General features: G+C 42.1%; 6 protein-coding genes and 2 long non-coding RNA genes across 12 annotated transcripts; 3 read left to right on the top strand and 5 right to left on the bottom strand.

The window, feature by feature from the left end:
• The first annotated feature begins 6,830 nt into the window (after nt 1-6,830).
• Nucleotides 6,831-8,432, top strand: LOC109761068 (B3 domain-containing protein Os06g0194400-like). Its single transcript, XM_073506924.1, has 6 exons — nt 6,831-7,007; nt 7,120-7,221; nt 7,266-7,327; nt 7,417-7,582; nt 7,678-7,884; nt 8,364-8,432. The coding sequence occupies exons 1-6, from the start codon at nt 6,894-6,896 to the stop codon at nt 8,430-8,432; spliced, it is 720 nt and encodes a 239-aa protein (XP_073363025.1). The 5' UTR covers nt 6,831-6,893.
• An 8,272-nt stretch (nt 8,433-16,704) lies between these two features.
• LOC109761074 (B3 domain-containing protein Os06g0194400) lies at nt 16,705-19,048 on the top strand. 2 transcript variants are annotated; one of them, XM_073508133.1, is made up of 6 exons: nt 16,705-16,902; nt 16,984-17,096; nt 17,212-17,362; nt 17,458-17,664; nt 18,023-18,103; nt 18,815-19,048. In XM_073508133.1, exons 1-5 carry the CDS (start codon nt 16,774-16,776, stop codon nt 18,068-18,070), a joined length of 648 nt encoding a protein of 215 aa, XP_073364234.1. In that variant the 5' UTR covers nt 16,705-16,773; the 3' UTR covers nt 18,071-18,103; nt 18,815-19,048. The 2 variants fall into 2 exon arrangements, with proteins under 2 accessions (XP_073364234.1, XP_045088669.1); XM_045232734.1 differs by having other exon boundaries at nt 18,805-19,048.
• Nucleotides 19,049-33,296: 14,248 nt separating this feature from the next.
• LOC109761075 (B3 domain-containing protein Os06g0194400-like) lies at nt 33,297-35,885 on the top strand. Of its 4 annotated transcripts, none has more exons than XM_073509546.1 (6): nt 33,297-33,491; nt 33,573-33,685; nt 33,801-33,951; nt 34,047-34,253; nt 34,601-34,681; nt 35,437-35,885. In XM_073509546.1, exons 1-5 carry the CDS (start codon nt 33,363-33,365, stop codon nt 34,646-34,648), a joined length of 648 nt encoding a protein of 215 aa, XP_073365647.1. In that variant the 5' UTR covers nt 33,297-33,362; the 3' UTR covers nt 34,649-34,681; nt 35,437-35,885. The 4 variants fall into 4 exon arrangements, with proteins under 4 accessions (XP_073365647.1, XP_073365650.1, XP_073365649.1 ...); XM_073509549.1 differs by having other exon boundaries at nt 34,590-34,681; XM_073509548.1 differs by lacking the exon at nt 35,437-35,885 and adding an exon at nt 34,854-35,017.
• A 1,222-nt stretch (nt 35,886-37,107) lies between these two features.
• Nucleotides 37,108-42,952, bottom strand: LOC109761070 (putative MYST-like histone acetyltransferase 1). Its single transcript, XM_020319862.4, has 9 exons — nt 42,485-42,952; nt 41,990-42,078; nt 41,651-41,710; nt 41,188-41,400; nt 39,942-40,010; nt 38,937-39,098; nt 38,629-38,722; nt 38,367-38,509; nt 37,108-37,540 (listed from the first exon to the last, which is right to left on the bottom strand). The coding sequence occupies exons 1-9, from the start codon at nt 42,765-42,767 to the stop codon at nt 37,337-37,339; spliced, it is 1,317 nt and encodes a 438-aa protein (XP_020175451.1). The 5' UTR covers nt 42,768-42,952; the 3' UTR covers nt 37,108-37,336.
• A 6,002-nt stretch (nt 42,953-48,954) lies between these two features.
• LOC141041566 (uncharacterized) lies at nt 48,955-50,488 on the bottom strand. Its single transcript, XR_012202021.1, has 2 exons — nt 49,909-50,488; nt 48,955-49,102 (listed from the first exon to the last, which is right to left on the bottom strand). It is a non-coding gene; the product is annotated as an uncharacterized lncRNA (long non-coding RNA).
• A 1,105-nt stretch (nt 50,489-51,593) lies between these two features.
• LOC141040803 (uncharacterized) lies at nt 51,594-54,840 on the bottom strand. Its single transcript, XM_073506923.1, has 3 exons — nt 53,796-54,840; nt 51,686-52,073; nt 51,594-51,597 (listed from the first exon to the last, which is right to left on the bottom strand). The coding sequence occupies exons 1-3, from the start codon at nt 54,838-54,840 to the stop codon at nt 51,594-51,596; spliced, it is 1,437 nt and encodes a 478-aa protein (XP_073363024.1).
• A 1,421-nt stretch (nt 54,841-56,261) lies between these two features.
• On the bottom strand, nt 56,262-57,693 carry LOC141041966 (uncharacterized). The gene is made up of 2 exons (XR_012203755.1): nt 57,215-57,693; nt 56,262-56,409 (listed from the first exon to the last, which is right to left on the bottom strand). It is a non-coding gene; the product is annotated as an uncharacterized lncRNA (long non-coding RNA).
• Nucleotides 57,694-59,438: 1,745 nt separating this feature from the next.
• LOC109761071 (patatin-like protein 2) lies at nt 59,439-62,477 on the bottom strand. The gene is made up of 5 exons (XM_020319863.3): nt 62,261-62,477; nt 61,968-62,146; nt 61,654-61,843; nt 60,894-61,055; nt 59,439-60,792 (listed from the first exon to the last, which is right to left on the bottom strand). The coding sequence occupies exons 1-5, from the start codon at nt 62,405-62,407 to the stop codon at nt 60,256-60,258; spliced, it is 1,215 nt and encodes a 404-aa protein (XP_020175452.1). The 5' UTR covers nt 62,408-62,477; the 3' UTR covers nt 59,439-60,255.
• Nucleotides 62,478-69,869: the final 7,392 nt, after the last annotated feature.

The raw sequence follows: 69,869 nt of genomic DNA, 5'->3' as shown, positions 1-69,869 counted from the left end.
CCGGTAAGGCACTTAAAGAATTGATCGATCTCAGCCTGACTTAAGGTGAAGCAAGAAGGGGGCAATAATCCTCTTCCTTTACTTTCTTACCCTTCTTCTCCCGCGCCTCTGTCTCCGTCTTTGTCTCATCTGTCTTTTTACGGGCGGCATGTGCAGATCTTCCCTGATATTCAAATCTTGCAAGTCTTTTCTTGCCTTCGGCCCATCTGTGGTCTTATCCAGCATGTTCATTAGTGTCGCGAGCAAGCTCTCAAGGACATGCTTACAGATATGCATTTGATCAAGGCAATGAGGTGTGTCGAGTTTGTGCCAGTACTCCAAGTCCCAGAACATAGACCTCGTCTTCCATACCTTCAGCAGCGGCTCCGACGCCTTTTTCATCGTCTTTCCCGGCGCGGGGCACTGTTCCCAGTTTTTCAACAGCTCATCGATTTTGGCGCCGCTCCGCTTATGTGGAGGTCCTCGATGCTCAGCCTGACCATTGAATAGATCTCCACGGTTTCTCCACGGGTCGTCCAGATCGAGCCATCTTCGATGCCCCATGTACACGATTTTCCCAGACCCGCCATCTTTCCTTGACGTTAGCTGCTGAGACGTTGTATCATCCATGCATCGCGTGCATCCGCAATATCCATGGCACACCTGGCTTGCAACATATCTGTAACCGAGATAGTCGTGCACCGTTGTGATCAGCGCGACTCTCATGTAGAAATACTCGCCTTTGCTGGCTTCCCATGTCTTGGCCGGTGTTTTCCATAACATGTCTAACTCCTCTTGAAGTAGCCCTAGATACAGATTAATATTATTTCTTGGTTGTTTCGACCCTTGAATCAGCATGCTCATGTGAATGTACTTCGACTTCATGCACAACCAGGGGGGAGGTTGTACATCCATACAAACACGGGCCATGTGCTATGGTTGGTGTTCTGGTTGCCAAACGGATTCATGCCATCGGTACACGCGCCGAGCACGATGTTCCTTGCATCACATTCGAAATACCGATAGAAGTCGTTCAACGCTCTCCACTGGCTTCCATCCTTGATGTGTCTCAGCTTCGGATCATCTCCATCGTCGGGCTTCTTCCTCTCCGCGTGCCAGCGCATGAGCTTTGCTTCCTTGGGATCTACGAAATACCGCTGGAGATGGGGAGTGATCAGTAAGTACCATACAACTTTCTGGGGACATTTCTTCCCGGACTTCTTGTAACGAGAAGCATTGCACACTGGACAGCTTGTTTTTTCCGCGTGCTCCTTCCGATAAATTATGCAATCGTTGATGCATGCATGGTATCTAACGTGCAGCAGATCAAGAGGGCACATGATCTTCTTGGCCTCATCCACACTAGTAGGACATAGATTCCCCGCGGGAAGAACATCCTTTAGGTACTTGAGATGCTCATCGAGTCTAGTGTTGGTCCATTTGTTTTTAGCCTTCGTCTTCAGGAGTTGGAGCGTGAAACTCAAGCGGGTCACCTCAGGATTGCAACCATCATACAATGGAGTCTTCGAGTCTACCACCAGTTGTTGCAGCTTAGCCTCCTCTCTAGAAGCAGCTCTCTCAGTACTCGTCTCCTTGCGAAGCAGTGCTTGAACATGATGGTCCCGCACGATTGAACTTAGTATGACGAACTCTGTGGCGTGGAGTCCACGTTCTCTCCGCCGCCATGTCTGGCCCCTTCTCCTCCGCCATGTCCGGCCCCTTCTCCGCCGCCATGTCCGACCTCTTCCCCGCCGCCATTATCAATCATCTCTTCATCTTGCCCGGTCGTGTCGTCATTGCCTGCCCCGTCGGCGTCCTCAACATCATCATCCTCATCTTCAATTATCCACCGAGTATAGCCATCCATGAAACTAGTCATGAGCAGGTGCGCTTAGACACGACCATCATCATAGGGGTCTTTGCATCTTCGACACGGACATAAAACCTCTGTCAGGTTATTTTCTTTCATGTCCTGCACCGCCGACCGCAACCACCTGTCCACCATCGTTCCACCGACCATCATGAACGCCTGCACGGTAATAATAAAAAAATTGATTATAAAAATGCGTGCATGCATCAAAGTCATACAAAAATTCGGCATGACCTTCCCTAAAAATAGGACATATAGATCTAGAGTTTGCCCGGAATTCGCCGAAACAGAAATAAATCGACATTTCGACAAAACATAGGCAACTCACAAGCACAATTCGGCGTCAACTCATGCCACACATACACAATTTCCATCATATCGCCCAATTATCATATCGCACACACATACACACATTTCCATTCTTACAAAAGCATGAATTTTTAATCACACCCATCTCGAGATCGAGCACACGGTGGAGATGATGATGTAGCTAGTAGGGAGATCAAAAGTGGACAAAGATCTTCTTGACAAAGCTAGATCTAGTTAGGGAGCACATAGGTCACTTCACTAAATGCTACTTCTACCTAGCTACCTAATTTGGGAGGAGACAACTTCAACTAGTGGAGGGGGAAGGAAAAAGATAAAGGAGATACATTAATGGAGGTGGTGTATTTAGTTAGGAGAAATAAAAGAGAGAGAGAGAGAGAGAAAGGTAGGTAAAATAGGGAGAGTAATGGGGGGAGAAGTATTGAGGAAGAAGCAAAGTGAAGGAGAGAGGAGGTGGGAGGTAGGGGGAAGTGAGGAAGAGAGGAGATGGGGGAGAGGAGGGGAGGGAAAAGGTGGTATTATGCTGCATCTTAGCAGTAGCGCGGGCCGTAAAGCTCGCTACTGCTAAGAACATAGCAGCAGCGCGCTTACTGCGCACGCGCTACTGCTAAACGGGGCCCGCCATGTGGCCAGTTTCAAAATTAGCAGTAGCAACCAGAAAAAAAAGTGAGCTACTACTACTACTTTATCAGTAGCGCGGGTCGGGACAGCGCGCTGCTGCTAAACCTAGGTTGGTGGGTACTGTCGGTCGATTTTACTAGCAGCGCGTTTCCACTAGGCCGTGTTACTGCTAACTGGGTAGCAGTAGCGCTTGTTTTGAACACGCGCTACTGAAAATTAGCAGTAGCGCCTCTTTTTGTACCGCGCCACTGCTAAGATTCTGTGTATAAGGATTTCCCTAGTAGTGATTGACCATATACTCTCTTCGTCCTATTCTCCTCAACATGAAGTTCCTCGAACTTCAGTTGATTATACTCATGATCGATTCTTCTAGGCAATCTCCAAACATTCGACAAACTTTTTCTTCGGTGACCACAATTACTCTTGGTCGCTCTCCGCAAACCACAATGACTCTTGGTTGATGAAGGCTTTGACTCGGAGATGACAATTACTCTTCGTCGCTCGAGCTAACGCCTAACCGTCTAAAGAGTTAGCAACTCTCAAGAGTAATAGGCACAAGAAATCTGAACTTAGATGTACTATGATGCTCAACCACTATATAAGTTTTCGGCTCTTGATTTTCTATCAGTGGTTTTTAAACTCAAATCTCTCAAAGAGGGGTGCTCAATCAATCTTCTCATAATCTCAAGCAAAGCAGCCAACAAACAATGTTGGTGCGGGGTGTCTATTTATAGCCGCAACCTTCCTAGAAGGGAAATGACCATTTAGGGCACGCGGTCCATCCAATGGCCAACCAACACGTTTTCAACGGTCGGATTTCAAACGCACACGGCAACTTTACTTAAGGAACAAGTAAAGCTGACTCGTCTATCCGAAACATATCTCTTGCAGCCCAGAAGAACAACATCTCTTGCTGACGAGTAAAGTTTTGGACCACGAAGAGATTTCTCTCGGTCTTCCATAGGATTCGGCTACGCATCACAACATACTTGAGTATCAAATACCTATAACCCTCTTAATAGTACGGTGGTCCTATGACTCAAATAAGAGAAAGAAGAACAATGAAACAAATACTACGTCCTTGCTTCGCCTTCAATCTTCTCGGCTGCAGCCATTTCTTCTCAGACACTCCGAAGAACAATTGCTTCACTTCAGCAATATGTTTTTGGGGCGTCTCCGGCACACAATTGTCTCGATAACAAACTCTTCGAGACATGGCAATCTTTTCTACAACACATACAACTTTCGAGGAAGTTTATAGCAAACTTCTCAGAAGTAGCAATCTTCTTGATATTAAGCTTCTCGAAACATATCAATCTTCTTTGCTGCAGATAACTTTCGCATAAGTTTATAGCAAACTTCCAGGAGGTAGCAATCTTCTTGGGAGATTGTAGCAATCTTCTAAGTAGTCCGGGGACTATTTCTCTTTGTGGGCACTAGAAAACAAATCCGTCCCAAGTTGTTTCTAACAATAATCTCCAAAATGCAAGGGGCAAGGAATTGTACATATAGAAAGGATGAGTTGTCTCATCTGAACAAAAAAGCCATGAGTTTTGTCTGCTATTTGGTTGGACACCAAATATTTGGCTAGCCAAACCCAGCCAACGTTTGCCCATGCAGTTCTAGCCAATACGCGGGCAAGCCGAGGGTGGTGAATTCATCCGCCAAAATATTGGATGCCAGCCTGTTAGCATCCCCGTGTATTATGCTTGGGTGTTATGTGAGCCGAAAAATTAATCAGCTAGCTAGTATACTTACGCCTCCACGGATCATTGATCCAGCCGACTAGCACGTGTGTTTCACTCGACCAAAAGCGTGTCCATGCTGCTCCACTGAACCTTCTTTTACTATTTTTTCTGAATGTTTGATCATCATGATTTATTGGTCATGCCCTTGCTTTGGTTATGCCAAAATTTTGACAGGTCAAGTTGGTGCACACACCAAACAACCCCTTAGCGTGGGGCGTCCGCCAACGGCCTAAGACCCTACAAGCATTTCAGAACCCAGCCCAGCAACCCAATAGTTTGTATCATTGTTTTTGGGGCAGCGCTATGTCTCGGTTATAGCAAGAGCTAGCGTGCTCTTGCGTCAGGTGCCTCCCTAAATTGGCCGGCCCAAGCGCGTAGGAGGCCACGACCTTGTTTTTTTTCATGATTTTTTCGCTTTTATTCTTATTTTACTTCCAAATATTCTGAATAAATATTTTTGAAAATTCACGTTACTTAAAATATTTTAAAAAAATGTTAACAAAGCATTTGGAAATTGTTAAATGTGTATAAAGAAAATGTTTCTCGTGTATATGAAAAATGTATACAAAAGTATAAAATGTGTGTGAAAAAATTGAACATGTGTTTAAATTTTTTTAATCAAGCATTTCAAAAAATGTTAAACAAGTATTTGAAAAATGTTAATTAAGCATTTGTAAAATGTCTAATGTGTATAGAAAAAATGTTGCCATGTATTAAAAAAATTCAAAATTGTATTTGAAAAATGTTAATCAAGGATTTTAAAATGTTAAAATGAGTACAGGAAAAAATGTTGACCATGTATTAAAAATGTTAATCTTCTATCTGAAAAATATTAAGCAAGCATTTGATTTTTTTTAACGTGTATGGAAAAAATGTTGACCATGAATTTAAAAAATGTTATTCAAGCATTAGAAAATGCTAACTATGTATTAAAAAAATGTTTCTCATGTGTACAAAATATTTACAATGTGTGCGAAAAAGTTGATCATCTATTTAGAAAATGTTAATCAATCATTTGAAAAAAATGTTATACAAGTATTTGAAAAATGTTAATCAAGCATTTGAAAAATGTTAAATGTGTATAGAGATACTGTTGAGCATGTATTAAAAAAGTTAATGTTGTATTTGAAAAAAGTTAATCAAGCATTTGAAAATGCTAAAATGTGTATAGAGAAAATGTGGACCATGTATTAAAAAAGTTAATCTTGTATTTGAAAAGTGTTAATCAAGCATTTTAAAAATATAAAAAATTTACATAGAAAATTTATTGATCATGTATTACAAAATGTTAAACTTGTATTTAAAAAATGTTAAACATATTAGAAAAATGTTCTTGACATATAGAAATAAATGTAGAATGAAAGCCAAAGAAACAAAGAAAATTGAAAATAACAATGAGAACAAAAAAAGAAACAAAATAAACCAAAGAAAAAGAAAAAAATGAGGAAACAAGTGCAAAAAGAATGAAAAACAGTGAAAACCGAGGAAAACAAAAAAAGAAATTAAGAAAAAAGAGAAAAAAAAAGGCAATGAAAACCGAGAAAGAACAAAAAGAAATGAAGGAAAAAGAAAAAACAGTAGGAACCATAAAAGAAACGAAGAAAACCGGTAAAAACAAAGAAAAGTAGAAAACCGAAGAAAAAGTGGTGAAGAAACAAAAGAAAACCAAAAAATGAAAATAAAAAGAAAAGGAAAACCAGACGAGCTAGTTCGCCCGCCGAGCGAGCGAGTGGTCGTTTTTTTAGACAAATCCTTTTTTAGGGGAAGCGAGCGATCTGATCATTTTTTAGTCTAACCACACTCTTTATTTCCGAACATAGACAAGGTTTGTAGGAATTCAATTTAGGTCGGGAGTATTAAGGAGTCACATATGGCGTCCCAATGAAAATCCAAGAGCAGCTTAGCGAGGCTGTGTGCCTCAATATTGGTATCTCGTCCTTTGAAGATGAAGGAACATCTGACGAACTGTCTTGATGCCGCTATAATCTCCTTGACAATGCTTGCATACTGGCTTCCCGTACCTTCTTTGATGGCATTTACCCCACCTTTGCAATTTGATGCTATGATCACATGTGACAGAGAGAGGAGGAGTGCTATACTCGCTGTAAGCGAGACATAGCATTCGCGTTGTTTTGGGGTCACGGCAAGGAAGATTGAGAACCCACCCAAGCGGCTGACAACGGGAACGGCCCAAGCCCAAGCTTGCTAAAATTCCGCGGCATAAATTTCACAACGACCTTCTCTTCCTCCTTTGTTCAAAATTTGAACGGCGCCGCCCCCAAATCGCCCCGTTTCCCCACCAATTCCCCACCCCACCTCGCTCCCCCAACGTCGGCAGCCGGAGCGCCATGGCTGAACCCAACTCGTACGAGGAGCAGCGCAGGAGGCAGGTGGAGGAGAACAAGCGGAAGCTGGAGGAGCTGTGCCTGCACCGCCTCTCCGCCGCCGTCAAGCCCATGCCGGTCAGTTCGTTCCCATGCCTCCTTCGTCATAAAAGATCTCTTGCCTTCTATGCTTCGGAGTCTGGTTCCTTACCTTACCTCGTTTGATTTTATTGGTGCCCCACCGCCACAGACCAAGCAGCTGAAGTTGCGGAAGGCTGCCGCGCCACCAGCACTGACCCAGCGGTCCGGCCGCGTCGCCAGTCTTCTCAGGCAACCTGATTACCGCAACATCGTACGTTTGGGGATTTCGTGCTTTTTTCCCCTTTGCTTTCCTAGCCACATACCCATACTAACCCTAAGAATGTGTATCTGTTTGTGTTCGACAAGAGTATCCTGAGGTACACCCATGTCTCACCCAAACTGTTCTTTCCATCGAAATATATTATGAATAGGAATATGAGGAGTCCATATCTTAATTAACTTTCAGCGGAACATATGTCAGTAAGACATTACCACCTGATCTAGTGTACGTGGCTGAGGAAGCGAGGGCCTACGCCTTCAGCAAGGCCAAAGAGCTCAAGAACCAGCTGTGCTCTGACCACCCCTCTTTCATCAAGCCCATCTCCAATTATGCTGCCACAAGTTCCTGGCTGGTAAAGCAAGAAGATTACCATTGATGATGCATTGTTTCCATCCCATCAATACAGCAATAGCTTACTTGACGTTGATTTGCTCGGATATTTTGCAGAACATCCGGTCACAGGTCAATAAGAGGTATCTCACGTGGAGTGATGAGATGGTCTTTCTGGTGGATGAAGAGGATGGCGAGTTTCACATGCCTTACCATGCGCTAAGTGGTTCCTTCGGCAATGGATGGAAATGGTTCGCCATTGGTCACAAGCTGGCTGATGGTGATTGCTTGGTGTTCCATCTAGTTGAGAAGACAAAGTTCAAGGTGAGATTCTTAAGTTGTTCGAGCCCTGTTTGGAACCCAGGATTTCTTTTGAAACCACATGTGGTCAGAGTTGACAAGTCATTTCTTACGGGTTTGCTGTGCAATAGGCTGGGTTCTAAATGAGCATCATGATTCTAAAACTTCTAATTTTTTTGTTAGGTGAGTTACTAGTGTTATCCACATTATTGTTTAAGTGTTTAAGTCCAATGTTTCTATACAGCCAAACATTGATGTGATGTTGATTGAGTTATTACTGCATCACAAAACTGGAATTGTAAATGAGCCAAAAGGGATCATTAAGACATAATGATAGAGACGATCCATGTATGTTAATTTACCATGACGAACTATGCAACCTCTATTATGTAAATGATGCAGGTTTACATAATTAGAGCAAGTTCCTATTACGAAAAGGACTTGTTGACGCCTTTAGCTTCAACTATTGTGACCTTTTATACTTTATTATGTAAATGATGCAGGTTTACATAATTAGAGCAAGTTCCTATTACGAAAAGGACCTGTTGACGCCTTTAGCTCAACCATTGTGACTGCAGAAGGTAAGTTCCTGACCATTATCTGCATTGGTTCTCAATAATTAGGAAAAATCTGGTACCTTTTTTTCTGCTATGTAACCATTTCCTTCTACTATGATGCTTCGAACCCCAAACTTAATGATTCTTCTCTGCATTTAAATTTCCAAGGTGTTCTTGAACAATTTATAGTTTTCTATGCGGTAGATATGTAGAGGAACTTCTGGCCTGCCATCTTTTCTTTTTACCCCTAGATGATCCTTCGTTTGCTTTTGCGTACAATAGTTAAACTATAATGAGTTAACATCATATTAAAGGCTAAAAGGTAATTTTCTACAAAGAATGAACTATACTCTAGATATTAATGAATCCTTAGTTTCAATCTTTCTTCACTTCTATGTAACCCTGTTAAGCTGTTCAATATTCCATAATCATACAGTTTCTTATCTTTATCCATAAAAATAAACAGTATCAAAATCCAAACATATCTATAGAACAACCAAAAATGAGGTGATAATGGATTTATCCATATACTGCTCTTGCTTTTCTATGTTTTGGTTCTCCTGCCACGTTGAAAGTTTCAAAGAATTTCTTACTCAGTAGAACAGCTAGCACCTGGTTTCTTGATCACTACCAGTAAGTATTGTTGGGTGAGTGAGAGCAACATACAGTCTAAACTGAATAAAGATTGTTTACCAATTGATCATCGGGCCAAAATGGAGCGCAACATAATCTTTGAAGAAGCCGTTATCTGACCCCCTAAAGGTGTAACAGTGGCTGGCCTCATCTTCTAGCATTCATATTTTACCTGAGCCAGATAAAATGCCATGTTGAATGCAATTTGTCTGACCTTAGTACACAGTAAGGTTAAGATCAAGCTTCCTGAAATTACAGATTCTTCAGCACTTGCTTGAAGACTGTTCATTGCACCTGTGTGGTTGCTAATTAGTTAGTACCTCTAATTGTTGAGCGAGAAATTTATCTCCTGTTCTTTATCTATGAAGTTGTTAGAATTCCAAACTTTTGATTGTTTCCGAATGCGGACCTGCCTCTCTGTGGTCCTCTCCGAGAAGCAGTTTCCTCATTGGCGAATATGTTTGCACGTGGAACATGCAAATGCATTACTGGTAATTGGCTAATCGGCGCTAATTTCTTGAATACGTATTTGTTGTATGTGAGGGTTTGGCTTCATCATGCAGAGGCCAAGAAGGTACGGTAACGCCTTCATTTTGGGAAGAAAAATCTAGGAACGAAATATCTTGTCATACACATGATTTTTAGATACGAGCATTCAAGTGATATGGTGTAGCAAATCTCCTTGCCCCCCTTCTTTATCCCACTCTTAAAAGATAAGAGTAATAAGCGTTTGCAATGTTAAAAACTCAACAAAGTTGACGACACATCAGACCACTTGCACTCTGATTCACGTGCACATAATATTCGTTTGGTGCGACTAAGCCAAACCTAGGTTAGAAAACGAAAATCTCATCTCTCCTTCAAGGAAAATCTATACCTGTCAGAATTAGCAGCAGTAAAAGTTTCACACTTCATCAATGAAGCGGATAGAACATGGAATAAACAACTGCGCATGGATGTAAGAGCTGTCTAAAAAATTCCAATCGGCCATATCGCACACATGATGGTTTTTTTGGGATCGCATTATTATGAGAAAACAAGTTTATTTTCCGCAAGATCACCAAAGAATAGTATAACTAAAGTGAAGAATGGAAAATTGGCTAGAAGGCAAAGTTGAAAGTTCAGATTCCATGGAGGTGTGCAAATGGTGGAAAGGGCTATGGAAGGTTAAAGTGCCCCCAGGGGTTAAAATTGTTTGTTTGGAGGTTTGCAGGATCGCCACTACCAACGGGCAATGTGAGGACTCGTGACCATATGGCGGAGTCGCCTTTCTGTAGTAAGACAGCAGTTCAAGTGCGGACTCTTAGCACCATTCATTTACTGGATGTTGTATGGCACCGTGCGTGCAGATGCTAGTCAATGATGTTGCAAAAGCAATGTTCATTGATCAATCAAAAGATCATGAAGTCTGAAGGGCAAATATCAAGAAGCAGTAACAAATACTGGATTTTTTAAAAAGGATCAGTAACCAAATTCGACACAGATCAATTCATGGACAGTAATTTCAAAATCCAATAGTCACTTATGCTTTCATTCTCAGATTTATTGCTAAGCTAGAGGTGTACACAAAAGCAAGCCTGCATGCATTGGAGTGGGACGGCAACCAGGCACCAGCACCCTCCAGTGGGTCTATCATAAGATTCAGGTAGGCATAGGTGTTTCAAGATTGGGGGTTAAAGGAGTTACTGCTGCAGTTTGCAGAGATGATGAAGGGCGTTATGTTGGTTTATCGGTGATTGGTTATGATGAGATGTGCATTGAAACATGAATACTAAGTCTAGAAGCAACAACATGTAGTATTGATTCTGCCCATGTAGGGGACCTCATTTTTCCGGTTTGGGGACCCTTATGGAATTGGTTTTCTTGGTTTTAGGAAGGTTATCTCCAACTTCCCTTTTCCTATTGGTTGTTTTCTCTACCGTTTTTTACTGAATTTCCCTCCCCCCCTTTCTTTTCCTATTTGGTTATTCTTTTTTTCAATTTGAAGTCATGAACATCTTTTTAAAATTTTGTGAACGACTTCCTAAACTTTTGAACATTTTTAAATATTTATGAACATATTTTTAATTAGTGAACTTTTTAACTTTACAAACATTTTAAAATGAAAAATAAGTTGTTCTTAGCAAGTTCCTACTATGAAAAGGACCACTGTTGACACCTTTAGCTTCAGCTGTTTGAACCGCACAAGGTAAGTTGTTCTTACCATAATATGCATTAGGTCTCAATAGTTAGTGTTTTCTTTTCTGCTATGTAACCATTTCCTTCTACTATGATGCTCCGTGCCCCAAACTTAATGATCCTTTTCCCCATTCAAACTTCCAACATGTTCTTGAACAGTACAGTTTACTATACAGCAATGTTGGGGATATCGCTTATCGGGAACTTATCGATCGACCCATGATAAGGGGTAAATCAGCTAGTTTATCGGCATATCAGCCGATTTATCGCCATACCGGTTGATTTATCGGCTGATTTATCTTACCGGTCAGACATGGGTAAGCGATAAATCAGCCGATTTATCGAAATATCGGAAGATATCTTGAACAGTGCTATACAGTAGATTTCAAGAGGAAATTCTGGCTTGCTATCCTTCTTTTATCCTAGATAATTCTTTTCTTAGTAATGTGCACAATAGTTAAACCATAACGAGTTAAACATCATATTTAAGGTTAAATAGTCGACTTCTATAAAAAAAAATTAACTATCTACCTACTAGTGAATCACAATCCTTTTCCACTTCTCCGTAGGCAAGTGAAGCTATCCAATATTCTGTTATCGTACATCGCCTATGCACAGAAGCTCATCTCTATCTATCTATATATATAAACAATATCAAAATCCAAACATATCTGGAGGACAACTGAAAATACAATCATAATGGATTTATCCATATACTGCTCCTGTTGATATCACTGTTCTAATTATCACTACTTCCCTATGTTTTGGTTCTTCTGTCATATTGAAAACTTCAAAGAATTTCTTGGTAGAACAGCTAGCACTTGGTTTCTTGATCACTACCAGAGAGTATTGTTGGGTGAGTGAGAGCAATGGCGTTTGTGCAGTCTGAACTGAATAAAGATTGTTTACCAATTGATCACCAGGTCAAGCAAAGGATCCATGGAGCACAACATAATCTTTGAAGAAGTCGTTATCTAACCCCCTAAAGGTGCAACAACGGCTGGCCTCATCCTCTAGCATTCATATTTTACCTGAGCCGGATAAAATGCCATGTTGAATGCAATTTGTCTGACCTTAATACGCAGTAAGGTTAAGATCAATCTTCCTGAAGTTACAGATTCTAAAGCACTTGCTTGGAGACTGTTCATTGCACCTATGTGGTTGCTAATTAGTTATGCCTTTAATTGTTGAGCGGGAAATTTATCTCCTTTTCTCTATCTATGAAGTTGCTAGGATTCCAAACTTTTGACTGGTCCAAAGTGTGTGGTTGCCTCTCTGGTCCTCACCGAGAAGCAGTTCCCTTATTGACGAATCTGTCTGCACCAGGAACACGCAAATGCATTGCTGGTAATTGGCTAATCGACGCCAATTTCTCGAATACGTATTTATTGTGTGCGAAGGTTTGGCTTGATCATGCAGAGGCCAAGAAGGTGCGGTAACGCCTCCAGTTGGGAAGAAAATTCTAGGAACGAGCATGCAAGTGATATGGTGTAGCAAATCTCCTTGACCCCCTTCTTTCTCCCACTTTTTTAAAAGGCATGAGTGTTTGCAATGTTAAAAACTCGACAAAGTGTATGACGCATCAGACCGTTTGCACTCTGCTACATGTGCACATAGTATTCGTTTGGTACAACTAAGCCAAACCAAGGTTCAGAAACGAAAATCTTGCCTCTCCTTCAAGGAAAATCTGTACCTGTCATTAACATAGAATGAGCAGCAGTAAAAGTTTCACACTTTATCAATGCGGCGAACAGGTGCACATGGATGTATGAGCTATCTTAAAAATTCCAATGGGCCATAGCGAGCACATGATGGTTTTGGGGATGGCATTATGAGTAAACAAGCTTATTTTCAGCAAGATCTGCTGAACAAAGAAAAGTAGAACTAAAGAGAAGAAGGGAATACTGGCATGAAGGTAAAGTAGAAATTCCAGATTCCATGGAGGTGTGCAAATGGTGGAAGGAGCTATGGAAGGTAAGTGCCGTCATGAGTTAAAATTGTTTGTTTGGAGGTGTGAGAGATCGCCACTATCAACGGGCAAAGTGGGGGCTCGTGGACATATGGCGTTGTCGCCTTTCTGTAGTAAGATAGCAGTTCAAGTGCGGACTCTTAGCACCATTCATTGACTGGATGTTCGTTGATCAATCAAAAGATCATGAAGTCTGGCTGAGAAATATCGAGAAGCAGGCAAAGGGGGGACAATGTCTTGTGGCATGGGACTATGTGACCATGCCACAACAGAACGGAGGATTGGGAGTACGGGATCTTAATGCACACAACAGGGCAATGATATGCAAGGCAATGAAGAGGATACTACAATCCAGCAATGTATTGTGCTACCAATGGTTCGCATCAACATATTGTCGTACAGAACTACCACTTACAGTGCATAATGCAGATACTGCTATATGGCGATGCTTCAAATCCTCTCTGCAGCTAGTTATTCAGTCCACAAGGTGTGAGCTCGGAGATGGCAAGACGGTGTCTTTCTGGTTTGACCATTGGATGGAAGGTGGCCGACATTTTCAATCCTTTCCGACGCTTTGTACATTCTCCAAAGCCAGATTCTGCACTGTCGCTTCACAGTACGTCAACGGCCATTGGATGATGCAGTTACATCCCAATCTGTCCTACACGGCGTCGCGTGAGCTGGACGCATTGATTGATCTTCTGGTTAACATCTCACCAACCCCCAATGCGCCGGACATCAGGAAGCCAGTGGCACTGGATAACAAGCTATCTACAGCCTACTTCTATAGGCTACTCACCTTCAGAGGCATAAACTGCCCCTTGGCCCCTTATATCTGGGATCGTATTATACCCAAACGACACCGTGTCTTTCTATGGTTGGCCATCAGGGACAGGCAGAATACTAGGGATAACATGGTGAGGAAGCAATGGACAAGGATTGTAAAACATAACGGATGCGATATGTGTCCAGCAGCCGAGACCATGCACCACATTCTACTCAGATGCAAACTCGCCCAAGTTGTTTGGGCCAAGGCTGGCCTCCTGGATTCGGCAACCTCTGCTGAAACTGCTGCAGCTTTCATGGCCTCTGGGGTAACAAGGGAAACATATGGAGCGCTTTGGCATGTTTTCTTTGCAGCCGGTGCAGTGGCGCTTTGCGACGCCATGAATGCACGAGTCTTTCATAGCGTCTGTTGGACAACTGGAAAGGTGCTTACTGAGATTGCTCAACTACTTATGCTATGGATGCTGAGAGCGCCAGGAGAAAATGCAAGGGAGGTGTTAACTTCTTGGGCTAATGTAATGCTGCAACAGTAGATATAGCTTAGACCACTAGCCCCTCTCTTTTCTTCCTCCTTCCTCCTTCTTTTGCTTTCCTTCTCAGGCTTGGCGATGGCCTGCTGCACACTCTGTGCAGCGCTTACACCGCCTTCATGTAAAATGACTCCGGTCTTTCGGGCTACGGCCTGTTTTGAATGCATAAGGTAGAACAAGATCTACCTTTTCTTTCAAAAAAATATCGAGAAGCAGTAACAACTAATGGATTTGTTATAAAAAAGATCAGTAAACTCTATGGGCAATATTGTTGGTTCAACGCAGATCAATTCATGAAGAGTAATTTCAAAGTCCAATATTGACTTATGCTTTCATCCTCAGATTTATTGCTAAGCTAGAGGTGTGCACAAAAGCAACCCTCCATGCACCGGAGTGGCACGGCAACCAGGCACCAGCACCCATCAAGTGCGAGTGGATCATAAGATTCAGGTAGGCAGACGTAGGGATGTAAACCGGGTCCCGTTTAATCTCGTTTAAACCCATTTATGATCTAACAGATTAATAATTTATTTATTTTTAGGGAAAATAAACTATGAAGCTAGCTAAAGCTAACTAAACGAGAATTGCGGACGCCGTTTATTTGCCAATTACATCACCGCGGACGTGTTTCAAGCTTAAGGGTGAAAGAAGTTGGTGCTGCAGTTTGTAGAGATGACGAAGGCGCTATGTTGGTTTATCGGCCATTGGTTATGAGATCTGCATTGGATCATGAATACCAGAAGTCTAGAAGCAACATGTCGTATTCATTTGGCTCATGTAGGGGACCTCCTTTTTCCGGCTTGGGAAAGCTTATGGTATTGGTTTTCTTGTTTTAAAGAAAGTTTTTGTCCGGTTTTACTTCTTCTGTCTATTCGTTGTTTTCTCTATCGCTTTTACTGAATTTCCTTTTTTTCAGTTCGGTTATTCATTTATTTATTTTCCAATTTTAAGTCATGAACATATTTTTAAATTTTTGTGAACAACTTTTTAAATTGTTGAGCATTTCAAAAATATATGAGTTTTTTTATTAGTGAACCTTTTAAAAATTCAAGAACATTTCTTACATTCATGAACACTTATAAAAAATGTGGAAACATTTTTAAAAATTATAGAGCATTATTTAAATTCGTTAACAATTTAAATTTGTGAACTTTTTTAAAAGTTCTTGAACTGTTCAAAGTTTACGAACTTTTAGAATTTGCGAACAATTTTCAATTGTGAGAATATTCTCAAAAAAGTTAGCATTTTTTAGTTCAATGGCATTTTTATAATTCTTGAACCGTTTTTCATAACTTGTGAATTCCTTTTAAGATTGAAGAACACTTTTTTTATTTCATGGTCATTTTTTAAAATCCCTAGACTTTTTAAAATTCAATCTAATTTTTTTATTTACTACATTTTATAAATTCAAGAGCACTTCTACAATGGTGAACATTTCTCCGAGCGGAGTCCGGAACATCCGACCCAGCTTGGATGAAACAACTCTCTAGATATGTATTCGGGTAGCTGCCGGACATTTGGGTTGGACCCCAGGTGATCCGGCTCCGGAGGAAACTTTCTGGTGCCTCCCGGTTGCCAAACCGGACGGTCGGGATGCCATCAGGATGATCCGGATGTAAAGGTGAAAATGGCTATTTTGGGTGAGTGGTTTTGGTTAAGACCTTTTGAGATGTACTCCCTCTGTTTTTATTTACTCCGCATATTAGCTTTGACTGAAATCAAATTTTAAAAAGTTTAATCAAGTTTGTAGAAAATAATATGAACATGTACAGTAACAAATTTATATGATGTGAAAATATATGCAATGACGAATTCAATGATATATATTTGGTGGCGTATGTGTTAATATATTTTTGTACAAACCTGAAAGTATATAAAGTTTGACTTTTAAAAAACCTAATATGCGGAGTAAATAGGGAGAGAGTATATGAGTAGTGATGATGTAGTAAAAATGTTGACTTTGAGCAAATCTTTCAGGAACCCCTTGATGTGTGGGATCAAAAAAGCTTAACGAAAAAAGCTACATTTCCTCGAGGCCCCGACAAGCCCGCCTAAGTGGCCGACGGACAAATGGACAACGCGAACGGCCCAAGCTAAAGCCTGTTAGAATTCCGCGGCATAAATTTCGCAACGACCTTCTCTTCCTCCTTTGTTCAAAATTTGAACGCCGCCGCCGCCACCCACCCACCCCCAAAATCAATCGCCCCGTCTCCCCACCCCACCCCACCTCGCTCCCCCCAACGTCGGCAGCCGGAGCGCGATGGATGAACCCAACTCGTACGAGGAGCAGCGCAGGAGGCAGGTGGAGGAGAATGAGCGGAAGCTGGAGGAGCTGCGCCTGCACCGCCTCTCCGCCGCCGTGCGCGAGGCCGCCGTCAAGCCCATGCCGGTCAGTTCCACCCCTCCTTCCTCACAAAAGAGGCGCTTCGCTGTCCGGTTCCTTCCCCCGTCTGATTTGCTCGTGCCGCAGACCAAGGAGCTGAAGCTGCGGTATCTTCGCGCGCCGCCGCCCCCGACCCGGCGGTCCGGCCGCGTCGCCAGTCTCCCCAAGCAACCCGATTACCGCGACAAGAAAGCCCCGAGGTGCGCCCATGTCTCGCCCAAACTGTTCCTCCCATCGAAATTTGTGATGCATAGGAATATGGATACTTATACAAGTCTAAATCTTGCTTAATTTCAACGGGGCATATGTTAATAGAAGGGGATTACCACCTGATCGTGTGTACGCGACCGACGAAGCTAGAGACTACGCCTTCACCAAGGCCAAAGAGCTCAATAACCAGCTGTCCTCCGCTCACCCCTCCTTCATCAAGCCCATGACCCGTAGTTATGCCACGGGTCACCTGCTGGTAAAGCAAGAAGACCACAATTGACGATGCATTATTTCCATCCCATCTAGACGGTAATGGCTTACTCGATGTTGATTTGGTCGGATATCTTGCAGACCATCCCGCAGCAATTCAAGAAGAGCTATCTCCCATGGTTTGATGAGATGATCTTTCTGGTGGATGAAGAGGATGGGGAGTTTCCCATGCCTTACATGGCGCAACATGGTGCCATCGGCTCTGGGTGGAACTTGTTCGCCATCGGTCACAAGCTGGCTGATGGTGATTGCTTGGTGTTCCAGCAAGTCCAGAGGACAAAGTTTAAGGTGAGATTCTAAAAGTTGTTCTAGAGCCATGTTTGGAACTCGAGGTATCTCTTAAAACCACATGCGGTTTGAGTTGATAAGTCATTTCTTATGGACTTCAAAATGAGCATTATATGATTCTAAAGCTTCTAAAAAAATTGATTGCTGAGTTACTGGTGTTATCCACATGAATGTTCACATTTTAAGTTCGATGTTTTTGTGCAGTCAAACAATGATGTGATGTTGATCGAGTTACTGCATTTCGAAACTGGAATACAAATGAACAAAAAGGGATCATTAAGACATAATGATGGGGACGATCCATGTATATTAATTTACTATGACTAACGATGCAACCTCTATTACATAAATGATGCAGGTCTACATAATTAGAGCAAGTTCCTACTACAAAAAGGACCACTGTTGACGCCTTTAGCTTCAACTATTGCGACCACAACAGGTAAGTTGATCTTACCATCATCTCATTGGTTCGCAATAATTCAAGTGTTAAGAAATATAATTCATTTTTTTTGTGCTATGTAACCATTTCTTTTTACTATGATGCTTCGTGCCTCAACCTTAATGATTCTCTTCTCCATTTGATTTCCAAGATGTTCTTGAACAGTTTACACTTTTACAGTTTACCATACAGTAGTCTAGAAGAGGAAATTCTGGTTTACCATTTTTTTTATCCCTAGATGCTCCTTGTTTTGCTGTTGTGCACGGTAGTTAAACTATGACGGTTTAAACATCATGCTGAAGGTTAAACAGTCAATTTCTATAAAAGAATTAACAATACTCTATGAATCATTACTTCCAAACTTATTCCACTTCTCTGTAGCCATGTTAAGCTGTTCAGTACTCCGCCATCAACCAGCACCTGTGCAAAGCAGTATATTGTAGAGATGTAAAGTTGCTATTTTGCCTTTGTGAGCGCCGAACATTAGCCTGACTTGGATATCATGTTTCGATTCCCATAAAAATTATACTCCCTCCGTCCCATAATATATGGAGGGAGTAGTATCCATCTTTTTTTCCTTATAAATTGTGTAGACTAATAGATGTAGAACTGAATCAAATTAGTTGCTTCACCTTAGCTCCTGCAAAAAAAAAGTTGCTTCACCTTAGCCTTTATACTATCTAACTAATTGGTTTGCTCAGTGCCTTGCAGGATGGAAATATATGACTGAAGCGAAGATCAATGGGAGCCTTGCTGTCCTGAAGTTTAATCTATTAACATGGAATGAAGAATGGTAGTGGAAACAAAGTATTTCATTTGGTTAGGTCTTTGTCTCTAGAAACTAGAAAATGTACCCTTTTCAGACCTTAAGTATATTTACCTATGTATTTTCAGATATATTCGCTTTTAAATTATTTAATGTGCCGATGCTTTGGCTTCTGAACATACTCTTTTTTTTTGTCGATGCTTTGGCTTCTGAACATACTATACAGCTTTTTGTAATGCATGTTGTATAGTATGTTGTATTTTTTTATGTAATCATGCATGTGTATGCACAGTCATTATGTCAAGATGTTATCACAACAAAAAAATTGTTGGGATGCCAATCACAATAATTTTTAGTGTCCCACCACAATCGTTTTTGTTGCTACCACAACAGAACATTTTTCAGTTGCAATAGTCTATCACCACGGTAGTATTCTTTGGTGAGATAACCATTTGCTATGGAATAAACAAAAGCATCATCTTATTATTGTAACAGTGCCATTTGGGGTGTATTGCAACTGGAAAAATCTTGTAAGTGAGTATATATGCAAATCCTTGTTAACTGATTAGTAGTCTTGTTGCACATCAACCTAGTTTTCCTAATAATTAATCCTACTTGACTAATAGTTTGAGGATGCTAAGGTGATGCCACTCTAGAACTGTTTTTAATGCACCATACAACAAATGAGAACCACCATCAGCCATTAAATGTCTAAAAGCTTCAAACTTAAGTACTCCCTTTCTTCCAGTTTGTTAGGTCCATCTAAAAAACAAAAAAATTATATGCACACGTAAGATCTATCCATGGAGATGCATAGCAACAAGAGGGGAGAGTGTGTCTACGTATCCTCGTAGATCGTAAGTGGCAACGTTTATTAACGCGGTTGATGTAGTCGAACTTCTTCGCGATCCAAGTGATTGAGTACCGAACGTACGACACCTCCGCGTTCAGCACACGTTTAGCTCGGTGACGTCCTCACCTTCTTGATCCAGCAAGAATGCAAAGTAGTGGATGAGTTCTGGCAGCATGATGGCGTGGTGACGGTGGTGGTGATGCTATCTCCACAGGGCTTCGCCTAAGCACTATGAAAATATGACCGAGGGACGGAACTGTGGAGGGGGGCGCCACACACGGCTAAGAGATTGTCGTAGTTATGTGTGGCGCCCCCTCCCATATATATATATATATATATATATATATATATATATATATATATATATATATATAGGTGGGGGAAAGGGGAGCAGCCAGGAGGCGCCCCAAGTAGGGTCGAATCCTACTTGGGCTCCTGCCCTGGCCGCCCCCCTACCATATATGTCGGAGGGGGAAAGGGAAGGAAGGGGGAGGCCGAATCCCCCTCCTTGCTTTCTCCCATAGGCCGGCTGCCATAGGGGGGTGCGCCAGCCCCTTGTGGGCTGGTGTGCTCCCCTCTATTGGCCCAATAGGCCCATCATCCTCCCGGGGCTTCCCGAAACCCCTTCTGGTGATCCGATGACGACCCGGTACTACCTGAAACCCTTCCGGTGTCCAAATAGTATCGTCATATATATCAATCTTTACCTTCAAACCATTCCAGAGCTCCTCGTCATGTCCGTGATCTCATCCGGGACTCCGAACAACATTCGGTCACCAATTCCATATAATTCATATAACACTATATCGTCAACGAACGTTAAGCGTGCGGACCCTACGGGTTCGAGAACTATGTAGACATGACCGAGACACCTCTCCGGCCAATAACCAATAGCGGAACCTGGGTGCCCATATTGGCTCCTACATATTCTACGAAGATCTTTTGTAGCGACCAGACCTCAAACAGTCTAGTCTCTGTGCATCAGTGTCATCCCTGGATCGGTAATGCTGACACGCACAGTACTTGAAGGATTTATAACAGAGTAGCAATCACACACTTATTACATCGAATAGTCTCAAGAGAGAACTTATTACAATAAATATGGCTTAAGGCCATCTAATACGATAATAACAGCGGAAGGCTTGGAAGATAAAGTGAGTCCATCAACTCCAACGGCATCACTGAGTATAAGACCACGACCTATGGCACCTTAATCGTCGTCTGAAAAGTCTGCAACATGAACGTTGCAGCCCGAAAACGGGTCAGCACATGGAATATGCTGGCAAAGTAACACATAGAGAGTAATGAGCAGAATAATGCTAACACTACATGCATATTTGGCTGGTGGAAAGCTCTATGGTTACAATTTTGTGAAAAGCCAATTTTTCCCTACAACAAAGGAATAAAATTTTATTTAACTATTATGGTGGTTGTTAAACATTGAGAAGGTTCACCCAACTCAATCCCAATTAAGCAATCTTCATTAAACCCAACAAATTTAATTAAGTAACATGATGAGATTCACATGATAATCCAAAAACTAGATACTCGAGATGTCCATAACCGGGGACACGGTTAACCATGATTAGATTATACACTCTGCAGAGGTTTGCGCACTTTTCCCCACAAGACTCGATCTCCTCCGTTGGATTTCTCGCACTTCATGATGTTTGAGAAACTGATGACCGAGACACAGTCTTTCAGAAGCGTTAGCACCTTATGATGGGTAGACAGTTACACCTACTTTCCCCTACATCTGCTAGTCTACCACTGTAAGAGTTCACACGACTTAATCAACTATGTTAAAGCCCATAATAGCTTGTGGCTGCACACGGAAGTTTCTAGCATGAATAATCTCATGATCCCTTTGAGCCTGGGTGGCGGTCCATAGGAGAATCACACGGTACCCCGGGATTTCCAAAAAAAACAGGCAACACTGGGTTCCCCAGGTGCCTCAATCCACCTAGATGTGTATTTAAGTAGCCACCTTAAGTTAACCATTAATTAACAATCTCACATCTGTCATGTAATCACTCAAACCCAATCCACGTCTACGAGCATAGCATAGCAATATAAGCAAACGTAGAAGTAACTCCCAAGGGTTTGATAATAAAACAGGTAATAGGTACTACCTCATCTACTTCCCAAAACCCACAAATTAAACAGATCCTAACCATGCAATAGTTTGAGGGTTGATCTAATGCAGTAAAACTGGGTGGTAAAGAGGTATGATCAAAGTGTTACTTGCCTTGCTGATGATCCGTGAAACCTAGAGACTCGTAGTAGCACGCTTCGCACTCCGGGTACTCTATCGCTAACAAACAATAACATACATAAGCAATCAAGCAAGGGTGCACGGGTAAAACTCAAAATAAGAGATCTAACCAGAAAGTTCAACTTAAGAACTCCGGTTTTTAAAAAGAATCAAATCGAACGAAGCAACGAAACTCAAACGGCGAAAGAAACAAGCTCCGTTTACTAATCTGGACCTAAGTCAATTTTTACTGTACCAAAAACTTGTTCAAGTTGGTTAAACAGAAAGAGGGTTTCGAGACGAAACTCTAGGCGCTTGAATCGCCTGATTCCGATAAACGAGCGAAAAGTTATACTAAAACGAAAAACAGATCGGAAATCGCGATCGAAAATATTCGCGAAAAATTCCGAGAAAAAGAAAAACTGACGAACAGGCTAACGAATGAACGTTCGCTGTCTGCGGCTAAACAATGAAAACCGTTCGTTAAAACGAACGTACGGACGAACGTCCACTAAATAACTAAACCGATAAAAAAATAAACCGAACCGATCAAAAAAACGGATTTAGGTTTTTTTTTAAAACCGAACGGTTTTATAAAAAAAAGGCGGCGGCTACCTCGAGTCCGGCGAGATCTCCGGCGAGGCAGTGAGGTGGCGGGGTCCGGTAGGGTCGGCTAGGGGCGGACGGCGGCGGCGGCGGGGCGGCGGCTAGGGTTAGGGTTGGCGGCGGGTGGGCTGGGGGCGCCGGGGTCGCGGCTTATAAGGGCCGGCCCGAGGAGTCCCGCTCGGGTAAGGCCCGGAGTCGGTTGACTTAAAAAAAACAATTCAGACGTGCAGAAAAAAAGAAAAGAAATACTAAACGGACTTCAAAAATCCCGAAATAACATTTCCCCGTCCTCTAAAAATAAGCCGGACAAGATGAACATTTATTTGGGCCTAAAATGCAATTTTGAAAAACGCATATTTTTCCTAGGCAAATAAAATAGAAATAAAATCCGAATAAAATCATATATTTGTTTTTAATATTGTTCCTCCAGTATTTCATTATTTTTTGAGAAGTCATATTATCCCCTCTCATGTATTTTAAATATGAAACATTTTTCGGAGAGAAAAATAATTAAAACAAATGATCCTCGTTTTGATATTTGATAAAATTCAAATATGAAAATCGTGAAATCCCCAACTCTCTCCGTGGGTCCTTGAGTTGCTTAAAATTTCAAGGATCGCAAACCGAAATGCAATATAATATGATATGCATGATGATCTAATGTATAACATTCCAAATTGAAAATTTGGGATGTTACAAACCTACCCCCTTAAGATGAATCTCGTCCTCGAGATTCGGGTTGGCTAGAAAATAGGTGAGGGTGATCCTTCCGTAGGTCTTCCTCTCGCTCCCAAGTGGCTTCATCCTCGGTATGGTGGCTCCACTGAACTTTGCAAAACTTTATAACCTTGTTGCGGGTGACTCAGCTGGCATATTCGAGAATCTTGAATGGTTTCTCCTCATAGGTCAAATCACTATCCAACTGAATCGCTTCCAGTGGCAATGTATCTCTCAAAGGTATATCAGCCATCTCCGCGTGGCACTTCTTCAGCTGGGATACATGGAAACACATCGTGAACTCCCGACAATCCTTTGGGCAATTCCAACTTGTAAGCAACTTCTCCCATACGCTCCAAAACTTTGTATGGTCCTACAAAACGTGGCGCTAACTTTCCCTTAACTCCAAAATGCTTAACTCCTCGAAGTGGGGACACCCGAAGATAAACTCGGTCTCCGACTTCGTAAACTGTCTCCTTGCATTTAGAATCTGCATAGCTCTTCTGCCTGGACTGGGCTACCTTGAGCCTATCGCGAATCAACTTCACCTTCTGTTCAGACTCTTTAATCAAATCTGGTCCAAACAACTGGCGGTCTCCAACTTCATCCCACAACAACGGTGTCCTGCACCTCCTTCCGTACAGAGCTTCGAAAGGGGCCATCTTCAAACTGGATTGGTAGCTGTTGTTGTAAGAAAACTCTGCATACGGTAAATTATCATCCCAACTGGATCCATAATCTAGCGCACAAGCTCTCGGCATGTCCTCCAGAATCTGATTTACTCTTTCAGTCTGTCCATCTGTCTGCGGGTGAAAAGCTGTACTGAACTCTAGTCTGGTTCCCAAAGTTTCATGCAACTGATTCCAAAACTTTGAAGTAAACTGGGTTCCTCTATCTGATACACTGGTCCTCGGAACTCCATGCAGACATACGATCCTGGTCATGTATATCTTTGCCAACTTAGCACTGGTATAAGTGGTCTTTATTGGGATGAAATGAGCTACCTTCATCAATCGATCGACTACAACCCATATCGAGTCATAGCCTGAACGAGTCCTGGGCAATCCCGTGATGAAATCCATGCCTAGCTTATCCCACTTCCATTCGGGTATCGGCAATGGCTGTAGCAATCCTGCTGGCTTCTGGTGTTCTGCCTTCACTCTCTGACATACATCACAAACTGCTACATACTCCGCAATATCCTTCTTCATTCCGGTCCACCAGAAACTGTCCTTTAAATGCAGATACATCTTGGTATTTCCTGGGTGAATCGAATACGGCAAATCATGGGCCTCTTGCAGAATCAACTTCCTGATCTCCTGATCATTGGGCACATATACGCGGTCCTCAATCCATAAGGTATCGTGCTCATCCTCACGAAATCCCTTGGCTTTTCCTTTACTCATCCTTTCCTTTATCTCGGCAATCTCCTTGTCCGTCTTCTGAGCTTCTCTGATCTTATCCATCAAGGTAGACTGAATTTCCAAGGCTGCTACATAACCTCTTGGAACTATCTCCAAACGCAGCTCGCAAAGGTCTTCTGCTAACTCCTTGGGTAACTCTCCGGTCATGAGGGTATTTACATGACTCTTGTGGCTCAACGCATCAGCTACTACGTTAGCCTTTCCTGGGTGATAATGCAATCTCATATCATAATCCTTAATGAGCTCTAGCCATCTCCTCTGTCTGAGATTCAACTCCTTCTGCGTGAAAGTACTTCAAACTCTTGTGATCCGTGTACACCTCACAATGGTTTCCGATGAGAAAATGTCTCCATGTCTTCAACGCATGCACTACGGCTGCTAACTCCAAATCATGTGTAGCATAATTCAACTCATGGGGTTTAAGCTGTCGTGAGGCATATGAAACAACTCCTCCCTCCTGCATAAGCATTGCTCCAAGTCCTCGACGAGAAGCGTCGCAATACACTTCATAATCTTTGCGTTGATCTGGTAGAATCAACACTGGTGATGTAACCAAGCGTCTTTTCAACTCCTGAAAACTGGCCTCACATTCATCAGTCCAATTGAATTTGGTGTCCTTCTTCAACAATTCCGTCATAGGCTTTGCAATCTTTGAGAAATTCTCAATGAACCTCTGGTAGTATCCTGCGAGTCCAAGGAAACTCCGGATCTCTCCAACTATCATGGGTGACTCCCAATTTGTCACAGTGTTAACCTTGGTGGGATCTACTGCTATTCCTTCTCCGGATATAACATGTCCAAGGAATCCAACTTCCTTTAACCAAAACTCACACTTGCTGAACTTGGCATATAACTGATGTTCTCTGAGCTTTCCAAGTACCAAACGCAAATGCTCCTTATGCTCTTCTTCATTATTCGAATAGACCAGAATATCATCAATGAACACCACGACGAACTTATCCAAAAACTCCATAAATACCTTGTTCATCATGTTCATAAAGTAGGCAGGTGCGTTAGTCAGACCGAATGACATAACGGTGTACTCATATAGCCCATACCTTGTGGTAAAAGCTGTCTTAGGTATATCCTGCTCTCGAATCTTCAACTAGTGGTATCCTGATCGCAAATCGATCTTGGAAAATACTTTAGCTCCTTGTAGTCGGTCAAACAAATCATTGATCATCGGCAGTGGGTACTTGTTCTTGATGGTCACTTCATTCAATCCACGATAATCAACAACCATCCTCAACGATCCATCTTTATTCTCCACTAGAAGTACTGGTGATCCCCAAGGTGACAAACTTGGGCGAATATATCCTTTATCCAGTAACTCCTTAATTTGCTTCTTAATTTCCTCCAAATCCTTTGCGGGCATTCTGTACGGTCTCTTAGATATTGGCCCTGTGCCTGGCAAAAGCTCAATCAAAAACTCAATGTCTCTATCCGGTGGCATGCCTGGCAACTCCTCTGGAAATACATCAGGGAAATCCTTCACCACTGGTACTTCCTTCTGTACAACTCCTGATAAGGAATTCACTTGAGTCCTCTTCGGCACATGCCGGGATACATACTTAATCCTTCTTCCTTCTGGGGTAGTAAGCAAGATCGTCTTACTGGCGCAATCGATATTTCCTCCATACATCGATAGCCAATCCATTCCCAAAATCACATCCAAACCTTGCGACTCCAAAACTATTAGGTCTGAGGGGAAAACATGCCTACCTATGGCCAATGGCATCTGAAAACATCCTTGGCTTGCCATATACTCTGCTCCTGGCGAGCTTACTAACATAGGTGTTCTAAGAACTTTGGTGGGCAACTTATACTTATCCACAAATCCCCTTGATATGTATGAATGTGATGCACCAGTATCAAAAAGAACGATTGCAGTAAATGACTTAACCAAAAACTTACCTATTACTGCATCAGGCTGGGCTTCTACCTCCTCCACGTTAACGTGGTTCACTTGTCCTTTGTTGAAAGGGTTCGGCTTCTTCCCCGAGCTTCCATTACCATTCCCATTCTTAGCTTCAGGACATTCATTTGCATAATGTCTAGTCTTCTGGCATTTGTAGCAAGTGACGTGGCTCGGATCCTTCTTGGCTGGGGTTGATGGGTTGGAACGGTTCTGTCCGTTGCTTCCTCCGTTCCCATTGCCATTCTTGGGGCCACTTATGATTGTGCGAGCTCCCTCCATTGTGATTGTGACCTCCGTGGTTATGCTGAAGGTGTCCTCCCGAGTTCGGGGTAAAACGAGGCTTTTGATGAGCTCCTGTACTGTACTTTCCTTGTCCATACTTCCTCTTACGGCTCTCAATCTGCTGCTGCTTCCCTTCAATCATGAGAGCTCTGTCTACCAACTCCTGGTAGTTGTTAAAAGTTGCCACCATCAACTGCATGCTCAGCTCATCATTCAGTCCTTCCAGAAACTTCTCCTGCTTAGCTGCATCCGTAGCAACGTCATTTGGGGCATAACGTGCTAACTTACTGAAATCCTCCACGTATTGGCCAACGGTACGTCCTCCTTGGCGTAAGTTGCGAAACTCACGCTTCTTCATGGCCATAGCTCCTGCTGAAACATGGGCAGTACGGAAAGCTTGCTGAAACTGGTCCCATGTGACAGTGTCAATGGGGTGAGTGCCTGTGTAATTCTCCCACCATGATGTTGCGGGTCCATCAAGCTGATGTGCGGCAAAACGCACTCTCTCCGCATCTGTGCATCCTGCAGTGGTCAATTCCCTTCCAATCTTGCGAAGCCAATCATCTGCAACAATCGGCTCGGTGCTACTGGAAAACATCGGCGGATTCAGCCTAAGAAAATGGGCTAAGTAGTCAACTGGTGGTGGTGGTGGGTTGTTGTTGTTCCCCTGGTTCTGAACTAGCACTTGCATCAGGGCATTCTGCTGCTGAATCAACTGAGTGATCTCCGGTGGGAAAACAAATCCGGTGTCGCGTCTCGGAGGCATCTGATGGGTTTAGAAAAGATGAGAAAATAGGATAGAATGAGATCTAGAGGGAAAACACTACCCATATGCACATGAGACAAACACAATCATATCACTCCAATCAATTCAAACAAGGCATACAATCGATCTAACTATCGTTACAAAGTGCTTGGACTATACTATATACATGGTGGAATACTACTACTGATATGGTGGTCGATTAGAAAAAATGATCGGTCGAAGACTCCATGATATCTGCTCCAGCTTCATCAACATAGTCATCATCGCTATCGTCAGGGTCCGTGTCGGTGTCGTCGATGATGATATAGTTCTCCGGGCAAGTGGAACTGTCATCTTCTCCTCCTGGCGCAGGGTCTCCCATGAAAACTCCTAGCTTCTTTGTTAGGTCGCCATTCTTCTCTACTAGTGCGACGATTTCCTCCATATAATCTTCGCGTGTAGCCTTGAGTTCTTCCTCCAGCTCCGTGATCCTTGTCATTGCCTTCTTCAAATCTGCCATGCCTGCGCACATCTGGTTCTCCTGGCGTCGAATGTGCTGGTTTAACTCCTGAATGAAAGCTGCAATAGATCTATCCTTCCTGGTGCTGATCATTTCCCATTGCTCGTCTCGGCGCCCACAAATCTGATAGATAGTATCCTTGAGATCATTGTGGTACACTTCTCCAATGCGTCCCATGGTGATGTGGGCTGCCATGCTCTTTCCTAGACTCCAGGTTGGTGCATCGAAAGAAAACTCTATGGGCTCAGTGACTGGCGTGAACGTCCTTCCTGGAACTTGAACTTGAATAATCCAGCGCTCCTCTTCTGGTAAAGTGGCGTTGTAGGTCCCGGTGAAGCTTGGTATTCCGATGTTCAGGTACCTAGTAACTTCCTTCAAGTGTCGTCCAAAAGGTGTATCCTCGTCCGGTCGCGCGAACTTGTTCCTTGCATCCGCCATCCTAAAAGAGTGGAAGAAAGGAGAGGAGTCAGAAATGAGAAGAGAGTAGTGATCTAGGGCTTTAGCTTAGTGGTCGTGTCCTACAGTCAGCGTGTGCTCTGATACCATCTTTGTAGCGACCAGACCTCAAACAGTCTAGTCTCTGTGCATCAGTGTCATCCCTGGATCGGTAATGCTGACACGCACAGTACTTGAAGGATTTATAACAGAGTAGCAATCACACACTTATTACATCGAATAGTCTCAAGAGAGAACTTATTACAATAAATATGGCTTAAGGCCATCTAATACGATAACAGCGGAAGGCTTGGAAGATAAAGTGAGTCCATCAACTCCAACGGCATCACTGAGTATAAGACCACGACCTATGGCACCTTAATCGTCGTCTGAAAAGTCTGCAACATGAACGTTGCAGCCCGAAAACGGGTCAGCACATGGAATATGCTGGCAAAGTAACACATAGAGAGTAATGAGCAGAATAATGCTAACACTACATGCATATTTGGCTGGTGGAAAGCTCTGTGGTTACAATTTTGAGAAAAGCCAATTTTTCCCTACAACAAAGGAATAAAATTTTATTTAACTATTATGGTGGTTGTTAAACATTGAGAAGGTTCACCCAACTCAATCCCAATTAAGCAATCTTCATTAAACCCAACAAATTTAATTAAGTAACATGATGAGGTTCACATGATAATCCAAAAACTAGATACTCGAGATGTCCATAACCGGGGACACGGCTAACCATGATTAGATTGTACACTCTGCAGAGGTTTGCGCACTTTTTCCCACAAGACTCGATCTCCTCTGTTGGATTTCTCGCACTTCATGATGTTTGAGAAACTGATGACCGAGACACAGTCTTTCAGAAGCATTAGCACCTTACGATGGGTAGACAGTTACACCTACTTTCCCCTACATCTGCTAGTCTACCACTGTAAGAGTTCACACGACTTAATCAACTATGCTAGAGCCCATAATAACTTGTGGCTGCACACGGAAGTTTCTAGCATGAATAATCTCATGATCCCTTTGAGCCTGGGTGGCGGTCCATAGGAGAATCACACGGTACCCCGGGATTTCCAAAAAAAAGGCAACACTGGGTTCCCCAGGTGCCTCAATCCACCCAGATGTGTATTTAAGTAGCCACCTTAAGTTAACCATTAATTAACAATCTCACATCTGTCATGTAATCACTCAAACCCAATCCACGTCTACGAGCATAGCATAGCAATATAAGCAAACGTAGAAGTAACTTCCAAGGGTTTGATAATAAAACAGGTAATAGGTACTACCTCATCTACTTCCCAAAACCCACAAATTAAACAGATCCTAACCATGCAATAGTTTGAGGGTTGATCTAATGCAGTAAAACTGGGTGTTAAAGAGGTATGATCAAAGTGTTACTTGCCTTGCTGATGATCCGTGAAACCTAGAGACTCGTAGTAGCACGCTTCGCACTCTGGGTACTCTATCGCAAACAAATAATAACATACATAAGCAATCAAGCAAGGGTGCACGGGTAAAACTCAAAATAAGAGATCTAACTAGAAAGTTCAACTTAAGAACTCCGGTTTGCAAAAAGAATCAAATCGAACGAAGCAACGAAACTCAAACGGCGAAAGAAACAAGCTCCGTTTACTAATCTGGACCTAAGTCAATTTTTACTGTACCAAAAACTTGTTCAAGTTGGTTAAACAGAAAAAGGGTTTCGAGACGAAACTCTAGGCGCTTGAATCGCCTGATTCCGATAAACGAGCGAAAAGTTATACTAAATCGAAAAACAGATCGGAAATCGCGATCGAAAATATTCGCGAAAAATTCCGAGAAAAAGAAAAACTGACGAACAGGCTAACAAACGAACATTCGCTGTCTGCGGCTAAATGACAAAAACCGTTCGTTAAAACGAACGTACGGACGAACGTCCGCTAAATAACTAAACCGATAAAAATATAAACCAAACCGATCAAAAAAACGGATCTAGGTTTAAAAAAAGGCGGCGGCTACCTCGAGTCCGGAGAGATCTCCGGCGAGGCGGCGAGGTGGCGGCAGGGTCGGCTAGGGGCGGCGGGGCAGATGGCGGCTCCGGGCGACGCGTGCGGCGGCGGCGGCGGCGGCGGGGGGCGGTGGCGGCGGCGGCGCGGCGGCGAGGGTTAGGGTTGGCGGCGGGTGGGCTGGGGGCGCCGGGGTCGCGGCTTATAAGGGCCGGCCCAAGGAGTCCCGCTCGGGTACGGCCCGGAGTCGGTTGACTTAAAAAAACAATTCGGACGTGCAGAAAAAGAAAGAAAAGAAATACTAAACGGACTCCAAAAATCCCGAAATAAATTTTCCCCGTCCTCTAAAAATAAGCCGGACAAGATGAACATTTATTTGGGCCTAAAATGCAATTTTGATTCCTAGGCAAATAAAATAGAAATAAAATCCGAATAAAATCAATTATTTGTTTTTAATATTTTTCCTCCAATATTTCGTTATTTTTGGAGAAGTCATATTATCCCCTCTCATGTATTTTAAATATGAAACATTTTTCAGAGAGAAAAATAATTAAAACAAATGATCCTCGTTTCGATATTTGATAAAATTCAAATATGAAAATCATGAAATTCCCAACTCTCTCCGTGGGTCCTTGAGTTGCTTAGAATTTTGAGGATCGCAAACCAAAATAAAATAAAATATGATATGCATGATGATCTAATGTATAACATTCCAAATTGAAAATTTGGGATGTTACATCTTTATCGGTCGAACCTTATGACAATATACGTAATTCCCTTTGTCCATCGGTATGTTACTTGCTCGAGATTTGATCGTCGGTATCTTCATACCTAGTTCAATCTCGTTACCGGCAAGTCTCTGTACTCGTTCCGTTATATATCATGTCGTAACTAACTCCTTAGTCACTTTGCTTGCAAGCTTCTTGTGATGTGTATTACCGAGAGGGCCAGAGATACCTCTCCGATACTCGGAGTGACAAATCCTAATCTCGATCTATGCTAACTCAACAAACACTTTCGGAGATACCTGTAGAACATCTTTATGATCATCCAGTTACGTTGTGACGTTTGATAGCACACAAGGTATTCCTCCGGTATCCGGGAGTTGCATAATCTCACAATCGAAGGAATATGTATTTGACATTAAGAAAGCAATAGCAATAAACTGAACGATCATATGCTAAGGTAACGGATGGGTCTTGTCCATCACATCATTCTCCTAATGATGTGATCCCGTTATCAAGTGACAACACATGTCTATGGCTAGGAAACATTAACCATCATTGATCAATGAGCTAGTCAAGTAGAGGCTCACTAGGGACACGATATTTGTTTATGTATCCACACATGTATCTAAGTTTCCGATTAATACAATTCTAGCATGAATAAAAAACCTTTATCATGAAATAAGGAAATATAAAATAACAACTTTATTATTGCCTCTAGGGCATATTTCCTTCAGGTTTCGGGGAAACAAGTGGAAGGAGGAGAGGGCGAAGCGAGAAGGTGCGGCTGGCAAGTTGACGGAGAAGCTTGAGGACATCTTGTCAAAGGAGGAGGAGGCATATGTCAAGCAGTCCGACATCAAGGAGGAGAAAAAGGCGAAGAGGTTCAAACTGTTGATGGAGGCAACCGAGAAGAAGCTGGCGCTCGAAGAGAAGAGGGTCTTGATCTAAGAGAAGAAGGCCATGCTCAAGGAGACGAAGGCCATGCTCGAAGAAAAGAAGGTGAAGATCGTAGCCGACGCGGAGGACACCAATATGTTGTCCTTAAGGTGGAGTCTTTGGATGCTGACGCAAGAATGATCGTACAAGCCGTCCGCTACAAGATGTTATAACGGCAACATGAGGAGTTGGAGGAGGCATCGGAGAAGGAGGCGGAGGCTGCATATGCAGCGGCGACAGCAGTTTGAGCGTGGAGAAGGGTCGGACTGCCGGTCTCGCAGGGCAAAAAATCTCAATTTATGCGGAAGCACAGTTGGGTTTCCTGTGAAACCACATGTTGTATTGTTTTTTTCCTTTTTCGGGGAAGCAGAGCTATGCTTCTCGTGGAGGGGCAAGTTATGCTTATCGCGGAAGCATAAATATGCTTTTCCTTTTTTGGAAGCACATTTGTGCTTCTCATGGAAGCATATGTTGTGCTTTTATCTTTTTTGGAAAGCATGATTTTGCTTCTCACAGAACACATGTCATACTTATCACAGAAAATCATTGCTTCTTGAAAAAAAAATCCTTTAGAACCTAGGAAAAACCAGGGAAAAAAATAAAAAACCAAAAATCTTACTCTCTCCGTTCACTTTTCTAAGACCTTTTAGACATGTAAGACAACACCTAAAACAGTTCAATTTCAGCTGTCCTAAACGACTTACAAAAATAAATAGAGGGAGTATAAAAATCCGGAAGGAGCGCTCAGCACGCGATACGTGATGGCGAAGGGACGAATCACCTGGCATGCTCTCAGGCAAAAAAAAAAGCGACCATCACCAAAGCCTGCCAACTGGTGGTAATCGTTAGATCGTTAGTTAGTTACCCCCAGGCCCCGACAAGCCCGCCATAGACAACGCGAACGGCCCAAGCTAAAGCCTGTTAGAATTCCGCGGCATAAATTTCGCAACGACCTTCTCTTCCTCCTTTGTTCAAAATTTGAACGCCGCCGCCGCCACCCACCCACCCCCAAAATCAATCGCCCCGTCTCCCCACCCCACCCCACCTCGCTCCCCCCAACGTCGGCAGCCGGAGCGCGATGGATGAACCCAACTCGTACGAGGAGCAGCGCAGGAGGCAGGTGGAGGAGAATGAGCGGAAGCTGGAGGAGCTGCGCCTGCACCGCCTCTCCGCCGCCGTGCGCGAGGCCGCCGTCAAGCCCATGCCGGTCAGTTCCACCCCTCCTTCCTCACAAAAGAGGCGCTTCGCTGTCCGGTTCCTTCCCCCGTCTGATTTGCTCGTGCCGCAGACCAAGGAGCTGAAGCTGCGGTATCTTCGCGCGCCGCCGCCCCCGACCCGGCGGTCCGGCCGCGTCGCCAGTCTCCCCAAGCAACCCGATTACCGCGACAAGAAAGCCCCGAGGTGCGCCCATGTCTCGCCCAAACTGTTCCTCCCATCGAAATTTGTGATGCATAGGAATATGGATACTTATACAAGTCTAAATCTTGCTTAATTTCAACGGGGCATATGTTAATAGAAGGGGATTACCACCTGATCGTGTGTACGCGACCGACGAAGCTAGAGACTACGCCTTCACCAAGGCCAAAGAGCTCAATAACCAGCTGTTCTCCGCTCACCCCTCCTTCATCAAGCCCATGACCCGTAGTTATGCCACGGGTCACCTGCTGGTAAAGCAAGAAGACCACAATTGACGATGCATTATTTCCATCCCATCTAGACGGTAATGGCTTACTCGATGTTGATTTGGTCGGATATCTTGCAGACCATCCCGCAGCAATTCAAGAAGAGCTATCTCCCATGGTTTGATGAGATGATCTTTCTGGTGGATGAAGAGGATGGGGAGTTTCCCATGCCTTACATGGCGCAACATGGTGCCATCGGCTCTGGGTGGAACTTGTTCGCCATCGGTCACAAGCTGGCTGATGGTGATTGCTTGGTGTTCCAGCAAGTCCAGAGGACAAAGTTTAAGGTGAGATTCTAAAAGTTGTTCTAGAGCCATGTTTGGAACTCGAGGTATCTCTTAAAACCACATGCGGTTTGAGTTGATAAGTCATTTCTTATGGACTTCAAAATGAGCATTATATGATTCTAAAGCTTCTAAAAAAATTGATTGCTGAGTTACTGGTGTTATTCACGTTTTAAGTTCAATGTTTCTGTGCAGTCAAACAATGATGTGATGTTGATTGAGTTACTGCTTTCCGAAACTGGAATTACAAATGAACAAAAAGGGATCATTAAGACATAATGATAGGGACGATCCATGTATATTAATTTACTATGACTAACAATGCAACCTCTATTACAGAGATGATGCAGGTCTACATAATTAGAGCAAATTCCTACTACGAAAAGGACAATTGTTGATTCCTTTAGCTTCAACTATTGCGACAACAGCATGTAAGTTGTTCTTACGGTTTTCTGCATTGGTTCTCAACAATTCAAGTTTTCAAAAAACTAAATCCTTTTTTTTCTGCTATATAACCAATTCCTTCTACTATGAGGCTTTGTGCCCCAAACTTAATGATTCTTTTCTGCATTTAAATTTCCAACATGTTTTTGAACAGCACAGTTTACTATATAGTAGATTTGAAGAGGAAATTCTGGCTTACTATCCTTCTTTTATCCCTAGATGATCCTTCTCTTGCTGATGTGCACAATAGTTAAACCATTTCCAGTTAAACATCATATTTGAGGTTAAACAGTCGACTTCTATAAAGAACTGACTATACTCTACCTACTGTGAATCATTACTTTCAATCCTTTTCCACTTCTCTATAGGCATGTGAAGCTATCCAATATTCCGTTATGAATTAGCGCCTGTGCACAGAAGCTTATGATAATGGATTTATCCATATACTGCTCATGTTGGTGTAACTGTATCAAAATCAAAATCCAAACATATCTAGAGGACAACTGAAAACAATATGATAATGGACTTATCCATATACTGCTCATGTTGATGACACTGTTCTAATTATCACTACATCTTATGTTTTGGTTCTCCTGTCACATTGAAAATTTCAGAGAATTTCTTAGTAGAACAGCTAGCGCTTGTTTTCCGATCACTACCAGTAAGTATTGTTGGGTGAGTGAGAGCAATGGCGTTTGTGCAGTCTGAACTGAATGAAGATTGTTTACCAATTGATCATCAGGTCAAACAAAGGATCCATGGAGCGCAACATAATCTTCGAAGAAGTCGCTATCTGACAACTAAAGGGGTAACATCCTCTAGCAGTCACGTTTTACCGGAGCCTGGTAAAATGTCATGTTGAATGCAATGTGTCTGACCTTAATAGATGGCGCAGTAAGGTGCAAGACTGGGGCTAAGATCAAGCTTCCTGAATTTACAGATTCTCCAGCATTTGCTTGGAGACTGTTAATTCCACCTGTTTGGTCGCTAATTAGTTTGTTAGTATGTTTAATCGCTCAGCAAGAAAATGATCTCCTATTTCTGTTGAGCTACTAAAGTTGCTAGGATTCCAAGCTTTCGATTGGTCCAGAATGCGTGGCTGCCTCTCTGTGGCCCTCTCCTAAGCAGTTTCCTTGTTGACGAATCTGTCTGCACACGGAACGTGTGAATGCATTGCTGGTAATTGGCTAATCGCTGCTAGTTTCTCAAATTCGAATTTGTCGGCTGGATCACGCAGGGGCCAAGAATGTGCAGTAACACCTCGATTTTGGGAAGAAAAAACTGGGAATGAAATATAACATCATGCAAGTGATACTAACTAAAAAGCTACGAGTAACACGCTACGCTAATGTTAAGAAGTCAGCAAAGTTTATGATGCATAAGACCGCTTGCAATCTAGTACTATCACCACATCTGCACAATTACACTCGTTTGCTGCAACTAACCCAGACCTGTGTTGAGAAAACGAAAATTTCGTCTCTCCTCAAGGCAAAGTCATGGAGGACCTTCCAACTTGGAAAGGCAGCAACCCAAAGCTGAGATTGAAATGCTCGCCGGAAAGATTCTTTATCCCTCCATTTCAGTATTCAGGTTTCCGAGCAGCAACCTCTTACAAGACAGGAGGCACGGCAGGTTTACGAGTTCAACAGAGATGGCTCCCCAGTGCCTACTACTCCCTCCGTCCGGAAATAACTGTTGCTCAAACCAATGTAGTAGTATCTAGCACTGAAATGCTGAAATGCATCTAAATACATCCGTTTGAGCAATAGTTATAACCGGGCAGAGGTAGTTTCTATTACTCACTGCTACTATTATTCATCAACAGAAAAGGGCTCTGTAACTCCCGTTTTCTTCTTACAACCCTTTGATGCATAGGCATGGTGCTGCTGAGGGCTTGGCTAGTGCCAAAATGTACAACTGAAAAGTGAAAACATGTACTCCATCCGTTCCTAAACATAAGTCTTTTTAGATATTTCAATATGAACTACGTACATACGTACAGAGCAAAATGAGTGAATCTACACTTTAAAATCTCCGTTTCCAAATATATTTTTAGAGATTCCAGTATCAACTACATACGGGGCTAAAAGAGTGAATCTATACTCTAAAATACGTCTATACACATCCGTATATAGTTTATATTGAAAGAGATCTAATATTAAAATCTCTAAAAAGACATATTTAGAAACAGAGGTAGTAGTAATAGAATAGGGCAGAGATGCCCACCTCTACTCCCTCCATCCTGAATTACTTGTTGCGGAAATGAATGTATCTAGATGTATTTTCTAAATACATCCGTTTCTATCCATTTATGCAAGTAATTCGAGGCGGAGGGAGTATGTAAAATGCGGGTGACAGGTGTGCATGTGCTGCTTGCTTCTCCATCCAATTATACGAGCAGGAAGACCACAAATACAGTACAGGTGACATAGTTATTAATAGGAAAGCTTGGCAAACAATGTGCAGAGAGACGCAACAATCTGATGTTACACAAGACCACTACAGTCACAGTTCGGAAAAAAGAGACTAGTAGAGTCACTGCACGAGGGACGGGGAAGGAAGGAGTTCCTAAAATATACACGACTCGATTGGTCAGCTTATCTAATTCGACATGGCATGGCCGCATGGCAGATGTGCTTTGCTTAGCCTTGCTCTTTGTACGGTGTCCAGATCAGCTTGCTCACGTCGACGTCGAGGCCCCCCCGCCCCGCGGCCTTGAGGTGGCGGTCGAGGACCTTTGGGTCTGCGCAGATGACGTGCTGCCCTTTCCGGTACTGGATCAGGTCCAGGCTCTGCAGCGTGCTCAAGATGTCGTCCGCTTTGATTGCCGTCATGTCGCTCAGCTCCTGCGTGCAAGTGTGACAGCTTGTTAGCAAAAGTTATGGCTGCACCCAGGAACAGTATGGCAGAAAATGACGGTAGCAGTAGATATGGATTCAAAGACATAAGGATGCAGCTATAGAAATACTACTGTTTAACAGGTCGCATGGAAAGGAAGAACAACGTCCAGATTTTTATTTTTCTATTGTATCATGAAATGTTCTAATTTGCATACATCCAAAAGTTGGGGGTAAGATGAACAGGTAGGGCACTGGCCGAAGAGCCAAAACACATCCATCAATGTCCCTCCATGGAGGAGAAAAAAATTCAGCGCGCACTCAAAAGATATAATGAAGGTTGGGGAATCAAACTATTGTATATTTCAGTAGGAACCTAAATGGCAACCTGTAAAGTCTCTAGGCAGAAAATATAAAACCAAGAGTTCAGGGTGGTTTTTTGCAGTGTGAGGTCCATAAGCATCATCATTAGAAAAGGACAATTTCACAAAAATGTAACTTTTTCCATGAGAATCTATCCATCGTTTCCCAATATTTCAGCGAGAAACAATGGATATCACTTTGGCCTAGTTTTTCCTGTCAGTCAAAATCAAGGAACAATAGCAGACAGATTGCTTTAAGTAGATCAAATTCAGTATTTGGGTCAATAAAAGGAAAAGGTGTTGGCTATTGCATCACAGTTCGATCAGCTGTTGAAAAGGGATTCAATAAAAACTAAAGCAACAAAGTACTCCCTCCGTCCCATAATATAAGAGCGTTTTTGACACAAGACTAGTGTCAAAAACGCTCTTCTATTATGGGACGGAGGGAGTAGGATAGAAGGAAATGTACTAACCTTGATAGATATGTTGCTCTTATGTTTCTTCAGAATTTCCAGAAGTACTCTAGTCCAATAGCCTCTATAACTGAGCAGACCAAGATCTGAGAGAGGACGCTCCGGTGTTCCCACTTTACCTTCCTTTTTAGAAAGCTCATAAGCTGTCATAATAAAGAAAATTCAACTATGAACAAAATGCTAGAGTGGAGAAACAGTTTAGTCCATCAGAAAATCAAAAGCTAACAATGAGATGACAAATCTAGCATAAGTTCAGACTTACAGAAAGCAATCAGGAACTTTCCGTAACCCTTTCTTTGGTATGGAGGGAGAGTGAGAATGCAGGCCAAATTATAAGCTTCCTCAGAGTGCTTCTCCTGCAGAGATAAAACCCAATTTAACAAACATGACGATTTGCTCTGTAGCATAAAATGATTCATTACTCTAATGTGAATCCCATTTTGTACACAAATTATGGAAGCAGCTTCAAACAATATAATTCACATTCAATCGAACTAGGAAATAATAACAATACTGGTTTAAACCAAGTATCATACATTCATAACTACTAACAATCGCCACAAACTTTACCTTGGAGAAATATCCCACCATATGGCATCCCCGATCATCACATTCACACAGGATATAGAACAAGAACAAATCCACATCGTAGTAGAGTGTTTTGTGATCAAGGAATAGCTTGGCCAGATAGCAAAGGTTCTGCCCATAAACCTTATTCTTCTTGCCATCAACCTGCCATCGCGCAAGCATTTATATTGTTACTATGCTAGGAAAACTGAATTGGGATAAATTACAGGCCTTCAGTTCAAACAGAAGAATCAAGCGGATTCAAGATAGCGTACATTCTCTTTTAGATTATAAATGAATGTACATAATAAAATCAATAGTTGAAGAAACATATGGCATTAGATATTTAGATACATTGCCTTTATAGTATTATCCATTTAGAGAACATCTCATTTTGGATATGCAAATGTCAGTGTCAAACCAGTCAAATAAAATTGTAGATGTCCTAACCTACCTGGAGGAAGAAGCAATCCAAACGTAAAATTCCTCAAGACGCCATTCCACATAGGAAATAACAGGTAGACATATGATGCAAATAGATTGTATATTTCATATATGCCATTGCCATCAGTTAATCTCTATATAAAGCATGAAGACGGAATTTGATTCTTCAACAATTAATATTAACATGTTAATGCTTGCATCTCTAGATAATGACACTGGCTTTCAACGTAATCTTCTATCATTTAAAAAAATTTATATGTGATGATTGACCAAAACAAAACAACTCATCCACCCATTCTGCCAGTCTTGTTTTCAGAAGAACTAAAGGAAATTGCTGACGGTCCTAATGCATTTCTATTATTCTTCTTGCTCGAGACTCAAGATATTTTTGCCTATAATGGGATAACTAGGTTATATAGCTGTTTCTACAGTACTAGTTTTGTAAGCAACTAACTGCAGATATGCAGCTCTATCAGCCTTTCCTAGTACCAGAATATCATAATGCAGACCATAAGTTAAAAGCAAGGATGTCCAGCTAGCAAAGTGTCATTCAAACTTTGTTACCTCAAACATCGATAGAGTTCCACATCTGTAGATTTCATCACCCGGGGGATGCTTAAGATCACACTTCTTCTGCAGAAGTAAAGGAGATGGCAAAACAATCTGGTTAGGGTTTATGGTATTTACAAGGGAATCAGAACCCGCTGAAATGGAAATTATGTGCACATGTGCAGCAAACAAAATACTGAAAAGAAAGCATCAGACCATCATTGTGGATCAACTGAGCAACTGAATATGTTGCACAAATCATAAATGTTCATCCGAGTCATGATATAGTACTCCCTCCAGTAAGAATACGAATTAAGTGCATCCTAGAATGTATGCAGCCAAAATTAACTCTACTTTAACAAATAATATAGTGATAAATATTTAGGTTACCCATATATAAATTATGTGATAAATTATCCATATATAATAGTACAAATTGCTTGTCAAAGTTATGTTCTGGAGACCATGCTAACGTCCAAATAGCACCTGTGAGGCTGTGACTGAGAGGGAGTGATGATAGTAAAGGTGTGTTTGTATGTTTTCCGTTCATGCCCAGCTACCCAAGGCTTTTCAACCTACAGCCCATGTGGGCAAAGCTAGCTATTTGGTTCAGCTAGCAATCTCCATGGTCAAGCACAATTCCAGTGGCAGTTATCTTGATTTCTTTCTTCCGCTCATTTTTTGCCAATGGAGAAGAGCCAAATTGGCCCTAATGCTGGGGCAAGGTTTTTCTAGCCCGCGCAGGGTAGATGGATTAGCAACGTTAGTTATTTTGATTTTACCAAACAGTTGCCCTTGCTAAGAAAGCTAACACTAGAATTGCTTAGGATCCAAACACACCCTAACAGGCAATGACTGCAGATTGCTAAAGGCGACCTTCCTTTGACACTGAGAAATATAAGAGGTGGAGACGGGGGTTTGTGTTCTTGGCTTCTTGCTTAATGCAGTTCCTTGTAGAAAAAAGTCACGTTGAATTTAGTCACTTGGAGATAAGGACTGCCAGAAGGGTGAAAAATAGGAGTCGGTTTGGAACCCTGGAAACTTTCACATGAAATCCTACAGAAATGTGAGAAGATTCCCATGTCCAAACGCAAACTGTATCTAACCAAAAACGGTGGTGTGTACTGGTAGATGTACAATCGTGATACATGGGGCCGAGATAAACACAATAGGAGCACGCAAGTACAAGATAGACAATAAAAAGTAGCAAGTTAACGATGCCTATCTCACAAACACGGAGTTCATATAAGTGCAAGCTCACCATGTGCCTCTGAAGCTGTTCTTTGCGCTTCATGAAGTTCAGGCAAAACTCACAGAAGAACAGCTTCGCAGAGTCATTGTACTCTGGTGGGAAAGGAGAGAAATACCAGGTATCTATCTCATATTTCCCAAGTTCTATCTTCGCTATATTTTTCACCTTTGTGAACTCCTCATGCTCCCGCAAACTAGCAGCATCAAGCTCCTCGTGACCTTGCTGCAAGAGTAATGGAGATACAAGTGAGAGATTAGTTTCAGCCCATTGATTAGAGAGAGTAAATAATTCCAGTATGAGACAATCAAGGAATATAATTTTGTGTGTATTCAAAGCATTTCTCCAAATATGTTAGAAAATCCAACAAAGAGCAAACCAAAGCCTGGGATACCACTTTCAAAAATAAATGTACACATAAGTATTTGACAGGTAAAGGAATAAAATCATCCAGTCTTAACAGTCCATTGCATACCTCCACGTGTGTTTCGTCGATTTTACGTTTCTGGTGTCGTGTCATCTTCAAACTTGTTGCCTGGACAAATGTGCAACGATTCATATGAGTATTCTTTTCACACAAACAATAGCTAATGTTGGTTCAGGAAAAATATTATCTCGGACAAGTAGACAGCAACTTAACAATGCAGTCAAGGATCTCGTGTTAAGGTGGTCCATATATCATTAACATGTACTCCCTCCGTAAAGAAATAAGAGCGTTTAGACCACTACTTTAGTGATCTAAACGCTCTTATATTTCCTTACGGAGGGAGTAGAACACTGAGCACCACGACTGAACTGCACTCATTTATCTTACCTTATCGTCTACCTTCTCGTCAACATCAGCCTCGACGGTATCAAGATCAAGTTGCTCAAGTTTAACCCACTCATCCAACCTCCTGTTAACTGCAAATTCAGAACATTTAAACACAATCAATAAACATGGATAAGTCAATGAACTAAAACAAGCCAGATCACACTTAAGTTAACTCATTTCTGCACTGGCGCCATTCCGTGAGCCCTCAATAGAACAAACCACAAATATTAGCCTACTAGGAGGTGTTATGTTTCCATTTCAACTTAAAACACGGTAGAAATGTATGATTGTACTACAAAATTTGACCAGGAGAACGACCACCCCCACCCAACACTAAATCAAGCCTGGAGATCAATTCATCACCAGAACCCCCTCGGATCACACAGCCAATAAACTCGATTAAACGCTAAATCCAAGATTCCCCAACCTGAAGCGCCATAGACCTAACCCTAGAACCGAAGCGACCAGATGGGGCGGGGTGGGTAGGCTGCTCACACTCGGTGTAATGGACGTAGTACTCGTAGTCGGCGGGGGAGGAGGAGGCGGCGGACTTCCGGCGCTCGATGACCTTGACGGGGTGGGGCTTCTGGTCGCGCCACCGGCACATCACGCGCGTCCCCACTTCCAGCGGCAGATGCGCCGCCCAGGACGCGGACGCGGCTGAGGATCTCAGCCTCCTCTCGACCCCTCCGTTCGCCGGGGCGGCCCCGCCGTTGCACGCCGCGGCGGCCGCCGCGGTGCCGTTCTCCGGCGCGGTGGACAGCTCCATCGAGCCCATCTCGTCGTCGGAGAGGATCGGGAGTGAGGGCAGTTCGGGCGGGGTTGGGCGGTTGGGCCTGGGCCGTCTTGGGTATATCCTCTTGCTGCTTGGATGGATCGAGATGATTTGTTACTGACAGTGGGACCCGCATGTAAGAGTTGCGTGTGCCGGTACCGGGGGTACTGCCATATGTCACCTCTCGCGAAAGCCCCAGGGCTCAGGCCGCCCGAAGTTCAAATAGAAAAACCGCGCCGCCCGTGCACCGGGAGTCTATGTTTCGCTTGACGCGAGACGGAAGAAAGCCTGCAGGGAGCCAGTAGTAGGCCGGCCCAGTAACGATGTAGCTTTCCAACGCTAACATCGTATATGTGTCTTTCCTACTTTCTTTATTTTTTATATTTAAAAAATAATAAATATATTACTAAATATTTGAAATAATGTCTTGTATTATGAGACGAAGAGATTAATTTGTGTATTTTTTTCAATTGTTCATCGCACATTTAAAATGTTCATGCTGTGTAGAAAAATATCCGCTCAGCTTTTATAAAATATTTGTACCATTCAAACAAAATACATGTGACATTTCAAAACTGTTCACGTGTTTCAAAAATATATGGGACATTTTTTTAAGATATCTATACAATGTAAAAAATCATGTAATTCAAAATAAATATTTCCTATCATCCCAAAAATATACATTACATTTAAGAAAATGTTCACACGTTTCAAAGAAATGTTTTATGACATTTAAAAACATGTGTTATCCAATGTAAAAACGTTCGTGTAGTTTTAAGAAAAAGTTTGTATCATACAAAAAAAGTTTCAATGTGTGTTTGAAAAATGTTGAACACATGTTAGAAAAATGTTCAAAACAAGTATTTCCCTAAATATAAATCATGTACTTGACAATGTTAAATGTATATGAAAATATTTTAGATGTATACTCCCTGCGTCCAGAAATACTTTTCATAGAAATGGATGTATCTAGATGTATTTTAGTCCTAGATACATCCATTTCTACCACGAGTAATTCAGGGCGGATGGAGTATGAAATATTGGAAAAACATTCAAAACAAGCATATAGACAAATGTAAATGTCACCTCTCGCAACAGCCCCCGGGCTCAGGCCGCCCGAAGTTCAAATAGAAAAACCGCGCCGCCCGTGCACTCGGAGTCTATGCCTCGCTTGACGCGAGACAGAAGAAAGCCTGCAGGGAGCCAGTAGTATGCCAGCCTAGTAACGATCTAGTTTTCCAACGCTAACATTGTGTATGTGTCTTTCTTGTTTTCTTTATTTTCTTTATACATTTAAAAATACTAAAAACATTACTAAATATTTGTAATAGCATCTTATATTATGAGACGAAGGGAATAATTTATATAATTTTTTCAATTCTCCATCGCACCTTTAAAAAATATACGAGACAATTTTTAAATGTGTATAGAATGTAAAAAAATGTTCATCTAATTCAAAATAAATGTTTCCTATCATAAAATAAATATAAATTACATTTAGTAAAATTTTCACATGTTTCAAACAAATGTTTTGTGACATTTAAAACATGTTTATCCAATGTAAAAACTGTTTGGGTAGTTTCCAGAAAAAGTATGTATTACACAAAAAATTGTTTCAACGTGCTTGAAAAATGTTTAACACATATAAGAAAAATGTTCAAAAGAAGTATTTGCATAAATATAAATAATGTACTTGAAAATGTCAAATGTATATGAAATGTTTTAGATGTATACTCCCTTCGTCCGAAATTACTTGTCATAGAAATGAATGTATCTAGATGTATTTTAGTTCTAGATACATCTTTTTGCCACAAGTAATTCAGGACGGATGGAGTATGAAATATTGGATTTAAAAAATATATATATATATATGAGGAAATGTAAATCCTGCACTTCAAAATGTTAAACATATAAAAAAATAGATGAAACGAAAAATACAAAATATGTATGAAAACAAAATAGAGATCAAAAATATATTTGAAAAAATGTTAATGATGTATTCAAAAAACACTAAATATGTATAAAAATGTGCAATGTGTATGAAAAAAGTAGACATGTGTTGGAAAAAAGAATAGATAAGAAAAGAAAAAACTGAACAAAACCGATGAAAACTAAAGAAAGAAACAAATAAAACCAAAGAACAAAAGGAAAATGAAACTGAAGAAAAAACGTAGAAAAATGAAAAAAAATCAATGCGAAAAAAAGACCACAGAAAACGCACGCTCCCTGCTACAGTATTAGGCTAGCCCAATAAGACCGCCTTGTAGGCACGACGCATTACATCTCGGTACGGGGGACGTATAGCTCCCGCACCCGTTCACGTCTGATCTTCGTACCGCCCATTAGCAACGATTTCGTTTTCATTTAGAAAACATAATATTTATCTCATTTATTCATATAACACTTTAACTGAATGTGAAGAATTTGTTCAAGAATTTGGAGAGTTCATCATTTAGCTCTGCAATAGAGGGGCGCGACTATGTCTCACTTTATGCGAAATAGTATCTCTGCTCGCGTACAGGGGAGCTGGGACTGGGCCGGCCAGTAGCTAGGTCGGCTCATCACGCTGACATCACACATGTCTTTTTATTCTTCTTCTTTTTTATCTTTGTTTATAGTTTTGAATTCTAAATATATATATTATAAAAAAATAATTTAGTTAAAACTATAAAAGTGTTCATGGAAAATATAAAAATTGTTCGTTAAACTTTTACGAAATGCATGTACCATTCAAAAGAACATGTATGTGATATTAAAGAAATTTTCACACGTTTCGAGGAATGCTCGTGACATTTTTTAACAAACATTATACAATGTAAATAAAATGCTCATGTATATTTCCAAGAAATATGTTGCATCCCGTTAAAAACATGTACACTACATTTAAAAGAATGTTCATTGCCTCAAAAACTTTTTTTAAAATGTTCATGCATTTCAAAAATATGTTTATGTCATTTTAAAACATGTTTATACAAAGTAAGAAATATTCGTACAGTTTTAGATCATTCCAAATATATTTGAATGTATACTTGGGAAATGTTTAACACATATTAATGTTTGAAACATGTATTTAAAAAAATGTTAAACATGTATTTGAAAAATGTTAAACTTGTAAAAAATAGTTTTAGATAAACCAAAATATATACACAAGCATGTATTTCGAAAATGATAACTGTCTATAAAAACGGTTCCAGTTGTATACAAAAAAAATATAGCATGTACGAAAAAAGTTCACATGTGTTGAAACACCCCAAAGAAAATCGATGAAAATTGAAGAAAGAAACAAACGAAAACAAAGAAACCTGGAAAAAAAGGGGAAGAGAAAAAGAAATAAATGGTGCAAACGGTGAAAACCAAAATAAAATAAAAGCACAGAAAAAATCCCACAGAGGTAGCTACGGTACTAGGCCGGTCAATTAACCTCGTGCGAGAGGCGAGTCAGAGCTACGTCTCACAATAAGCGAGGCATAGCTCCAGCGGTAATAGAGAGTGAAATACAGTTGCACGTGACCTAGCTTGCTTTGTGAGGGATAGTCCACCGAACTTTGTGGTTGGATATACCCCCACATTTGTTTACCTTAGTGGACGATGTAACGAGTACTTTAAGTTAATGATAATATTTTCTTATAAAGATCGCTTTTAATGGTAAAAAATATGGTCATGTATTGTGAATTTAAAAATGTATCATTTACATGAAAATTTCAAGTTTCTTAAGGAAGTGCTAGTGCATTTTCAAAATTGTTCATGTATTGTGAATTTTTAAATAGACTTGTTTCCTATTTATAAAAATATCATATACATTTCCTTTACAAAAATGTTAATTTAACCAAAAAATGTTCACGAAACTGAATATTGTCTCTGTAAAAATTTAAAAATTGTTCATGTAACTAAAAGACATACATGTATTTCAAAGAAAATGATCATATATTTTAAAAGTGCTCATGCCTTTTAAATTGCTCATGTATTTATGAATTTTTTTTATCAAATTTGAACATAAACTAGAAAAATAATAAACTGGAGAACAAAGAAAAACTGATAAGGAGAAAGAAAGAGAAAACAAACAAAGAAATAAAGAGTGAAACTAGAGAAAAAAGTTGAAACCACAAAATCAGCTCCTGCGAAAAAACAAAACAACGAAAACCGACTCAAGAAAAACATTGAAGGAAAACTGCTGCAAATTATGCTTCAGTGCCCTCGCCGTACTAGGCTAACCCACGCCAAGGCCCCGCCGGCTTATACGCTAGTAACGCTTGCAATGTACAACAAATATCTTTTGTGTGCCCATGCTATAATCCCCTCAAAACATTGTGTAAAATACTAGCTAAATGACCCCAAAATTCACTAGCTAAATGCCTCGATATACCCATGCTTAAAACATGTAAGGAGAAGTTATTCAAACTGATAGTTGCTGGTTTGAACCAACAATATCAAATTTAGTTGAGTTTTGCTTGCCTATTACTGTTGGTAGCTTGAGCATGTCATTTCGGTGCCATTCCCTTTTTGCTTTTATTTATTGTAACTAGTAAATGAGTAGTACATGCAATGAACATTGATATTTTGAAGAATATTAGGTGCATCTTGATTCTAGATAGAATATTGATTGCATGCCAATTATGTGAGTAGCAGTGACATTGATATCTCGTATGATATTGATTGCACGCTAAGAATGCTGAGTGCTTGCCACTAGAGCAATCTAGATCATTAAATTGACATGATTTGAAGACCATGGTTAGTTGGATATGCTCCTTTGGGCCTTTTTGTATTGGTATAGATATAGATGTAGATAACACGGTGTGGATCCTCGTTTCCTCGACTAGTTTTTTACATTGGGTCTAGTGGCGAACACATGACAGACTGGCAGGACCCATGGCTCCTGCATGATTCAAAATTTGTGCGTATATGTGCTCTCTATCTCTCAAATTTTAGGAAAATACATGTATTAGTGTAATTTGGCCCATGTTATCAAAAGTGCAAGTCATTTGGCCCCCGTGATTTTTTATTCCTGCCTCCATCACTGAGGAATTGTAAAAAAAAGAAGCTGGGGAGGGGGTCAATTCTGAGAGAATTGCCCAAAAGAACTGGCCCTGAATGTGTCGTTCCACAGACTAAGTATTGCCCTTTATTGAGAAAAATGTGTTCGTAAAAAGGAAAGGCAGCCAAGGTACCCATTGGCAGCACAATTTAACTGGTAGCATCGATGGGAACTCGATGACATCACAACTAGCACACCCCTTACTAAAAGTCCACGTGGCGGCAACTACTGACGACTAGATCCCGCCATCTCAGGGGAGTCGGGGCCGGCGCCGGTCGATTGGAAGTGCTCGCGGGCATGCGGGGTGGCTACAGTGCGGGCGTGAGTGCCGGTGGAGGTGCAGGGTGGATTTGGGCGGTGGCGGCATCGATGCGGTTCGAGCGAGGGAGAGGGGGGGGGGGGCGAGGGGGGATTTATCCAAAGATTGAGCCGCGACTAAGTAAATATAAGCGTTGGCTGATGTGAGGAGTAAATTTTTTGAAGGGCTAAACCAGATAAGGATTTGGTTATGTCTGGTTTAAATTCTCAAAACGAAATTTTTACTCCCTTAATCAGTTCTGAGGCAACGTCTAGAGATGCTTTTAGCGCACCAAAAAAAATTTGCGATGATGGATGATGTAAAATAGGGCATCTAAATTTTTCTCTGTTTGTAGCAGATGATGTAAAATAGGGCATCCAAGCATGTCTCTCTCCACAACTACATACATGTTGAAACATGAATTCAAACTTAAACATGATAGACTCACTACGAAAGGTCTATGAACCCATGACGCACTATTCATCATCATCATTGTCGTTGACACGGTTCAAAAGCTCCAGGAATGGCTCATCCCCACAGTCCAACTCGTCCTTGTGTGTCTCAATGTTGATCGCCATTGAGGGGCCTGCCTCGTCCTACTTCTTGATCGTCCTCTCCTTCTTGCGCTCCTCGTTCCTCCTGGTGAAGAATATGCGCTTCGCCTTCAAGAGGTGGCGGATTGGGCTAGGCGAACCTCGTCATAGCCATCGTGTCACCTTCATGGGAGGTGTGCTGCTCCATGACTAGGCGGTCTTCCGTCTCCTCTTTGTGAGACTGTCACGCCCCAAGTGAGTCTTAGCCGTGACAATCGCCACATGCTTATAAATCTGATTTATAAGCATGTTAGGCTAGTAAACAAATTATTTTCTAATATGCACAAGAGCCAACTTTATTCATTACTAGCTATTACAAAGGTTATGATACATGCAACTCCTTTATTTATTCCCAACCCGTAGAGCTACTCCTACTGTTCATCATTCTCATCAGCACATCCATCATTTGCTACTTCTGCAAAATCAACAACAATAGCAAGAATGAGTATGATCTCATACTCAGCAAGCACACGGATACAAAGGAACTTCTCTCGGCAAAAGTGACAAAACACAAGGGTTAGTTGTAAAAAAAAAGAGTTTGATGGCGCAGGAAGATAATGGAGATTAATTTAAAGAAAAGAAAAGAAATAACTGGCATCACATATGACCGCAAGCTTCCCAACCCGGGAGTCACAGGGTGAAAATTTCACACTTTTACGCTCTTAAGAGGGGTACTCTGACGTCGACAGCCTCGACTAGAACCACACAGGCGCTAGTAGAGCAGAGCTCTTTATTCCCCCAAGAACCGACCACTCGACTTACTAGTGTCGATCGCTCCTACGGATCCATCATCGACACGCTTCCGAACGAGTGGCGTTCTTAGCGGAGAACTCAGACAGTCCCATACCTGAACTATGACCGGTACAATACGTTTGCCGTCGTGATACCAGATTTTTATAAAATTTACTAGACAAAGATTAGCAAGAGGAAATACATGCAAGACCAAGATAAATATCTCTAGGCTTTTCACAGAACCAACCATCCATGCATGAGCCATTAATCCATGTGCTCACATGCATGTACCAATGATTTCTCCACCGTGATCATAAACCAAAAAGGTAGGGTATGCATGCTAGCTTCAAGAGATGTACAGGAATCAAATCATACGAACAGTGCACATTATAGAGCTTGAGAAGTACTACTAGATATAGAGCATGGCATGAATAGTGAGACAAACAAGGAATAGGACAGCTAGAAAGGCTAGATGGAACGCATGCTTGCCTGACTCGCTGACTCGCTGCTTCCTCCGAGCGCTCTTGCCGATCAGTGTGATTCTACTCCATGCAAAGCTAGCTAGTGAACTGGTTTGTATGTTGGGATGAGTACTACAGCGTGCTCTTGCCCATCTATTTATAGGCATGGTAGGGTAGGGAATGGAGCTGGATAAGTGTAACTCAGCAGCCTCGGTGTCTCTAGTTTTACAGCTGTTTGTACTTTTACATTACACGTGCCTAGCTGACTCCAACAGAGCATTAAATGCTACAGATAAGTGCAAACTTGAGCTGCTAAATATCTTGTACCACACCCACACGTGGCCCTCCTACTCGAAGGCTCTACAAGCATGTTCTCGTAATGCATATCCTTCCACACTAAGGAATTAAGTTGACTACTCTTACTTAGTACTAACCAATGATTGCCAATGATTGATTTTATCTAATTAAGCTTATAATTACTACTCCAACATTCTGCTAATTTTGTTAATTTACCAAAATACAAGATCTTATTTATACTAATAAACACGGGTATTACATCCTCCCCTACTTATAGAAATTTCGTCCTCGAAATTTAATTACCCATAAACTGGAGATGCGGAAAACATGCACGCAAATCATCTTCTTTTTCCCAAGTCGCCTCCTCCTCTTTATGGTTGCTCCATTGGACTTTTACAAACCGAATGGTCCTTTTTCTCATTACCCTATCTTTCACATCCAAAATCTTTATTGGGTGCTCTTCATAGGATAGATCCGGCTGCAGCTCCGTGAGTGGTAATTCTACTGTTTTTGGTGGGAGTTCACACTTCTTTAAAGTGGATACATGGAACACGTTGTGTATCCCTGATAAATTTGGGGGTAATTCCAGACGATAAGCGACAGCTCCAACTTTATTAATGATTTGAAATGGCCCGACATATCTTGGACTCAATTTTCCACGTAGGCCAAAACGTCTCGTCCCTTTCTTTGGAGAAACTTTCAGATAGACAAAATCTCCTGCCTTAAACTCAACTTCTCTGCGCTTTTTATCCGCTTGAGTCTTTTGTCGACTTTGTGCTGCCTTTAGGTGCTCACGAATAATTTGTAATTTTTCCTCGGCCTGTTGAACTAAATCTGGGCCTAGATATTTCCTTTCTCCTATTTCTTCCCAGCAGATTGGAGAGCGACACCTCTTGCCATATAATGCTTCATAAGGAGCCATTTTAATACTTGACTGATAACTATTATTGTATGCGAATTTTACCAGAGGAAGTGATTCATCCCATTTTTCCTTGAAGTCTAATACACTTGCTCGCAACATATCCTCCAATATTTGTATAACTCGTTCTGACTGTCCATCAGATTGAGGATGATACGCCGTACTAAAATTTAACTTTGTTCCCAATGCCTTATGTAAACTTTTCCAAAATCTTGAGACAAATCTCGGATCTCGATCAGATGTAATGTCAATAGGAACTCCATAATTAGCAACTATCTCCTTGATGTATAATTTAGCTAATTTTTCAAGAGAAATTTTTTTCTTTACTGGGATAAATTGTGCCACTTTGGTCAATCTGTCTACTATGACCCATATAGCATCGTATCCTGCAGAAGTTCGAGGTAGACCCGTGACAAAATCCATACTAATTTCTTCCCATTTCCAAGTCGGGATTTTTAAAGGTTGTAGAAGACCGGCTGGTTTTTGATGGTCTACCTTTACCTGCTGACATATTGGACATTCTAAAACAAATTTTGCTATTTCTCTCTTCATGTTGGGCCACCAAAAATTCCCTTTAATGTCATGATACATCTTTGTGCTCCCTGGGTGCACGGTGTATGGTGTGGAGTGTGCCTCTTGCATAATTTCCAACTTTAAATCTGACTGGTCGGGGACACATATGCGGTTCCTCAGCCATACTGACCCATCACTTCTTATATGAAACTCCAATGGCTTTCCTTGTTCTATCCCCTTTCGGAGGTTCAAAAGAAATGGGTCGTCCATTTGTTTCATCCGGATTTTGTCTTGCAGATCAGGCTTGACTTGTAATGCCATGACAGTGCTAGTTGAATCACGTACATATACTTCTATACCCAATTTCTCCATGTCCCTCAAAATGTCTCTTTGTGTAGTAATTAGACATGCCATGTTGCAAGCAGTCTTTCTACTAAGTGCATCAGCCACAACGTTAGCTTTACCTGGATGGTAATTTATGTTGATATCATAATCCTTAAGTAACTCTAGCCACCTTCGTTGTCGCATGTTTAATTCCTTCTGGGTGAATATGTATTTCAGGCTCTTATGATCTGTATAAATTTCACAGCGTTCTCCATACAAATAATGCCTCCATATTTTTAATGCAAAGATGACAGCACCCAATTCCAAATCATGAGTCGGATAATTTTTCTCATGTGTCTTTAGCTGTCGAGAAGCATAAGCAATTACCTTATTGTTTTGCATAAGCACACAACCCAAGCCTATTTTTGAAGCATCACAGAATATAGTAAATCCAATTCCACTTATTGGCACTGCTAGAACAGGGGCCGTCACCAATCGCTGCTTTAATTCTTGGAAGTTTTCTTCACATTTTTCATCCCAAATAAATTTTGTCCCTTTTCGAGTGAGCTGTGTCAATGGTGCTGCTAGCTGTGCAAAGCCTTCGATAAATCTTCGGTAATAACCTGCTAATCCCAAGAAACTTCTTATTTCTGTAACGGTGGTTGGCCTCTTCCAATCTACTATTGCCTGAATTTTTGTTGGATCTGGTGATATTCCTTCCCCTGAAATAATGTGTCCTAGAAAAGACACCTTATTTAACCAGAAATCACATTTCTTCAGTTTTGCATATAATTTATGCTTCCTTAATGTCTGAAGAACTATTTCTAGGTGTTGAGCATGCTCTTCTTCTGTCTTTGAATAAATCAAAATATCATCAATAAAAACAACTACGAACTGATCCAAAAATGGTCTGAACACTCGGTTCATCAAATCCATGAAGGCCGCGGGGGCATTTGTTAATCCGAATGGCATAACAACATACTCATAATGCCCATATCTTGTGCGGAACGCTGTTTTTGGAATATCTCCATCCTTTGTTTTTAACTGATGATATCCTGACTGCAAATCGATCTTTGAAAATACTCGAGACCCTTGTAATTGATCGAACAAATCATCAATTCTTGGTAATGGATATCGGTTCTTAATAGTTACCTTGTTTAGCTCCCGATAATCCACACAAAGTCGCCAACTCCCGTCCTTCTTTTTCACAAACAACACCGGAGCGCCCCATGGTGACATGCTAGGTCGAATGAATTGTTTTTCTTCTAGCTCCTTAATCTGCCTCTTCAACTCCTTTAGTTCAGCAGGTGACATTCTGTACGGACTCTTTGAGATAGGAGCAGTACCCGGAGTTAAGTCTATACAGAATTCAATTTCTCGATCCGGTGGTAATCCAGGTAATTCACTCGGAAAAACATCGGGAAAATTTCTTACGACTGGTATTTCTTTGATATCCTTTTCTTTCACTTCTAAATTCATGCTAAACGAGCAGTCAAAAGTTGTATGCTTCGCTTGATAAATGATTTTACGCTGACCAGGTACCTGAATTATCACTCGTTTTCTCTGGCAGTCTATGTTCGCTTGATTCTTAGCTAGCCAATCCATGCCCAGTATAATATCAAAATCATGCATATCTAGTACTATTAAATCAACCAAAAATTCTTGCCCTTTTATTACTATAGGATATGCAACACAAATGTTCTTGGCTATTATTTCTGTCATCGGGGATTCCACATGTATCCTTTTCTTTAAAGGGATACTTTCTAATCCATGACTATCGATAAATTTTGAGGATATAAATGAATGTGTAGCACCGGTATCAAATAAAGTGAATGCATTGTGTGAGCATACTTGAAGTGTACCTGTAATCACATTGTTGTCCTCATCTGCATCATGACGGGTCAAGTGATTCACCTTTGCACGTGAATTTGTCTGCTTCCTGTTTCCAGAATAACTATTCATGCGCTGGGAGGGTCCACTTGAGTTAGTAGGGGGTGCAGGTAAGTATAATGGAGCTTTCGGTGCTGGCAAAGGCTTTGGTGCAATGGACTTTGACATATTCTGATCCGGTGAACTGTGGCACTGACTGATCATGTGTCCTTCTCTGCCGCACCTAAAACATTTCCCATGACGATACTCGCACTGGAATGCTGTGTGATTCCCATGACAAATAACACAGTTATTGCGTCTAGGCTGGGCTACTGGGCGGTTGTTCGGACGCCAATTCTGCTGCATCTTTTTCTGTATGTTCCCTTGATTTCCATGGTCAACCTTGATCCTCTTACGCTGCTGCTCCACTTCGTCTTGTTCTTCCACATATGCTTGTTCTACAGTTAATGCCTTGTTAGCAACATCTCGGAAGGACTTGAGCTCGAACACCTCCACTCGAGACTTAATTGGTTGGCGAAGTCCTTGCGCGAAACGCCGAGCTTTAGCTTCATCATTTTGGACATAAACAGAGGCATAACGAGCAAGTCTAGAAAATTCTATTTCATATTCTGCAACAGATTTCTGGTCCTGTTTTAACTGTAAAAATGATAGCTCCATTTTCCTTTGTACGCTCTCCGGAAAATACTTTCTATAGAACTCTTCCTTAAATGATTCCCATGTGAATAGATAGCCCTCAGGATACTTCTTTTTATGCATTGTCCACCAATCAAATGCCCCACCTTGAAGCATAAACGTGGCTAATGTAACCTTCTCTTCATCAGGGCAATGCATGGCATCAAAACTTTTCTCTATTTCTGTTAGCCAGTCCTTGGCCTCAATTGGGTTTGCACTACCTTGGAAAACAGGAGGCTTAAGTCGACGAAACTCACGTAATGCGCCCTGTTTGTCTCCATCGAACGACTCCTTTCCTTTAGTTGACTGCTGCACTATATATTCCAGAATTTCAGTCTGCTTCATTTGGGTTTGTTCTTGACGTTGCAAAATATTTATAAGCAACTCATTTGGAAGTGGTTGCTCTGCTGCAGCTGCTAGTGCATTCCGGCCATCACCGGAGTGTGATGCTGAGAAATCTCCATTGTGACTAACCATCTATAATACTAGAGGAAGAAATAAATAAAGTTGTCAACATTAGAGCATGCATCATATACATATATACCAGGTCTAGCTGATTAATAAAGAGGAAAGCAGTAGTACAATCAAAATTACACATCATATCTACTAGATGTGTTGCTGCCATCCACGTTTCCCTTCAGCCACTCTACTATAGACACCCATACTACTAGAGTTGTCAACAAAAGCTAGTGCTAGCTAGTCAAAAGGCTACTACCAGAACAGTTCCTAGCAGGCTATATACAAACAGTACTACTACGACTATTTATTTAGAAGCTAGGAACAGTTGCTTCATATCTCCAAGTGCCACTGTTCGCATCCTATTCATGCGACTGTAGCTTTTCCGCCAGCCTGTAGCTTTTCCGCCAGCTTCTCACGGAGGCTTCTGTTCTCTGTCATTAGCTCCATGATTTTGCTCTCCTGCTTGTTGGTCAACTCCTCCAACTGATCACGCTCCAGCCTCAGTTTCTTACTCTTGTGTTCTTCTATTTCGAGCCAACGATCCCTGTCCTCTATCTGGAGGTTGAGGTCATGCTTGATCTCATAAACACAGTCATCATGTTCTTGCTCAAGATACTCCAACTCATGCTGCCGACAAGCCTCATGATACTGGTTTAGTTGTGTCATCTCTATGTGGTGTTGCTGTTCCTTCTGCACTAGAGTTAGTAGTACCTCCCAGTACTCATACATATGCAGGTCCACCAAAGCAAAGTTAACAGAAAAATGAAGAAACTTGAGTGCTTCCCGTGCAGCAAAGTTGCCAGCATCTTTAGCATCTTCACCATACCCATAGATGGTCTTATAAGAACTATCATCATCTGGGGTGAGCTGCAAATGTACTGCACCTTGGTACCCTTCGCCCTCAAGACGCTTCACTGTCGACACTACTGGCGGCTCCAAATGGAAATGTTCAGCTACCTCCTCTAATATGCTCACAAAGTTGAGATGGAAGATTGTATACTCATCCATCCCTGCTTTCAGCACACAGTTAGTTCAAAAATAAATACAGACTACATATCAAACATGCTAATTAAGCACAGAAAAATAAGCATTCAATTAATCATCAATTCCTACTTTTACATGCCTAGACCATCCCCTTAGTTAAACCCACATTAGTGTTTATTCTTTTTTTTTCCTCTTATTCTTTTTTTTTCCTAAACCCTGGCTCTGATGCCAATAAAATTGTCACGCCCCAAGTGAGTCTTAGCCGTGACAATCGCCACATGCTTATAAATCTGATTTATAAGCATGTTAGGCTAGTAAACAAATTATTTTCTAATATGCACAAGAGCCAACTTTATTCATTACTAGCTATTACAAAGGTTATGATACATGCAACTCCTTTATTTATTCCCAACCCGTAGAGCTACTCCTACTGTTCATCATTCTCATCAGCACATCCATCATTTGCTACTTCTGCAAAATCAACAACAATAGCAAGAATGAGTATGATCTCATACTCAGCAAGCACACGGATACAAAGGAACTTCTCTCGGCAAAAGTGACAAAACACAAGGGTTAGTTGTAAAAAAAAGAGTTTGATGGCACAGGAAGATAATGGAGATTAATTTAAAGAAAAGAAAAGAAATAACTGGCATCACATATGACCGCAAGCTTCCCAACCCGGGAGTCACAGGGTGAAAATTTCACACTTTTACGCTTTTAAGAGGGGTACTCTGACGTCGACAGCCTCGACTAGAACCACACAGGCGCTAGTAGAGCAGAGCTCTTTATTCCCCCAAGAACCAACCACTCGACTTACTAGTGTCGATCGCTCCTACGGATCCATCATCGACACGCTTCCGAACGAGTGGCGTTCTTAGCGGAGAACTCAGACAGTCCCATACCTGAACTGTGACCGGTACAATACGTTTGCCGTCGTGATACCAGATTTTTATAAAATTTACTAGACAAAGATTAGCAAGAGGAAATACATGCAAGACCAAGATAAATATCTCTAGGCTTTTCACAGAACCAACCATCCATGCATGAGCCATTAATCCATGTGCTCACATGCATGTACCAATGATTTCTCCACCGTGATCATAAACCAAAAAGGTAGGGTATGCATGCTAGCTTCAAGAGATGTACAGGAATCAAATCATACGAACAGTGCACATTATAGAGCTTGAGAAGTACTACTAGATATAGAGCATGGCATGAATAGTGAGACAAACAAGGAATAGGACAGCTAGAAAGGCTAGATGGAACGCATGCTTGCCTGACTCGCTGACTCGCTGCTTCCTCCGAGCGCTCTTGCCGATCAGTGTGATTCTACTCCATGCAAAGCTAGCTAGTGAACTGGTTTGTATGTTGGGATGAGTACTACAGCGTGCTCTTGCCCATCTATTTATAGGCATGGTAGGGTAGGGAATGGAGCTGGATAAGTGTAACTCAGCAGCCTCGGTGTCTCTAGTTTTACAGCTGTTTGTACTTTTACATTACACGTGCCTAGCTGACTCCAACAGAGCATTAAATGCTACAGATAAGTGCAAACTTGAGCTGCTAAATATCTTGTACCACACCCACACGTGGCCCTCCTACTCGAAGGCTCTACAAGCATGTTCTTGTAATGCATATCCTTCCACACTAAGGAATTAAGTTGACTACTCTTACTTAGTACTAACCAATGATTGCCAATGATTGATTTTATCTAATTAAGCTTATAATTACTACTCCAACATTCTGCTAATTTTGTTAATTTACCACAATACAAGATCTTATTTATACTAATAAACACGGGTATTACAGAGACACAAACGACACATCGAGAGCAAGAAACTTCGCCTCCTTGACACTCGGAACATCCAGAAAGTTGAGCTTGGACCTCGGTCAGCGGAACCTCCAAGCAACGAGGTTGTACGCGTGGGCGGCGAGCTCCGTTGTGTCGTAGATGCCAAGCTGCGTCCGCCGCCCGTCACTCAAGAGTTTGGCGATGTAGCGGCCGGATTGCCGAAGACAAATGCCGCAGAAGCCCGTGCTAGTCGCGGGCAGCGGCACGACATCATCCTCAGAGAGTGTCGCGGCAAGCATCCAGTGCGGGCGGTTGTTGTTGAAGCTGGTCGACGCGGCGCCCGATGCGGTGGCAGCCGAATGGGGTGGTGTTGTGGCCGATTCTGTCGGTGCGACAGATGGATTCGACGCGGGGCCATGCGACTATGGCCGGAATCGGTCGACACGGTGGCGACCAAATGGGGTGGGGGTGGGCTGGCCACTGATTTGGTCGAGGCGGAGAATGGATCCGACACGGCAGCACCAGGGGAGGGGGGGGGGGGGGGGGACGGTGGTGGCCAGAATCGATTGTTGCGCGGGTTTGTTTTGCGGTAGTCGTGCGGCTGTTTTGCTAGAGCGGTGCTTTTGGTCCAAATGCCCTAATTTTTTTTTTGTATTAGCCCTATTTTTGCATCATATGCTCTTAGAACATGTTTGGGACTCGTGAAGCAATTGTGTTCGTTCGTTCTTCATTGTGTCTTCATATCTTTGCCAAAAAAGTGGTTGTTCTTCATCACAATATCGTGTATACTGTATACCACTTCAAAGCAATCCATATAAAACACGTATATAAGTAGTAGCTTTCCTGAATGAATCACAGTACCAGCGCTGACCAGCAAATATGGATGACGTGAACGCATGCATTATAGTTAGTCGCGAGGAGGATTACGGTCACCTTGAGTAAGACAATGAGATTCCACAGTAAACATAACATTAGTACTTCATGACGCGCTTTGTCCATGTATACAAATGCAAAACTTCAACTGGGCAACAACTAAGTGACATCATTTGTTCCCCTAAAAGTATATACTACTTGCATCATTTGTTTATGGGATAAGTATATTTTTCGTCCATCAACTCTTCCAATAGTTTAGAAATCGTCCCTCAACTCCAAAATCACCAAAACATAGTCCCTCAACTTTTAAAACCGGATAAGTTTAGTCCCTCGAGCGGTTTCCGTCCGGCATGAACAGTAAATCGGTGAACAGTAAATTCGGAAAAGATAGTAAAACCAATCAAAAAATTTGTGGGATCAAATATACTCAGGTGCCCAAGATGCGCGCAAATTTTTGTGCTGTTTGGACATTCCAGGAGATTGTGAGAACGAAAAAAATAGTAAATATGTACGTTGGTGAACAGTAAATTCAAAAAAAAAAGCAAACAAATTCAAAAAAATATGAATTTTTTTGGCATCCAAGATTCTTGGGTGCGCAGGCTGCGTGCAATTTTTTGTGATCAAATGGCATCCGAGGAGCTCTAGCAAAAAAAAAACAGTTCACTTTTTCAAAGTTTATTTCCGAGTCAATTTCTGTTTTTTTTCCACGAGCTCCTAAATGTCCAAACAGCATGAAAAATTGCACACACCTTGAGCACCTGAGCATCATTGAAGCCAAAAAAAAAAATCATATTTTTCAAATTTTGTTTGCTATTTTTTCAAATTAACTGTTCATCAACGTACATTTTTTCTTTTTTCTCTGTCACGAGCTTCTGGATTTTCCAAACTGCACAAAAATTTGCACACACTTTGCCCAACCGAGTATCTTGAATGCCGTAAATCTCAGATTTTTGTGATTTTTTTGCTATTTTTTTCGAATTACTATTCACAAAGTTACTGTTCACGTTGAACCAAAACCACCTTCGGCATTATGAGGGACGAAAATTATCCGGTTTAAATAGTTGAGGGACTGAGTTTTGGTGGTTTTGGAATTAAGGGACGATTTCTATACTTTGGAGAGAGTTCGAGGACGAAAAATATACTTATCCCTTTGTTTATCAATGCACGCGCTCCTCCAGAGACACGGCTGAAATATGAAATGCGAAGTGGATTAGGATAGCAGGTGTTCTCTGCCTGCAAGTTAAACCAATGCACGGCTCAAACATTATCTCATGCTGCCCATGTGATTGGTCAGTCTCCTCAGCCTACAAGTTAAGCCAATCCGGCTGAAATCATGCTTGTCCGGGTCGTTGCACCGAGGTTTCTTGTTGGCAAAGCACACGACTATGAGTTCGTTAGCTTCGTCTAATCGAATCTGTGTTAGACTCAAAGGAGTATTGGACTGAAAGATAGTCGGGAAACAAGGCAAATAATGTGATCAACACTCGCTCCAGCAAAACAGGAACACCCTTAGTTTATTTTCCAACCGTGGCACAATACTATCACATAACTGTACAATATTACTGTACATCGCTGTACCAAGAAAAAGAACTGAATGGAAAACATCCACCAAACGAGCAAGATTCAACACAGTAGAGCGAGCCGGCGGCCAGCTGCTAGTTAACCTGAAGCGCCTTTTTGCGGCGGCGGCGCTCGTCGGAGAGCTGCTTTGCGAACCTGGCGAGCTGCTCCGCGTTGGTGCCCTGGCCAGGCATCTCCACGTTGCGGCCGGTCTCCAGGTCCACCCGGGACACGTTCTTCCTGAGGAGCTCGTGCCCGATCTGCACCAGCCTGTCCATGTTCTCCTTCGAGCAGTCGTCGATGGAGCCCGCACTCCCGCTCAGCTGATCGTACTGGATGCGCAGGTAGCGGTGGGAGGAGCGCAGGGCGCCGAAGAGGACGGAGAGGTGGATGTCCACCATGTCGGCGCTGGCGGCGTTGAACATGTCGACGATGGGGGCGGTGCCGTCCTTGACGATCCAGTTCAGGATTCCCCACTTGGCGGCGTCCTTGGCGCTGTAGCTCTCTTTCGGGTTCAGCCCGCAGCCGATGGAGACGACCATGAACTTGCCGTAGTCCACCGGGTTCTCCACGAAGAACTCACCGTCCCCCACGATGATGTCCTGGGACACTTGGCTCATCGCGCATAGCGTCTGCAACGCAGGAAAGATACATGCATGCATGCGGTACGTGAGATTTAGGGGTGACGTGTTGTTGTGTGTCGTGGCCGGCGGTTAGTCGCTAACTAGCTTACAGGGTTGTTGGCGGCGAGGCCGCCGTCGACGAGGTTGAAGGCCCTCGGCTCGCCTTTGTCGTCCTTGGTCTCGAAGTAGTGTGCCGGGAAGAACGTCGGTGCGGCGGAGGTGCTGATCGCGATGTCCGACAGGAGTGCGTTTTTCGCAGGCGAGTGCTTCAACTGATCATTGTTACAGGTTCATGCATGCATGCATGGAGTTAATTAGAAACCATACGTTATTTTTGCAAGAGAAAAAGGATGTCACTAACTTCTTTCCTGATAAAATTACGTAGATGGTAAATCCCGAACGTTTGTGATTTAACCATGGCAAATCAAACATTTTCAATGGCAATTTTAGTGATCCGAGATTGCCATGTTTGCCAACTAAACTTGCCATCCTGACGTCACTAAAATTGCCACCGAAAACGTTCAATTTGCCATGGTCAAATGTCAAATCCCGAACGTTGGAAGCAGTTGGTCAGTACTAATCCTTAGATGATACTAGTTGTTCAATTTTTTGAGGGATAATACTAGTTGTTCATTAGTAGCCAACAAACAATCTTTAGTTCTCCGTAAGTAGAAGCTAAAGAGACAAAATCTTGAAAGGGTCTAAATGCATCCTACGAGAACAACAATAAGCTGGCCATGGCCGAAATTCAATAGGTTCGACTGACGACTGCTCACATTTTTGAGCATTTTTTAATTCGGTGGCACATTTTTCGACTTGTAGCTAATTTCATGTGCATATATAGAACAATCAGATGTGCGATCTATATACCTGAAAGCTTGAGAAAATCGTGGGTTGCAGGTATGCGATATCGAAGGTCGGGATGACCACATTGGTCAGCGTCCCATCCAGCTTCGTCTCGCCGAGGTACCGACGAAGCAGCGCATGGAGGTACTTGCCGTTGTATTTGGGCCCGCGCACCATCCTCAGAGCTGTGCCAATCTTGCCGAAGAATGAGTTCCTGCAACTTGGCATTGGAATTGCACTTTGATAGGGTGAAATGATGTTGTAGTACTCTAAAAACATGGTAGAACAGTAAACAAAGCTAGTCTTATGATGATATGGACATCCAATGTTTCAGTTACTTCTGTGGGAAGATCTTCGGTGACTCATCGATGTAGAACTGAGCCAGCTCCTTGGCATCGAACAAGGGCCGCCCGTTCTTATCTGGCGCCGTGAGCATCACCGTCAAGAGGCCGCCGGTGCTCGTGCCGGCGACGACGTCAAAGTAGTCTGCGATCCTAGCTTCTGGCCCATCCAGTTTCTACATGGATAGTGCAGGAGTTCACATAACACAGTAACATCTAGTGTTCTTCTGGAAACAGTAGACAAACATACTTGATGACAAAGTAGATGAGCTTGTAGGCATATATCTTACCTTGAATTCCTCTCCAAGGAAGGCAAGGATGGTAGCTGGAATGATCCCTCTGACGCCGCCGCCATCGATGCTCAGAACGGTGATCAGCTTGTCCTTGTCGGCGGAGTTCTGGCGTGCTCCTTCTTCCGAAGAACTACCACTTGCCATTTAGAGTCCGATAGACGAGCCAAGCCCCAAGCTACGAATTAAAAGTGAAGGGCAGGATGTGGCAAAGCATACTGAAGGAAGAAACTTGTTATATAGACATGTCTGGAAACAACTGAATTAAGAAGCAACAGGATTGGCTCAAAAGCAGGGGTTATTGTTAACTACAAAATCAGACAAAGGAACAAAAACCAACTAACTATAATATTACAATAGTATTACCTCTGGAGTTAAATAATTGTTCAATATATAGTCGTTTGAGAATGCATACAGTCGAGCTTTTAAATTTTTTTACGACTGATATACACAAAAGTGTTCTGTTTTGCTGATATATGTTACGAAATGTGTAATTCTTTTAAAAAAAAGGTGCAAACATCCGAGATCACATCTATCCTGAACGTACGATGAGTAAAACAAAATGGAAGTTCCTTTCAACCCCTTGTAGCTGGACAAGAAACCAGTGCTGGGTCAACTCCAACATCTGTATATTATCATCTCATTGATGTGCGGATCACGTTTAGAGTAATATACGAGCCCTGCATATAATATCCCCAACTAGAAATTGGGGAAATGCCTAAAAGATGGAGAGGTGTCTAGCGTAGTCAGGAAACGATGTGTGCAGAGGTCGAACATAATGGATCAGATGACTAAAATAAGACTAATAAATTGTTTCAGTTTTTACTCCTTGGCTAAGATCAAACCGGATCTGGAAATGTAACATTGCAGGTATTTGACATTGTTACTTAGAATTATTTTCTTTTGAGCTTATAATACTGTCCATTTTTTAATAACATGGATCATACCTGGAACTGATGCAAGGACACAAGCAACGAATGGCTTCGTTCATGACCTTTGCGTGCACTTGAAAGGTAACACTTGCAACATCGAGATGGATAGCACATGACATATCAAGTTTTCCTACTGTTGAAAAGCAAAAGGCATGTTTATGATCAGGTAAACCCAAAGAATATCTTAGGTATTTGATATTCGTGTTCATCCTAAGAAGTTCAGAAATGTATCAATCTTCCCGCACAAAAGGATAATGATGTACTATTAATCTTCTTAATAACCACACCTCAAAAGCTAATACAAATTAAGTTCACCGGCGGACGGCAATTTCGAAAATCACAAGCTGGCCCAAAACATGGTTTAGAATAGGGTTCAGAAGTAGTTCATTCCAGCTAATAATATGAAAACATACACACACTAATTAACGTTATCTCTTTGTTGATTAACATTTTCTCCGTCAGCCTGTCAAGACTGGAGTACGGCCATTCCAAAGGATGTATAAGGTATTATGAGTTGTGATTTGTGATAATGACCAAACACAATAAGTTGTATGTGCTGTTCATTGACTTCTGTGAGATCGTTGTTCACAAAGAAATGGATTTAAGATTTTCGACCTGGCTGTTGAGTACAACAGAATAAAGCTATTGTAGATCATTCAATTTGTACTTGGGAAATTTAAGTTAGTCCCCCCCCTCCCCCCCCCCCCCCCCCCAAAAAAAAAGAAAAAGAAATTTAAGTTAATTTGGCGGTAGCCAGTTTTATAGATCAACGAGCTTCACATCTAGAGGAACAACAAATGTTTGATTTACTTCTCTTTGTTTCTAGCATGGATTATGATGAGAATATTCATTGTATTGTTGAGTAATACTCCCTCCGTTCCATAGTGTAGTGTCTATAGATTTTTCTAAAAATCAAACAATACAAACTTTGACCATTTTTATAGAGAAAAATAGGTACATCCAGAATACCAAATGCACATCATTGGATACATCATGCATTATATTTTCATAATGTACATGTTTGATAGTGTAAATGTAGACTGTTTTCTCTATAAATTTGGTCAAAGCTGGCAAACTTTGACTTCCAAAAAAAATCTATAGGCACTACATTAATGGAGGGAGAAATAAAGTGTCACGACACAAGTTCCAGAGGCAGCACTTAAGGTGAAAAAGAAGAGTCTAAAAGGCGGATCGACAGACAACAAGACATAAGGCAGGCCCATCTTCGCTCAAGGAACAAGGCCCAGGAAAGAAACCAGACAACAGCTGCCAGCTGACAAGAGATAAGGGAGGGCGTCAACATTATTTTCTATGCACATTTTTTAAATGCCTGATTAACATTTTTTAATACATGATCAACATATTTTGATAAATTTTTAATATTTTTAAATGCTTGATTAACATTTTTCGAATGCAAAATTAATATTTTTTAATGCATGGTCAACATTTTTACTATACACATTTAAGATTTTTCCAAATTTTTATGAATATTTTTTCAAATGGAAGATTAACTATTTAATACAGGGTCAACATTTTTTCTATATACATTTAAAAAAATCAAATACAAGTTTAACATTTTTTGAATAGAATACAAGACTAAAAATTTCTAATACATGGTTAACATTTTTTATATACACATTTAACATTTTTTAATGAAAGATTAACATTTTTCTAATACATGTTCAACACTTTTTCAATACACATTTAGCATTTTTCAAGTGCTTGATTAAATTTTCGAATGCTTGTTCAACATTTCTTCAAATGCTTGATTAATTCTTTTAAATACATGATCAACTTTTTTCATACACATTGTGTATTTTTTGTATACATGAGAAACATTTTCTCTATACCGATTTAACATTTTCAAACGCTTGCTTGACAATTTTTTCAGATGCTTTTATGGACAGAGTTTTTTATATTATATATTTTCAGAATATTTGAAAGTATAAATGAAAGTAAAAAAGAAAAGAAAAAAGACAAAAACAAAACAAAACAACGAGGCCGTGGCCTCCCGCGCGCCTGGCCTGGCCTATTTAGGGAGACTCCTTTTCGCGGGAGCACGCTAGCGGTCCATTCTGGTTATTTTGCCATCGGTTTTGGGAACATTCCCTGATTTTTTTTTCAAAATATTTATGTTTATCTTCCTTTTATCTTTTTTTTGGGTTTTCCACTTTCTTTTCTGTTTTTCCTGCTTTTCGTTTTTCATGTTTGTTCGCCCTTTTATTTGTTTATGCGGACATATTTTAAATTCCTGAATATTTGTTGAAATCATGATTTTTTTTGAAATAATGAAAAATATCTTGAACTCGTGTACATTTTTTTTCAAAATGTGTGAATATTTTTGAAAAAAATAATATTTTATAAATTCGCAACTTTTTTCTTGACATTATGAACATTATTTTAACTCCTGAAAATTTCTTTGTATCAGTGAACTTTTTTTGAATTGAAGAACATTTGTTTGAAATTTGGAAACAATTTTTGAACTTCATGAATATCTGTTTACTATTTATAATAAGCTACTTTTTTTTTAATATATGGCCATTTTTGTATTTTTTTTCCTTTCTAAGATATTTTCAAAACTCGTGAACATTTTCTGAATTTGTGAACATTTTTCTACAATTCATGAACATTTTTTATTACACAAACTTATTTTCAAAATCATCTTTTTTTATTCCCAAACATTTATCAAAATCATGATTTTTTAATCTGCTAATATGTTTATGATTTCCTGAATATTTTTCAAAATAATAGATATTTTTATGAATCCACAAACATTTTATGATTTCTCAGATTTTTTTTTTCAATTTTGCATTATGTTTTAAATTTCCTAACATATAAAGGACGTAATGCCTATACAAGATTGGGCCATGAATATCACAGTCATAATCGATACTACCTAAAAGAAACGGAGTGTTCCGTTTCCCCTCTTACGTTCCCCCATCTTCGTCCAGCCCTCTCGTACAACCCCCTCTCCCCTCCAACGATTTTTCTCCCATCATACGTTCGTCTTACCTCCCGTCCACCGCGTGGAAACCAAGCAGCCTTTCCTTGATTCGTGGAAAAAAAGAGTCGCATAATTACAGGGTTCTGGGATTAAAAGGGAACCATATCAGAAAGACAATGGCAGCGAAGGAAGGGTATTAATTAACGCTCACTAATTACTGCGTGTATAACGGTATAGGATTTCTCGAAAAAAAATCTGATACGACCCGGGTCATACGTTCCACCAGATGAAATCTTGTCCCGTGGCTGATCTCAAAGCAATCCTACCAAATCCAAATCAATAAAATCCCATTCTCCCGGAAAACCGACTTCTTCGGCCGCGACGACACAACAGGAATTCGATCGATTAGAAAAACAAGGGCAGCACGTCAAAGGGCCAAGGAGAATACACGGCGGTCGCCGGAGCCCTCTCTGCCTACAGATCCACCAATTAATCTCTCCACCTGAACCATCTCTTAATTGATTTCATATCCCTCCTAGGAATTGCCATGGAATTACCTATTTGCTCACGAGGCAGAGGAGGATCTCCTGCTAGAGCTTGGCACCACGGAGGCGTTGTGAGGAGACGCCAAGGTGCCGGTGGTGTGTCCATTGTCGGTGTCAAATCTGGCGGATCTCGGGTAGGGGGTCCCGAACTGTGCGTCTAAGGTCGATGGTAACAGGAGACGGGGAACATGATGTTTACCCAGGTTCGGGTCCTCTCTATGGAGGTAATACCCTACTTCCTGCTTGATTGATCTTGATGAATATGAGTATTACAAGAGTAGATCTACCAAGAGATCGTAATGGCTAAAACCCTAAGAGTCTAGCCTGTATGACTATGATTGTGTCTATGGACTAAACCCTCCGGTTTATATAGACACCGGAGGGGACTAGGGTTGTACAAAGTCGGTTACAGAGAAAGGAATCTTCATATCCGAACGCCAAGCTTGCCTTCCACGCCAAGGTGAGTCCCATCCGGACACGGGTGAGAGTCTTCGGTCTTGCATCTTCACAGCCCATCAGTCCGGCCCATGTCCAACAAGCCAGACGCCCGAGGACCCCTTAATCCAGGACTCCCTCAGTAGCCCCTGAACCAGGCTTCAATGACGAGGTGTCCGGCGCGCATATTGTCTTCGGCATTGCAAGGCGGGTTCCTCCTCCGATTACTCCAGAGTATTTTCCGAACACAGAAAACGTGTCCGGCTCTGCAAAACAAGTACAACACACAACCGCAGAGAGTATAATATTTCACGAGTCCAATCTACTGACAACTTTTTGTAACGTGAGGCCACGTCATCACCCGGTCATTATTTCGAACCCTTTTTTGGCGTGCCGCTCCATATTTTGAGGTGCGGTTTCATTGGCACGTCTTGTCGAAACAGAGATCATGTCCCCTTATTACGGGATTCTCATTAATACGGGCGTGGGTAATCCAACCATGATGTTTGCACGGCCCTTGGGAATAGGCGAGCTTTGAGGCGAGTGGGGAGGCGTTCGATATTCACTGCCTTTATAAGAAGATATGGATCCCTTTCTTTCACCCACGCTTCTCTCTCTGCCTTCCCATTCTTGAGCTCCAGTGCCCAAGTCCTCATCTTTTCTGCCTCAAGAAAGCACTCGACCATGTCCGGATCTGGAGCGCCAGGCAATTGGATGGACTCCTCCGTCAAGGAGAAGGACATCACCAAGCTTCGGGAGGCCGGGTACCTGGCAAAAGAAATCGCCCACCGGCTTCCGGCCAAGGGGCAAATCATCCCCACCCCGAAGCCGAATGAGAGGGTGGTGTTCATCCCCCACTTCGTCCGCGGGTTAGGGTTTCCTCTCCACCCTTTCGTCCGCGGACTTAAGTTCTATTACAGGCTAGATTTCCACGATCTAGCCCCAAACTCTTTCCTCAACATCTCGGCATTCATTGTTGTGTGCGAGGCCTTCCTCCGCATTCCACCCCACTTCGGACTGTGGCTCAAGATCTTCAACGTGAAGCCGAAGGTGGTGGATGGCTAGCACGCAGAGTGCGGAGGTGCCATGGTGAGCAAGATGCCCAATGTCACATGGCCCAAAGGTACCTTTGTGGAGACTGTCAAAGAGTGGCAGAAACTGTGGTTCTATATCACAGAGCCCCGCGACGCTACCTGGGCCGCGGCTCCCGAATTCAAGTCTGGAGCCCCAATGCAGCTCACCTCCTGGCTGGAGAAAGGCCTGAATTGGTCTTCGTCGGACGAGCTAACGGCGCTGCAAATGCGCATCCAGAGCATGGTGGACAAGAACATCAAGCTCGTCAACGTGATCCAGGTGATGCTTGTTCGCCGGATCCTTCCATGCCAGAGCCGGACTTGCCACTTATGGGAGTTCAATCCGGCCGAGCACCAGATCTTGCAACAATTCTTCGGAACTACGCGCGAAGATATCTGGAAGGTGCTCTTTAAGGGCAACGAGAGGCCGCCGGAGACGACCGAGGACCGTGGGCATGCCTTGGCCCATCCCGCCAGTGCGGTAAGTCTTCCGCACTTCAAGGTGTATCCTTTACTTGCTTTTTCAGGGAAGATACCTGAACTTCACTATATATTTTTCCAGGGCTGGACAAAGAAGATAGAGCGGATTCGGTGTCCGGCTCCGCTGCCCGAAGAACCAGCCATCCCTCTTCTGACGAAGATGCTGGTCCCGACGCCTTACAAGGCGCCGGAGAAGAAGGCCAAGGGGGCCAGAAGTGGCCTCCGCCGCAAGGGTGCTTCGTACGTGACGTCCGAAGACAACGAGACTCACTCCTCTGCCGCCAAAGACAACGATGAGGAGGAGGAAGAAAGCATATCCCCTCCCGAGGGGGGAAGGAAGAAGAGGGCGGCCTCCCCAAATCTGGAGGCAGAGGCGTCCAAGAGGGGGGAGGGTTCCTTCGCGGATAACTCTGCGTGGGACGTCGAAAGCAGCCCAGAGCCGCGTCCCCGAAACAAGCCCCTGGCCGAATCGTGAGTACTAAAAATCCCAGACGCATTCATATATCCAGCCTCTCCGCTTCATAGTCCTAACATGTTAAACTATGCAATTGCAGTCCGACCCACGACAGCTCCCCGCGATCCTCATCAGGAGGTTCGCTAGATTCAAAGGCGATAGCCAGCGAGTCACCGCCGGCCGCTTACTCTCCCAAGGCCAAGGGTGACGCTGAGGTGCTGTCCCGAAGGACCTTCCCAGGCCAGGGAGAGGTTCAGGAGGTCATCAGGGTGGCGCCAAAGGGTAAAACCTCGGTCGCCGGACACATGGGGGAGCAAATCCCCATGGAGACTGGCAATGGGGGCCATATTCAGTTCGCCCCCCAGCCGAATACGGTCCCGGAGACCTATACGGCTCCGGAATCCGGCGAGCAACCTCCTTCGAAAGAAGGAGGTGTGCCTATTCCGCCGATGACCTCTGTCCACCCAAAGGCACCGGATAATCTGCTGGAAGCACTACGAGGCGCTTCCATTGTGGAGGAACACCGTATCCTTATGGGTACGGTGGTTGAGAGGGTTCAGTCCGTCAAGAGCGGACTGACCGAAGCCTGCACCAGCCTGCTAACAGGCTTTGAGGTAAGCGATGCAAAAGAGAAAGCCATAGTATAGACAGTAGCCCCTGAGACACTGTCCGGTGTTCGAAAAGAAAAGCCGGACAGAGGATCAAGTAATTTTCGCAGGAAACTAACTAAATATGTCTTATGTGAA

This window comes from Aegilops tauschii, chromosome 2 (assembly GCF_002575655.3).
Source record: "Aegilops tauschii subsp. strangulata cultivar AL8/78 chromosome 2, Aet v6.0, whole genome shotgun sequence".
NCBI classification, from domain to species: domain Eukaryota; kingdom Viridiplantae; phylum Streptophyta; class Magnoliopsida; order Poales; family Poaceae; genus Aegilops; species Aegilops tauschii.
The sequence above is the reverse complement of the archived record's forward strand: the minus strand, read 5'-3'. Positions and strand labels throughout refer to the sequence as shown.

Coding starts and splice junctions, on each gene's coding strand:
- LOC141040803 (XM_073506923.1), bottom strand. CDS start 54,840: ATGAAGCAGACTGAAATTCTGGAATATATAGTGCAGCAGTCAACTAAA. Junction 52,074..53,795: donor GGACAACAATGTGATTACAG/GTACACTTCAAG, acceptor ATTACCATCCAG/GTAAAGCTAACGTTGTGGCT.
- LOC109761070 (XM_020319862.4), bottom strand. CDS start 42,767: ATGGGCTCGATGGAGCTGTCCACCGCGCCGGAGAACGGCACCGCGGCG. Junction 41,401..41,650: donor TCGACGAAACACACGTGGAG/GTATGCAATGGA, acceptor TTACTCTTGCAG/CAAGGTCACGAGGAGCTTGA. Junction 37,541..38,366: donor AGAGCAACATATCTATCAAG/GTTAGTACATTT, acceptor ACTTGCACGCAG/GAGCTGAGCGACATGACGGC.
- LOC109761071 (XM_020319863.3), bottom strand. CDS start 62,407: ATGGCAAGTGGTAGTTCTTCGGAAGAAGGAGCACGCCAGAACTCCGCC. Junction 61,056..61,653: donor CGATTTTCTCAAGCTTTCAG/GTATATAGATCG, acceptor AACAATGATCAG/TTGAAGCACTCGCCTGCGAA. Junction 60,793..60,893: donor GCCTCGCCGCCAACAACCCT/GTAAGCTAGTTA, acceptor CCTGCGTTGCAG/ACGCTATGCGCGATGAGCCA.
- LOC109761068 (XM_073506924.1), top strand. CDS start 6,894: ATGGCTGAACCCAACTCGTACGAGGAGCAGCGCAGGAGGCAGGTGGAG. Junction 7,222..7,265: donor AACCTGATTACCGCAACATC/GTACGTTTGGGG, acceptor TTGCTTTCCTAG/CCACATACCCATACTAACCC. Junction 7,885..8,363: donor TTGAGAAGACAAAGTTCAAG/GTGAGATTCTTA, acceptor TAAATGATGCAG/GTTTACATAATTAGAGCAAG.
- LOC109761074 (XM_073508133.1), top strand. CDS start 16,774: ATGGATGAACCCAACTCGTACGAGGAGCAGCGCAGGAGGCAGGTGGAG. Junction 16,903..16,983: donor CCGCCGTCAAGCCCATGCCG/GTCAGTTCCACC, acceptor CTCGTGCCGCAG/ACCAAGGAGCTGAAGCTGCG. Junction 17,665..18,022: donor TCCAGAGGACAAAGTTTAAG/GTGAGATTCTAA, acceptor TAAATGATGCAG/GTCTACATAATTAGAGCAAG.
- LOC109761075 (XM_073509546.1), top strand. CDS start 33,363: ATGGATGAACCCAACTCGTACGAGGAGCAGCGCAGGAGGCAGGTGGAG. Junction 33,952..34,046: donor ATGCCACGGGTCACCTGCTG/GTAAAGCAAGAA, acceptor GATATCTTGCAG/ACCATCCCGCAGCAATTCAA. Junction 34,254..34,600: donor TCCAGAGGACAAAGTTTAAG/GTGAGATTCTAA, acceptor GAGATGATGCAG/GTCTACATAATTAGAGCAAA.